At 46.8% G+C, this 71,173-nt stretch overlaps 2 protein-coding genes across 2 annotated transcripts; one reads left to right on the plus strand and one right to left on the minus strand.

Annotated features, from left to right (window-relative positions):
- Positions 1-19,218: 19,218 nt before the first annotated feature.
- On the plus strand, positions 19,219-23,369 carry LOC140627509 (uncharacterized protein CXorf49 homolog). Its single transcript, XM_072815875.1, has 6 exons — positions 19,219-20,641; positions 21,290-21,446; positions 21,979-22,055; positions 22,334-22,379; positions 23,035-23,076; positions 23,198-23,369. The coding sequence occupies exons 1-5, from the start codon at positions 19,382-19,384 to the stop codon at positions 23,073-23,075; spliced, it is 1,581 nt and encodes a 526-aa protein (XP_072671976.1). The 5' UTR covers positions 19,219-19,381; the 3' UTR covers position 23,076; positions 23,198-23,369.
- Positions 23,370-37,226: 13,857 nt separating this feature from the next.
- On the minus strand, positions 37,227-41,369 carry LOC140627295 (uncharacterized protein CXorf49 homolog). Its single transcript, XM_072815431.1, has 6 exons — positions 39,953-41,369; positions 39,148-39,304; positions 38,539-38,615; positions 38,215-38,260; positions 37,520-37,561; positions 37,227-37,398 (listed from the first exon to the last, which is right to left on the minus strand). Exons 1-5 carry the CDS (start codon positions 41,210-41,212, stop codon positions 37,521-37,523), a joined length of 1,581 nt encoding a protein of 526 aa, XP_072671532.1. The 5' UTR covers positions 41,213-41,369; the 3' UTR covers positions 37,227-37,398; position 37,520.
- Positions 41,370-71,173: the final 29,804 nt, after the last annotated feature.

A 71,173-nucleotide genomic window follows, 5' to 3' on the forward strand; every position in this document is an offset into this window, starting at 1 on the left:
CTACATGGAGCCTGCTTCTCCCTCTGCCTATGTCTCTGCCCCTCTCTCTCTCTCTCTGTGTCTCTCACGAATAAATAAATGAAATCTTTTAAATACACACACACACACACACACACACACACACACATCCTATTAGTTCTGCTTCTCTGAACCGTGACTGCTACAGACCACTACCTCTCACTCTCCAAGGCCTCACCATTACTATTTGTCTTGAAGCCATCACAGATAATCTCAACATGGCTTTAATCTATTTTTGTCAGTCCCCCTAAGACTCCCAGGTCATTCCTCTCTTTGGGTGTAGTCAGACGGCTCTGTATATCGCTTTTAGGACTCCATATCCCTTCTCCCCAACTTCTGAAACCCTTCTGCCATGCTTCATAGAATTAGTGGACAGTTATCAAATTCCCCTCTATCTGCAACTGTGTCTCTGTATATCCCCTTCATCTCCCTTCACTGAAATCGAGCTCTGAGGTCCTTAGTGTCTCTGAAGGCCTCTTAAATGGTGCTGTCTTCTTTCCCACGTCGCTAAGCACCACAAAGCCTGGAAGTGGAAAAGGTGTCCTCCTTGTTGTCACTTCTGGGACATTATCCTCCCTCCTCAAAAACCACCCCCAGTTTTGCATCTCCTGTCCTCATATTATATCATTTGCTATCTGTCCTCAGGGTGATCACTGACCCCTGGATCACTCACACTTTTTCCTTGAAGGTTTTAGCACCTGGTTCACTGTTACTCACTGTTAGAACACTATTCCTGCCATAATTCTTGGTTATTTCAGTATCTGTATAGATGGCCTTTATGATAATCTGGCCTTTTGGTTCCTTGACCTCCTCTCCCCTAAATATCTTCTTGCCCTCCACCCTACTTTATCCACTAACCCACTAACCCACATGGCCATACCACTGACCTTGTAATTACTAAACACACAAAACAAAAAAAAAAAAACTATTCCTCTCTTTTCTCAACTTCAGGCATCCCACTTTTCAACTAACACTTTCTCCTTTCTAACTCATGTTTATCATTCCTCCACCCTAACAATACTTTGGCCCCACTCATTAAACCTACTATTCCCATTTCCCTTCATGTCCTCACTTCCCTCCCTACCCAGCTTAAACTTCATGGTCAATCATTATATTCATTCCTCTACATGTGCTCTCAATGATTTGAGATTTTCTTTTCTAATAAATATTTAATGCTAGGGATCCCTGGGTGGCGCAGCGGTTTAGCGCCTGCCTTTGGCCCAGGGCGCGATCCTGGAGACCCGGGATCGAATCCCACATCGGGCTCCTGGTGCATGGAGCCTGCTTCTCCTTCTGCCTGTGTCTCTGCCTCTCTCTCTCTCTCTCTGTGACTATCATAAATAAATAAAAATTTAAAAAAATTATAAATAAATAAATAAATAAATAAATATTTAATGCTATAAATTTCCTGCTAAGCTCTACTTCTGCTACGTCCCACAAATTTCAATATTTTTTTCATTTTTATTTAATTAAAATATTATTAAATTTGCCTTGAGAACCTCCTTTGACCCCTGTGTTATTTAGAAGTATTCTTTTCAAGTTCCAAAAACTTGGGGGTTTTCCAGGTATCTTTCTGGTAGTAATTTCTAGTTTAATTCCAATATGGTCTGATTTGTATGATTTCTACTATTTTAAATTTGTCAGGTGTTGCATATGACCCGGAATATGGTCTAACTTCAGATTGTTCCACGTGCACTTAAGATTTGTATTGTGTTGGGTAGAGGGTTTTATGGGTTGGGTCAAGTTGGTTGATAGTGTTCTTCATGCTATCCATATCTTCACTGGGTCTCCACCTACTTGTTCTATCAATAATTGATAGAGGAATGTTGGATCCTCCAACTATAATTGTGGGTTCGTCTATTTCTCCTTTAAATTCTGTGAGTTTTTGCCTCATGAATTTTGAAGCTCTCTTGTTAAGTACATACATATGTAGGATGTTTATATCTTCTTGAAAATTGATACCTTTATCATTATGCAATGTCCCTTTTTATCCGTGAACATATTCCCTGCTCTGAACTTGGCTTTCTCTGAAATTAACATAGCTGGTTCAACTTTCTTTAGATAATATCTATATGGTGTATCTTTCTCCCATTTTCCTTTCAATTTATTTCTTTATATTTAAATTGGGTGTCTTGTAGACAGCATGTAGTTGGGTTGTAATTTTTAATCCAGTATGACGATCTCTGTCTTTTTTTTTATTGATTCTTTGATTGATTGATTCATGAGAGACACAGAGAGAAACAGAGAGGTAGAGACACAGGCAGAGGGAGAAGCAGGCTCCATGCAGGGAGCCCGACATGGGACTCGATCCCAGGTCCCCAGGATCATGCCCTGGGCTGAAGGCAGATGCTAAACCGTTGAGCCACCCAGGGATCCCATCTTCTTTTTTTTTTTCTTTTAAGTAAGCTCTACACGCAACATGGGACTTGAACTCATGCCCGAGATCAAGAGTCACATGCTCTACATGCTGAGGCAGCCAGGCGCCCCCGACAATCTGTCTTTTAACTGGTGTGTGTGTAGATCATTCAATTTAACGCAATTATTGATATATTTGAAATACAATCTACCATCTTGCTAGCCAATTTCAATTGTTATGTCTCTTCTTTGTTTTTCCCCCTCTATTTCTTTCTTCTCTTGGGTTAGTTGATCACTTTTTGGAATTATTTTTTGTTGTAAAATATATACAGCATACATAATTTTTATGATTTTAACAATTTTAAGTGTACAATTCACTGGCATTGATTATACCCACAATATTGTGCAGCCATTACCAGTATATGTTTCCAAAATTTTTCATCACCTAAAACAAAAACCCTATAACCATTAAGCAATAACTCCCCACTTCCACCATGCCCAAACCCCAGATAACCTTTAATCAACTTTCTTGTCTATATGACTTTGCCAATTCTAGATATTTCAGATAAGTGGAGTCATATGGTATTTGCCTTCTTGTGTCTTTGGCTTCTTTCACTTAGCAGAATGTTTTCAAGGTTCATCCATGTTGTAGCATGTATCAAAACTCCATTTCTTTTATTGGCTGAATAATATTCCATTGCACTATGTATCACATTGTGATTATCCATTCATCTTTTAATGGACACTGAATTGTTTCCACTTTTTGGCTACTGTGAATAATCCTGCAATGAACATTGGAGCAAAATGTCTGTTTGATACTTTTTTTCAATTCTTTTGGGTATATACCTAGGAGTGGAATTGCTGGGTCATGTGGCAACTCTATGTTTTGACTTTTAAGGAAATACTAGACTGTTTTCTACAGCAACTACACCATTTTACATTCCCACCAGCAATGTATGAGGGTCCAATTTCTTCATATTCTTGCCAACACTTTTTATTTTCTGTTTGTTTTTCTATGATAGCCACCCTGGTGGGTGTGAAATGGGATCTCATTGTGATTTTGATTTGCATTTCCCTAATAATTAACAATGTTGAGCACCTTTCCATGTATTTACTAGCCATATGTATATCCTCTTTGGAGAAATGTCTTTTGAAATGCTTTGCCCATGTTTAATAGGGCTGTCTTTCCATTGTTGAGTCATAGTTCTGTGTATACTCCAGATATTAAACCCTTATCAGATGTAAGATTTGCAAATATTTTCTTCTATTCTATAGGTTTTCTTTTCACTTTCTCAGTAATATTCTTTGATGCTCAAAAACTGTAATTTTGGTCAAGTCCAATTTATTTTCTCTTTTGTTGCCCAAGTTTCTGATGGCATATCTAAGAATGCATTGCCAAATCTAAAATCATGAAGATTGGGATGCCTAGGTGGCTCAGTGGTGGAGCGTCTGCCTTCAGCTCAGGGCGTGATCCCGGAATCCCAGGATCGGGATCGAGTCCCACATGGGCTCTCTGCGGGGTTCCTGCTTCTCCCTATGCCTATGTCTCTGCCTCTCTCTGTCTGTCTCTCATGGATCAATAAATAAAATCCTTTTTAAAAATCTTTTAAAAAATAAAAATAAAATAAAATCATGAAGATTGATTGTTATGTTTTCTCCTAAGTTCTTTATAGTTTTAGCACTTATATTTAGGTCTTTGATCCATTTGGAGTTCCTTTTTGGATATGGTATGAAGCAGGGGTCAAAGTTCATTCTTTTGTTTGTGGATATCTAATTATCCTGTTTTACCATATGTTAGAGTCTTCTTTCCCCCATTGAATGGTGTTGACACCCTTTTTGAAAGTCCGTTGATCATAGGTATGTCAGTTTATAGCTGGACTCTCAATTCTATTCTATTATTCTATACATCTATCCTTATGCCAGAATTACATTGCTTTAATTACTATAGCTTTGTAATAAGCTTTGAAATTAGTAACTGAGTCCTCCAACTTTATTTCTTTTTAGAGATTGTTTTGGTTATTTGGAGTCCTTTGCAGTTCCATGTGAATTTGAGGATTGGCTTTTCCATTCTACAAAAAAAGTCACTGGAATTTTGATAGAGATTGCATTCAATCTGTAGATTGCTTTAGAAACTACTGGCTTCTTAACACTATTAAGTCTTTCAATCCATGAACATGGGATGTATTTCCATTTATTTGGGTCATAGTTCATTTATTTCAGGAATGTATTGTAGTTTTCAGTGTATAAGTATTTAACCTCCTTGGTTAATTTGTTCCTAGGTATTTTATTCGATTAGATGCTGTTTTAAATGGAATTGTTTTGCTTATTTTCCCCTTTGGTTTTTTTAAATTCTATGTGTTTCCATAGAAACACAACTGGTTTTTGATGGTTCATTTTGTGTCTTGCATCTTTCCTGAATTTATTAGCTCTAGCAGGTTTTTTTTAAAGATTCTTTGGGAATTTCCTTATATAGGGTCATGTCATTTGGGATGAGAGATAGTTTCTTATTTTCTAATTTGTATATTTTAAAATTTATTCTTCTACCTAATTGCTCTGGCTAGATTTTACACTATAATGTTAAATAGCAGTGGTGAAAATGGGCATTCGTATCTTGTCCTTGATCTTAGGGGGAAAGCTTCCAGTGTTTCACCATGAATATGATCCTAGTGTGTGTTAGAAGGTTCTGTAACCCACATTTTTTAAACACTGTATCATAAACATGTTTCCAAAGTGCAAAAATATTTTTGTGTTTATATATCCAGAAATAAATGGTAAGTTTGAGAATCACATACAGCAGAAGAGAGAATCAGTAAACTCAAAGATAGGATAGAAAAATATCCAGAAAAGGGGCACCTGGGTGGCTCAGTTGAGTAAGCATCTGCCTTTGACTCAGGCCATTATCTCAAGGTCCTGGGATAGAGCCCTGTTTCAGGCTCCCTGCTTGGATAGGAGTCTGTTTCTCCCTCTCCCTCTGCCCCCCCCCTCGTTCTCTCCCTCTCTGTCTCTCTCTCTGTGTCTCAAATAAATAAATAAAACCTTAAAAAAATAAGAATAAAAATATCCAGAATGAAACTCAGAGGGACACAAATATGGGAAAGAAAAACAGAAGAAAGTGTAAAAGACAAAGGGATATACCTTGAAAGTCTAGCTAAGACTAGACACACTTGCATGTGTAAGTGGATTACCAGAAGGAGAAATGATGAGGCAGAAGAAGTGTTTGTAGAATTAAATTTCTAAAGTTGAGAAAAGATATCCAGACATAGGCTCAAGAATCCCTAGAGCTTCAAGCAATATAAATCAAACGAAAAACAAATTTTGGCACTTTATAGTAAAACTGCTAGAAATAGGAGAGAGAGAGAGAGAGAGAGAGAGAGAGAGAGAGAGAGAGAGAGAGAGGAGTTCTAAAAAGCATACAGAGAAACAGTATGGTAGTTTATCAAAATATTAAAAGTAGAACTACCATATGATCCAGCAATTCCACTATTGGGTATACACCCAAAAGAATTGAAAGCAGGATCTCAAAGAGATATCTATTAAATTATGTTTATGGCAGCACTATTCACAATAGCCAAAAGTTAGAAGTAACCCATGTGTCCATTGATGGATGAATGGATCAAATGCTGTATAGCCATACAATGGGATATTATTGAGCCTTAAAAAGGAAGGAAACTCTGACGCATGCTACAACAGGGATAAACCTTGAGGACATTATGTTGAGTGAAATAAGCCAGTCACAAAAAGACAACTACTGCATGACCCCACTATGAGGTACTGAGGATAGCCAAACTTACAGAGACAGAAAATAGGTTGGTTGCCAGGCTCTGGGGGGCAATGTTTAATAGATACAGACATCCAGTTTTGCAAAATGAAAAGAGTTCTGGAGATAGGCTGCACAATGGGAATGTGCTTAACACTACCAAACTGTATACCTAAAAATGGTTCAGATAGTAAATTTTATACGATGTAGATTTTAACACATTTAAAATATTTTTAATTCAAGTAAATCTGGAGGAAGAAGAGTTTAACTTCAAAGGAGAAATAATTAAACTAACAGCTGACTTCTCAGAAAAAAATAAAAGCCAGAAGAGAATGGAATAATAGTGCCAGAGTACTGAAAGACAATAAATGCCAACCACAATTCTATGCCCAGCGAGAATATTTTTAAACAATTAAGTTGAAATGGAAACATTTTCAGACAAACAAACTCTAAGTGAATTCACCATCAGTAGACCGGCACTAAAGGAAATACTAAAGATTTTTCTTCAGGCATAAGGAAAATGATTCTGGATGAGAAATCAGACTTGGGAATGAAGAAAATGCAAAGTGTAGATAAGGAGGGGAGGAGAGAAATAAAAGAGACTACTACTACTACTACTACTACTACTATTACTACTACTTTCTTACGGGGTTTAAATTGATGAAGTTGAAATGCATAACAATGGCATGCAAATCAGGAGTGGCGGTACACGGAACATGGAATTAAAGTGTGCTAGGTCTTAGCACTGAGACAAGTAGTATATGAAAAATCTCTCAATCTCATTCGGAAACAGAAAATGAAAATGTAAACCCCAACGTGATACAGCTACGTGTCCATCAGAATAGCTGAAATAAAAGACTGACACTGTCTAGCTGGTGAGGATGTGGAAGCAGTGGATTCTCACATGCTGTTTGTGTTACATTCAGAAAGTCATATGCACAAAAAGTCACTCATATGGGGAAACCCAAAGACATGTGCAAGAAGAGTTATGAGGCTCATTAATAATACTTACAAACTAGAGACAACTCCATTGCCCATCAACAGTAAAATGGGTAAATGAATAATGGCCTGTCCATACAGTGAAACACTTTAGAGCTGCAGTATCCGACACAGTAGCCACTAGCCACACGTAGCTCCTTAAATTTAAGTTAATTAAAATAGAATTTAAAAATCCAGTTCCTCAATAACATGAGCTACATTTCAAATGTTCAGTAGCCTCACGTGATTAGTGGCCATCAAGTTGTATAATATAGACACAGAACATTTCCATCAACATAAAAAGTATTATCAGATAGTGTGGTCACAGAGCAAGGGCTAGATACCTTTTAATGTAAAGGGCCTGGTAGTAAATAATTAGACTTTCCAGACCATATGTTGTTTCAACTACTCAGTTCTGCCACTGTAGCATGAGTGCATCCATAGACAATATATTAATGAAGGAGGGTAGCTTTAACAAAACTTTATTTATGGACACTAAAATGTATATTTCACAAAATATTCTTCTTCTCATATTTTTTTCCAACCTTTTAAAGACGTGAAAACCATCCTTAGTTCAAAGACCAAAAAAAAAAAAAAAAAAAAAAAAAAAAAGTGCAGCCCGGGTGGCTCAGCAGTTTAGCACTGCTTCAGCTCAGCCCAGGGCGTGATCCTGGAGACCCCAGATCGAGTCCCACGTCAGGCTCCCTGCATGGAGCCTGCTTCTCCCTCTGCCTGTGTCTCTGCCTCTCTCTCTCTCTCTCTCTCTCTCTCTCTCTCTCTCTCCTCTCTGTGTATTCTCATGAATAAATAAATAAAATCTTAAAAAAAAAACAAAGACCATACAAAAACTGGCAACAGGCCAGATTCCGTCTATGGGCCATAGCTTACCTACCCCTGCTACAGCGCAATGAAAATGAATAAACTGTAGCTACCCATCATAACATGGACAAGTCTCACAAATATAATGCTGAGAAAAAGCAACCTGCATTAGTTTCCTATTGCTGCCATAACAAATTATCACAAAGTAAGTAGTTGAGACAAATTTCTTGTCTTATGGTTCTGGGGATCAGAAGACCAACACAGGTCTCACTATGCTGAAATAAAGGTGGTGGCAAGCCTCTGTTTCTTCTGGAGACTCTAGGGAAAAATACATTTCCTTGATTTTTCCAGCTTCTAGAGGCTGCCTGCACCCCTTGACTTGTAGCTCCCTTCCTCCATCTTCAAAGTCAACAATGTACTGAGTCCTTCTGCTACCATCTCTCTGGTTCCCCCTCTTCTGTCTCCCTCTTCCACTTTTAAGGACCTCTGTGAATATACTGAGCCTACCCAGATAATCCAGAGTAATCTCCCTGTCTTAAGGTCAGCTGATTAACACCTTTTCATTCCTTCTGCTACCTCAATTCACTTTAGCCAGGTGACCAGACACTGTCACAAGTTTCACAGAACATGGACATATTTAAGGGGCCATCAGTCTGTCTACTGTCTACCCACAGTCCTGTGTACAGTAAGATTCCAGGTACACAAAATTTTTTAAAATTTAAATTCAATTAATTAACATATAGTGTATTATTAGTTTCAGTGATAGAGGTCAGTGATTCATCAGTCTTATATAACACCCAGTGCTCGTTGTACCCCTGCCCTTCTGAATGTCCCATCACCCAGTTACCCCGTCTCCCCACCCCCATAAAGTTTTTTAAATGGAGAAAAAGAATAAGTAATGTTTAACAGTATCCCCTGCAACTGCTGGTAAGACTCTAAAGAAAACAAAGAAGTGATTACTATAAAAGTTAGGAGAGTTGTTACTCTGCAGGGAAGGGAAAGGCAAGCTGAATGAGAAGGGACACAGGGAAAGCCTCTGAGTACTGTAATGTTCTATTTCTTGACTTGTGGGGTAGTTACAAAGGTGTTTGCTTTATGATCATCCAGTGAGTTTGATGACCATCTTATACACATTATTTTCACAATTAAAAAGCTTAGAAAACAAAAGAAAGAAGAGTACTCTAAATTTGAAATCGCTAAACAGTATGTGGTAGAAGAGTGTGTGATCAAATACTGTTAACATAAATGCAATGCCCAGCCAGCATTTTAGTGCTTCAGAATGTAGTGTTAATGGACTTCCAGGGATCCTGAGTAAGATCCCCAATACGAGAGGGACCAAAACAAACAGAAAAGTAGAATTCAGAGGAAGCAGATATAAGGAACAGAAAAAATACTTTTTATAAAACCATAAACCCCAAGACCCCTAAATAATATCCTAGAGAAATGAGAGAAGATACCACATCCACGCTCTAAAAGAGGAACAGAAAATAAAAAGAACTTGAGAAAACTAAAATAGAAGAATGGAGATTTAAAACAAACAACAAACCTCAATGAAAGGTTGAAAACGAAAGCTTCAGAGGTATCTGAGAAACCATGGAGAGAGGACCATGAGACGGATAATGGAAGAGAAAAGATAAGATTTCATGATCAATCTCAAAAATCCAGTCTGCTGGTCTAGGAATGGTGCTCTTAGCTCTATGAAATGTGGAGAGCTTGCCAGCATGGAAATGCTAGCAGTTCTAAAAGAAGAGAAAAAAAGAAAATGCTGGAGAGAAAAAAATTAAGACAATGCTATAGACTGAATATTTGTGTCCCCCCAAATTCAAAGGTTAAAACTTAATCCCCACGGTGATAGTATTTGGAGGCAGGGCTTTTAGGCGGTGATGAGTTCTAATGAGGGTAGAGCCCTCACAGATGGGATTAGTGCCTTTATAAAAGAGACCTCAGTGAGCTGCTCCCTTGCCCATTTAGTCATGTGAGAACACAATAAGAAGACATTGTCTGTGAACCAGGAAGTGGGCCCTCACTAGTTACCAAATCTGCTGGTGCCTTGATCTTGGACAGTCCAGATTCCAGAACTGTGAGAAATAAATTTATGTTATTTATAAGCCACCCAGTCTATGATATTCTATTACAACAGCTCAAATTGACTAAGTAGAAAAGTTCCTGGAATAGAAGGACACACATCTTCAGGCTGAAAGGATATACATATTAAGTACACAACAAAACGCACATTGGGGCGCATGGGTGGCTCAGTGGTTGAGCATCTGCCTTTGGCTCAGGTCGTGATCCCCGGGTTCTGGGATCGAGTCCCGCATCAGGCTCCCCACAGGGAGCCTGCTTCTCCCTCTGCCTATGTCTCTGCCTCTCTGTGTCTCTCATGAATAAATAAAATCTTTTAAAAAATGCACATCATAAAAAAAACACCAAATCAAATACTTCCAAATTTCAGGAATACATAAAGTATATTGATATTGGTCAAATAGGAAAAAAATGGGACTATGTGTTGGGCTCTCTACTCAGTGGGGAGCTTGCTTCTCTCCCTCTCCCTCTGCCTGCTGCTCTGCCTGCTTGTGCTCTCCTCCAACACCCGTCAAAGAATAAATAAATAAATAAAATAGTTTAAAGGGGGGGGGGCACCTGGGTGGCTCAGTCGGTTAAGCATCTGCCTTTGGCTCAGGTGATGATCTCGGGGTCCTGGGATCGAGCCCCATGTCTGGCTCTCTGCTCAGTAGGGAGCCTGCTTTCCCTCTCTGCCTTCTGCTACGCCTGCTTGTGCTCTCCTTCTCTCTCTGTCAAATAATAAATAAAATAGTTTTTTAAATGGTACTATGGATAAGTCAATCCACATAAATCGAACAACTTGTAAGAAATAGATCGATATCTTGAAAACCCCAAATTACCAAAATTATTGAATATTAAATAGATAACTTGGATACTCCTATAAAGAAATTGAATTCATAGCTAAATGCCTTCCAAAAAAGAAAACTACAGGCCCAGAAGGTTTCACTGGTGAATTCTACCATAGATATAAGGAATTAATATTAATTTTACAAAACCTCTTCCCAAAAATAGAACAGGAGAGAACAGCTTCCAACTCCTTTCATGAGACCAGCATTACCCTGACACCGAAACCAAAGACAAAAAAGCAAGCAACCAAGAACCTGCACACCAACAATCTCAATAATATAGACACAAAAATCCTTGACAAAATATTAGCAAATTGAATCCAGCTATGTATATAAAGAAAAATATATCTCAAACAAGTGATGTTTATTTCAGGAATACAAGGCTTGCTCAATGTTTGTAAAACAACCAATTAAAGTAATTATTTTTTTAAAAAAAGATTTATTTATTTGAGAGAGAGAGAGAGAGAGGGAGGGAGGGAGGGAGGGAGGGAGAGAGGGAGAAAGCATGTGCATGCGTGTGCACATGAGTAGGGGAAGGGGTAGAGGGAAAGAATCTCAAGCAGACTCCTCACTGAGTGCAGAGACCATGGAAGGGCTCAATCTCACAACCCACGAGATCATGACCTAAGCTGAAGCCAAGAGTCAGATGCTTAAACAACTGTATCACCCAAGTGCCCCTCAATTAAAGCCATTATATTGTTTATAAAAGATAATTCACATTATCATGACAAATGGTTAAGAAAAAGCCTTTGACATCTATTCAAGATGAAAACTCAGCAAACTATGAATGGAAAGGAACTTCCTCAACCTAATACAGAGTATCTACAAAAAAACCTACAACTAACATACCTGATAGTGAAAAACGGACTGGTTTCCCCCATAAGATTGAGAACAAGGCAAGGATGTCCATATTTACCAGTCCTATTTGACATCATACTGAAAATCCTAGCTGATGTTATAATTCAAGAAAAATAAATAAAAGACATTCCAATAGGAAAGGAAGACATAAAACCACTTATATTCATAGACCATAGGATTATCTAAATAGAAAATCCCATGAAATCTGTTTTAAAAATCCCATAACTAATAAACGAGTTTAGTAGGATCACAGGATACGTCATACACAAAAGTCAACTGTACTTCTAGAGACAATAAACGTATACATGGAAACCAAAAACTTAAACACCAATACAATTCACAATATTTAGGGATGAATCTAACAAAATATATACAAGATCATTTTTCTGAAAACCATAAAGTGCCAGTGACAGAAATCCAAGACCTAATAAAAGGAAGAGATGTACCATACTAATGGAATAAATACACGACATAATAAAGATATCAATTCTACTAAAACTAATCTATAAATTGTATGGACTATAATAAAAATGCCAGCAAGATTTTTTTTTATATACAAGGACAAAGTGACTCTAAAGTTTACATATAAGGGCAAAGTATAATCACTAAAAGAATTTAAAAAAATTTTTAGTATATGTGCTGCCAAAGTGATCACGAATTTTTTTTTTTAAGAGAGGGAACACGGGAGCAGGGGAGGGGCAGAGGAGGAGGGAGAGAATCCTAAGAAGGCTCCACGCCCAGTACGGAGCCCATAAAACAGTTTTTAAAAGAATAGAGTTGGAGGAATGACACTACCTGACTGTAAAACTTACTATAATGCTGGAATAATTAAGACATTGTGATAACGGTGAAGAGATAGACATATAAATCAATAGAACAGAATAGAGGCTGCAGAATGAGACCCACACAATTGGAGTATGTGTGCTGCCGAAGCAAGCACAAGACCCACACAAATACCACCAACTGATTTGGACAAATGTACAAAACAAATTCATTGGATAAGGCACGGTCTTTTCAAAAGTGGCACTGCAACATTTGGGTATCCATATACAAAAACAAAACAAAACAAAACAAAACCCAAAACCATGAGCCTATAATTCACATCTTAATACAAAAACTAACTCAAATAGATCATATATATAAATATAAAACATATAGCTATACTATTTATAAAAGAAAACAGGAAAATTTCTTCATGACCTGGGGATACATGAATAATTCTTAGACATAACACCAAAAACATGTAAGAAATAATAGGAATGAGTGTTAAACTTGAATTCATCAAAATTAAAAACACTTCTTCTGAGAAAGACTCTGTTAAGATAATTTTAAAAAATAAATAATGCATAGAAATAGTTGTAAGTTACATATCCAACTATGATCCAGAGTATACAAAGAACGCTTAAAACTCAACAATAAGAAAATGAACAGCTTAATTAAGAAATGGGCAAAGGACTTGAAAGGACACTTCACCAAAGAAGATATAAGAATAGCAGTTGAGCACATGAAGAAATGTTCGTACCCATTAGGAAAATGCAAATTAAAGCCACAATGAGATACCACTACGTACCTATTAGAATAGCTGATTTAAAAAATACTGACAAAACCAAGTGCTGGTGAGGATTTGAAATAAATGGAATGTTCAGATATTGATGAAGGGAATGCAAAATGGTACAGCCACTCCCTGTAAAGCGGATCGCCAATTTCTTGTAAAGGCAAACATGGAATAGCCATAGCACCCGGCAATCTCACTTCCGAGTGCTTTCCCTAGAGAAATGAAAACTTATGTTTACAAAACTATTTTTCCATGAATATTCATAGCAATCCTATTCCTAATTGTTCAAAATTTAAAGAAATCAAGATGTCTTTCAACAGATGAATGAACCTTGGCTGCAGCCGTGGATGCGAAAACTACTTAGCTAACATAAAGGAAAGTACAATTGATATGTGCAAATTTGGATGAATCACAAATGCATTATGTGAGATGAAAGAAGCCAGACTCAAAAGATTTCATATGGTATCATTATGTTTGTATACAATTCTGGAAAAGTTAAAAATATAGTAATGGGAAACATATCACGAGTTAGCATAGGTCTAGGATGGGGAAGAGAGTTTGAATACCTAAGAGCAGAATGAAGGAGAATTCAAGTGTAACGAAAATATTTTATATCCTGATTCAGGTGAAGATTACACAAATTTACTCATGAACAGGACTTGGACACATAACAGCATTCAAAATCATGGGAGGCACCTCAAAAGTAATATTAGAGACAAAAACAGTAGATCAGTGCCTGAAAAATTCTTGTGGGAAAATTTCAGCCTGAAATTTGAATATTGAAGTCAACGAAGTATGACAGAAGGACAAACGATGCCCATACAAAGTCTCAAAAGAAGTGCCCTCCCATGAGCCATGAGCGTTTTCTCAGGAAGTTCCTGGAGGATGTGTCCTGTCAAAAACATTGTAGTAAACTAAAAAAAAAAAAAAAGTGGGTTCCAATAGGCCCCAGATTGAACTTGGGGCCTAGCAAAAGAATGTTCTAGATCGATGCAGCACCCTTAGCAACCAATAAAGATTGCAGCGCGGTCTGGGAAGGTGCACTCCAAGAACAAAGGAATGAAGATACTTAGAAGATTTGGGAAAGACAGGTGATAGGTCTATGACAGAAATGGAAGTTCCTTTAGTTGTGTTCACCAATGATGCAGTTCCAGGTCTTAGAACATTGCCAAGCACATGGTATGCATTCAGTAACACTTTGTTAGGTTTGAAAAACAGAGAAAGAGTGAGTGGGAGGAGAGGATGTTGGTACAGTGACTAACTTTAATTGAAAGAGACAGTGAGTGGGGGGTTGGGAGGGAGGGAGGGGGAGAGAGAATCTCAAGCAGACTCTATAGTGGGCACAGGGCCCCACACAAGCACTATCTCACGACCCTGAGACCAGGACCTGAGCCAAAACCGAAAGTCAGATGCTCAATGGACTGGGCCACCGAGGCTCCTTGACACAATTCTGTAAAAGGAGTTTTTCTGGGGTGCCTGAGTGGCTCAGTCTGCCTTTGGCTCGGGTCATGATCCCAGGGTCCTGGAACCGAGCCCCGTTATCGGGCTCCCAGCTCAGTGGGGTGTCTGCTTCTCCCTCTGTTCCTTTCCCAGCTGTGCTCACTCTCTCTTTCTCTCTCTCTCAGATAAGTAAAATAAAATCTTTCAAAAAAAAAAAAAAAGAAGTTTTTCTGTAAGGCTGAGAAGAGACATGTGGGGTAGCTCAAATGGAAAGTCAGATCAGAGGAGGGTTTTTAAGTTAGGAGAAATGACAGGACTGTAGGTTGATACGAGTGATCCCAAATGGAGGAAAACATTTAGAAGGAAGGAAGGAAGGAAGGAAGGAAGGAAGGAAGGAAGGAAGGAAGGAAGGAAGTTAGTTTTCTGCTGGGTGCCCTGTATTTCGGGAAAATGGAAAGATGAGAGTGAAGATGATGAGTGATCAGAAAGGACCCCAAATATGCTCAACATCCCTAGATGTTCCCCTAATCGCCTTGCTTGACCTGAAAGCTGGCTGTTTCCTAAGATCGTTACTTTACTTGAAGCGTTTCTTAGGTGCTATCGAGTCTCTCACACACCTCTACCACCATGGCACTAAATCCTTGCATAATTTAGCTCCCTTCAAAGTTGTTGAGATTAGCTTCATGGCCCTCAGTACGTCCTACCCTAGATAATGATTATGTGGACGTAGAAAGAATGTGGAATAGAAGACACAAGACAGATGAACAGAGAGGAAGGGCAGAAAAAAATATAGTAAGATAAAAACAGAAAGGGAGGCAAACTGTAAGAGGCTCTTAACGGTAGGGAATAGACTGAGGGCTGCTGGAGGGGAGGCGGGCGGGGGATGGGGTAACTGGGGGATGGGCATTAAGGAGGACACTTGATGGAATGAGCACTGGGTGTTACCTGCAACTGATGAATCACTAAATTCTACCTCTGAAACCAGTAATACAGCATATGTTAACTAATTTGAATTAAAAAAAATTTAAAGAGAAAAGAATGTGTATGCAACTGCTGTTGGAGTGTTCTGTAGGTGTCAATGAGTTCGGGTTAATAGACGCTGCTGTTCAGGTCGTCTACTTCCTTGCGAGTTTTCTGTCTCGTCCTTCTATCAATTATCGAGACAGAGTATTAAAGCCTCCAGATATTGTTGTTGAATGTCCTATTTCTCCCATCAATTTTGTCAAGTTCTGTTGTATGTACTTTGAGGCTCTGAACTTCTGTGCATCTAAGTTCACACTTGTTATATCTCCCACATCAGTGGATGCTTTCGTCATTATAAAATGTCCAATTCTGTCTCTAGGAACACTTTCTGTCTTAAAAGTCTACTTTGTCTGTTGTTATCACGGCCACGACAGCACACTTTGGCTGCCGAACTCTCAGTAGATCATCCTCTGTCCTTTCCCTCTCCGTGGGTTTATGTCATCGTCGGAAGTATATCCCCCGCTAAAAGCATATAGTTGAATGCGCAGGTTCTTACACCGGGTTGACCCTCTACAGCTTGTGATTAATGCATGAAAGATATGGATCAATTTACATATGTTATCTCACTATGAGTTTTATACATTTCTCATGTCTTTTTGGGCCTCCGTATCTCCACAACTACTATCTTTTGTTTTAGATAGGTGTGTTCTAATATACCACCTGATTCCTCTGTTCCAGGTCCCCACCCCCAGAGGCCTCAGAGCTTTCGGGGTGGCCCTTTGTTCCCTAGCAAGACCCAGCATATGCCCCGTGCTGATAGATGCTACAGAGTCTGCTCCCTGCAAAGCCACGGGTACCCCTCCCAGTGGAAGCCCCGATCCTTTCTCCAGAACCCTGCTGGAGATATGCCAAGCCTGATAAGAGAGAAAAGAAATTATACACCACGGGAGTGGCAAGAAATAGCCAGTCTGTACTGGCAGGAGCAGGGGAAATATCCCTGGGATTGGAATTTGAGGGTGCTGGATCAAGAGGGACAGGAATAGAAGACTGGATAAGCAGGTTTTACTGAGTGGGGGCACTTTCTCCATAGCACAGGATTTAACATACTGGCAGGGACTCCAGGAGATGGGGGAAATTTGCCACCCAGAGTGGCCCTTCAAAGCTTTAAGAAAGTGATGCCCCCCCACACACATGGAGGGAAGTGCAAGTGCCCACCGTGGACCAGCCGGTGGTAGAGGAAGGAAGAAAAAGGTTGATCGAGGCAGGCATGCTGGAGCGGACAGAAAACGTGAGGCCGGTCACATCGCCAGGTGGTTATGCCCTGGGGGAGGGCCGAGAGGACACACTATTCACCAAAACCACCAGCATCACCAAGAAGTCCAGTGGTTGCTCTCCTCTGCAAGCCAATGCAGATGACAGGTGGAAAGGGACCGTGGCCTACGCTCATTACTACCCACGGGAATGATGGAATTCTGACGTAATGGAGGGCAGGGGATGGCTCTTGATCAAGAGACCCGGGGAGACCCCGTTTCCAGTCACGACTGGCAAGGTCAGAGGGGCAGTCAAGAGTGACTGACTGAAAAAAAAAAAAAAAAAGAGTGATTGACTGGCACGGAGCTGAGAGGATGGTCCAGACAGCCTGGCTCCCTTGCGGCAACTACAGCCAGAAAAAGGCAAGAGAAAGAGGGTGGTCGTCCCAGTAAAAAAAAAAGTCACGGTTTCTGGCTCAGTTCCTGGTCCTGAGCCAATTTTGAGACCGGCCCCGCTGACTGAAGGGTTGGAGGCATCCTGAGGAGGAAGGATGTGGAAACAAGCCGGTGAGTATATATACTGTTTATGATGCCACTGTCCTTCTCTGTGGAGGACTGCCATTGCTCAGGAGACGGTGCCCTGGGGAAAGAGGAATACCCAGACATGTCTAGGACTATTTGACACAGGGTCTGAGATGACACTGATTCTGGAGACCCAAAGTGTCACCACGGGGGCCTGGTCGGACTGGGGATCAGGAGACTCTGCTAATAAAAGGAGTTGGGGCTAGAGATCCAGTCATGGAAAGCCGACTGGATCCCTGGACCGACGCGGTGGTCATTTCTCCAGTCCACAAGTTGACAACTGATTTGCTTGGCAGTTGGAGCACCCCCCACCCACCCACGTACACTCACTGGGCCATTTGTCTGTGGGGTAAGAAGTTATGGTGCTGGGGGAGGCTGAGCGGATCCACTGACACTGGTCCCCACCACAGGCCAAACTGGTAAGTGGAAACCAATATCAGATCTTGGCGAGGCTGAAGGAAGGGAGTCAGCAGAGAGGATGGACACCACTGGAGACCTATAGGATGCAGCAAAAGAGGAGGTAGGAGAACCCCAGTGATGAAGAGAGTGGCAAAGGTGTGAAGGGCTCTAGGATTCTGTCTAGGGGGAGAGGGATGGAGGAGGCTTCCACTGGATCCATCGGTAACGTTTCCGAGGAGGCTGATGGGTAGAGGAGATTCTGCTATATCCTTCGTGATCCATTTTGCCATGTCTGAAATAGCACACCATGACTTTAGGAGTCACTGGGAGAAGTGGCAAGAGGGCGTTTTCCACAGCCAAGCAGGGACAGTGGGGATAGTGGCACACTTGAGGAGGAGGCTCATTGCAGATTTAGAATGTGCCCAATCTCCCCCCACCCTGTAACCTTCTCCAGCATGGTAGGCTTCTCAGGTGCAGACCCAGTGCAAGCAAGAGGTGTTCAGGCACCCCAGGCCTCTCTTGGGGATCAACCAGAGTAGGATGCAGGAAGAAGAGGCAAGGGGCAGACAGAGGAGTATGAGAGGAAGGGAAAGTACGCAACGAACGGAGGGCCCTTGGAGTAGGGGTTGGGTGGCAAACAAGGGAAGTTATATATAACAGGCCAGGACCTCACACAAGCCAAGGGAGGGCCCAATCCCAGATATCAGGACTGCTCAGCTCAGAGAAGCTGGGAACCGGCAGCCTCAGGAAAATTTGAGAGACAAGCGGGGCCCGACCCCCACCCCCACCGTTAGGCCTAGTTAGTTGGGCGTTGCTCCAGACCTTGCCTTCCGGTGCCCACTTTCCCATCAGGATCTAAGTGCCGCTGTGGAACAAAGGGCGGCGAATCCTCTGTGCACTAGGTGCTTCACCTCCCTCCTGACGTTTCGTTTCCACAACCCTGGAGACAGGTACTGGCACACCCTGTTCTGTGGAAGGGGAGGCAGAGGCTCAGAGCCATGACTCCACCAGGAAAGCAGGCTCCAGGCCAGGCCAGGGGAGGCGGGACCAAAGCAGCCGGGACCAACACCTGGACTCGCTCACACCGAAACCCGAAACCCGAAACCCGAAACCCGAAACCCGTAGCCCCTCCAGGGAGAACCAACGGCCTTCGACCCTATTGGTCAGGGCCTCGATGGGCGGGCCAACAAGGGGCGCGCTGGTTGGCTGGGGACGGACCAATGAGGAGGCGGCGGCGCGGGCCTCAGAAGGGTGCGCCAACCGCGCGTTGTTTGAGGCGATCTCGTGCTGCGCCGCGACGACGCCACGTCGCCACGTCGCCCTCCCCGGGCTGGGCACCGCGCCTGTGGCAACCGCCGGAGTCGGCAGGACGCCTCGCGCCTCCCTCCACGCGTCGCACACCGCTCGCCTCCCGCCTCTCCCCTCTCGCCTGTCGCCGTTGGCGCCTGGACCAAGGTGATCGTCTCCGCGGAACCCCCGGCCGCCAGGCCTCGCCAACATGAGCGCCCCCGACGAGGTGTCTGTCCGGGGAGCGGGTTTCGGCCCGGAGGGCGGGGAGCAGGCCAGCGGAGCCCCGCGGGGACCAGGACTAGGTCTGGATCCCGGGCCGCCTCGGAGCGGCGAGGGTGAGGGCGGGTTCCCAGACCCCGAGGGCTTCGAGTCCGAGCGGGAAGTGATGGAAGCGGGAGGGCCGGTGCTTTGGGGCCGCGAAGGCCGCCCCGGCACCCCGGCCGACGACAAGGGGGACGCCCTGGACTACGCGTCCCACCTTGCTGACGAGTCCGGGGCCGCCAGCGTGCAGCAGCTGACCGACCCGGATGCCCTGGGCGTGCGGAGAAACCCATCCCCAGAGAGCTGCGCCGCTGAAGGGTCTGGCGTTTGGGCGGGCCTAGAGGCAGGGCCCGGTGGTCGAGGCGCGCTTGCCCTGAGCCGCGGAGAATCGCAGCCGCCTTCCGCCGTCCCGCTCCACCTCGGTGGGCCCGAGGGAGCCCGGCCCCGGGGGAACCCGAGAAGAGGTCCCAAGAGCAGGTCCACCGTCAGGGTGGATCGCCAGCGGCCCTCCGCCAAAGGCCCGGGCCGGCGGCCTTCCGACCCCGAGTCATCAGATGAGTTCGGTGAGATACAGCTGATGAGGGTGAGCATTTGCTCCAAAGAAAGAGGCCAAGCCAAGCCCAACAGCCCCGAGGATCCCGGGGACACACCCAGACAACCGAGTTTCCATGTCAGGGAGAATTTCCTTCACGTGCCAGGTTCTTTCCTGTCCTCGGCTCCCCGAGGATTCACTTCGGTTGTGGAGAGGCAGGCCGTGGGAGAGTTGGACATCTCCTCCTCTAAGAAAATGCAAAGTGTGGTCTGGGGGAAGGGAGGGAACAGGCCCAGCTACCCGGTAGCCGCAGCCGCCGCTGCCGCCGCCGCTGCTGCTGGCAGCCTGCCCCCGGCCACCCCTAGGAAGAAGGTGGCCCAGGAGAAGAAATCCCTAGGGGGGGCCTCAAAAGTTACCCAAGGGAGAAGCTTTCCTCCCTGGGGGCAGAGAGTCTCGGCAGCTCCCCTGGAACCAGCCACCTTCCCCCCAATCTCTGGGGTTCCGCTGCTTGGGAGGAACAAGAGGTATTCCTTGGTTCCATCGGGAAGCAAACAGTCCAAGCACACCGGCCGCTCCCGGAAGAAATCTGGGCCCAGGAGGACACGGGAGTCGGAGCCAGTGGTGGTGACAGGAGAAGGCAGTGACTCAAACAGAGACACAGTGCCCAAGGGCCAAGTGAGTAGGCCATGCTCCTCCTCTTCTGTGCACCCTTCCCCTCCCCCTCCTCCTCCCCTGCCTCGTACTTCTTTACCCACAAACCCTGTCCATCCCTCAGGGGTTGCCATGGGTGCCCCTGGGTCATTGGGATCGTTCGGATGCCAGATCGGGTCGTGGGTTGTTTTCACGGGGGCAGACAGTAAACTAAGGTAGCACTCCGTGTGTACCCGCCACCCTTCTGGACCCTTGGCACGTTTCCTGCCTCCTCCCGTCAGAGAGGGGCTGGGATGGATGGGAGGGCTGGTAGCTGATTTGAAGCCAGGAACCCCTTCAAAGTCTGGAGCACAAACCTTCAGCCTTTAGACTCATCAGCTTCCTGCTTCCTGTTTCCTAGCTGGTCCCCAAACCTTGCTTGTGGGGAGCCTGGCCTTTGTCAGCCCACTACTCCTTCTGCCTGGCTCAGCTCTGCCTCCTGGCCCGGGGCTGACTGAGGGGGAAATCACCAGCCACATCGGCCTCTCAATTCCCTTCCCTATTCCCTGTCTCACGCCACCCGTACACACACGTGTGCAGATGTGCACCTATGCCCACCTACCCACGCTCACAGACACACGCACACGCACACCCCACGTCCCAAGTCAGATCAGTGAGAAATGTTTCCTTTAGCTTCCAACACACAGGCCAGGGCCATGTTGTTCGGGCATGCATCGTGGAGAATGCAGCAGTGGCGACCTCGACACCAGAGCCCCCGAAGTTCCAGGAAGCTCCGCGCCCTCAGCCCTGAGCCAGGGAGACGTCATGCCCAGAGGGCGTGCACCCTCCAGTGAGTCCTGTGGGTTTCACAGGAGTGCAGGGGAGAGGAGATGAGGAGGGAAACTTCTGGCTCTGGCTCTGCTGGGGGCCTGTCAGCTTTGTTGCCTGCCTCCCCACCTAGCCAGGCAGCTTCTCCCAAAGGACCGGCCTTCAGCCACATCGTCCCCTGCGTGCGGTTTGTGCAGCAGGGGCGATTCGTGGCACTGCCCCCAAACAGCAGCTCAGGACATAGGCTTTGAGCAGAACAGAGCCGTTTTTCTGTTCAGTCCTGTTTGGCCACATTGCGCATCCTGGGGGCTGCCTGTGGCTGCAGCTCTGGCAGAGTGCAACCCAGAGCCCCGGTCCCTGGGGACCACCTTCAAGGATGGGCCGCCCCTAGGGGACAGGAGGGGCAGTCCCAGAGAGAAGGTTGGAGCTGCTGGCAGAGCAGGGGCCACTTGTTGCCAGCAGAGGGTGGTGCTGCCTCACGTTAGACCCCGCTTAGGCCCTCTCCACCTCACTGGGGGCCTTGGAAGCTGGATTTCATGTTCTCTCCCTCTCAGGTGACCAGGAGCCGCTTGACCACCTCCCAAGACCGGAAAGGCTGCAGCAACCACCTGGAACACAGGGCTGTCCTCGGGTACTGCTGCTTCTGGCTCCTAGAAACGCAAGCTCAAGCTAGATGGTGGGATCCGTGTCCAGGCTAAACTGCCATGTGTGCCTCTTCCCCCTGTCCCCCCACCTCGCCTCCATTCTGCTCCCCACAGAGGGAAGGCGCCTCCTTTCCACTGAGGAGCCTGTGCCAGTCTGGTCACTGGGCCTGGGGATGTAGTGCCCGTGGGAGAAGGGGAGGGGCCGGAGAGAGAGGAAGCCAGAGGATGCTAACCATTCCTGTCTCTCTGCTGTCTGCTGGCCTAGTGTGTCGTGCTACAGAGAGAAATAGACGACCTGAAAGAGCAGCTTGGTATGAGGAGCCTCTGGCTGGGGCCCGGGTTGGGGCAGAGGCAGGCTGCAGGGAGGGCGGGGAGGGGGGGGCATGCGTCTCAGTGCAGCACCCCACCCGGGATGGGCTGTAGGTGCAGGCAGCCGCACGGGGCCCAACATCCCTGTGGGGAGGAAAACCGAGCAGGCCTGGCCCTGGAGCCCGCTGTGCATGTATAGTTAGCTAGGTGTGCGCACAGACAGGAAAATACGGCCTCGACTGCACACATGCTTTGCCAGGGAAAACGTGTCCCAGAGGTCTCCCCCTTTTAGGACGTTTAGGGATGCCCCGTTGATTTTCCCTGCTCCTCTGTATGGCTGGCCCGGTGTGTGTTCGTGTGTGTCTGTGTGAGTGTGTGTGTGTGTGTGTGTGTGTGTGTGTGTGTTCGTTCGCCAGTTCTGAATGGTTCCGATGTGCCCCCAACAAAGCTTGAGAAATGCTGGCACATGTTGTTCCCTTAGAAAACACATCCATATTTAATTCAAGTGGGGGGTGAGTGACTCAGGCCCAGGGCTCTCTGGATAGTGGCTGGAGGGGGTTTCCGGTTGCGGGGCTGGGTGGTTCCCCACGGGGACGGAGGGACGGGCTTCTACATCCCCGTGTCTGGAGTGCCTGCTCACGCCTGTCTCTGTTTCAGCGGCCATGCAGTCCCTGACTGACAAGTTCCAGACCCTTTGAAGTGAGTGTTACACACACCATACCCCCTCCCCACAGTCGTGGCCGCTTAGGAGGGCCGTGGGCTGGCCCCGGCGGGCTGGCCCCGGCTCGATGCTCTTCCCTGACTCTGCTCTCTTTGACAGGTCGGGCCCAGCATCTCCGTACAAGAGGATCAGCTGGTACTTCTGGAGCCAGGAAGTTGTGGCCAAGCTGGTTCCCTCCTGTTCCACCTCAGCCAGGGCTTCCTCTCCCTGTTCTTGTGCCCCCTCCCCACCCCAGTTCACAGCAGTTTCAAATTAAAGTACCTCTCAGGTCTGTGGTCTGCCTTCTCTGTTGGTGGTGGTGGAGGGGGAGGGGGCAGGGCAGGGAGCTGCTCCATTTCCCAGCCTTTTTCAGAACAGGACCTCTGGTATCCTGTGGTAGGCCTTCTTGTGGGGAGCTTGGGCCTGCCTCTGCTAGGAGCCCTGCGGTCACGTCCCCCTCGTGCCCCGGGTCTGGGTTCTGCGTGGGCTCTGCCTGGCCACGTGAGCATATGCGGTGCCCCTTCCCCACCCCCCCCGTGGGCCCCCTTCAGGTTCTCCCCTAATCTCCCCCTCTTTTGGGGTCTCTAGGTGCCCATTCACCGCCCCCTCCGCCTTCAGCAGGAACCGGGGACCCCTTCCAGAGCTCCTGTCCCTCTTCCCTTCCCTCCTTGGGATCACTGTCCTGCTTCTCCCGGCCAGCCTGCTCTGCTGTCTGAGCGTCCTTCATCACTCCCGTGGCTTTCTGTCGTCGCTGGCCCTCCCTGGCCCTGTGCTTCCACGGGTGTTAAAGAGCACAGCTGAGCTCATCCTCCCACCCCCCTCCCCGGGCCCAGTCCCCTCTGCGCAGTCCTTCCCTCTCTCAGTGCCACCACGCACAAGGACAACTGGCCCAGGAACTGGCACATCCTCCTCCTTAGCCTTGGGTTTCCAGTCCCATCAGTTCTCCCTCCTTGGGTTCAGTAGGGGGGAGGAGGCAGGAGTCACAGCCCAGTGGGGTGCAGAGCTACAGGGCAGGTGCAGGGGACTGAGGAGAGGAGCACAGCTTAGTCTCTGGGCTGGAGGTGGGGGCAGTGAGGCTGGTGGTGGCTCTGGGCCAACCTGGGGCAACCTGGCCGCCAGCAGCTGGAAATGGATGGTCTAGCTGTCGCAGTTCTCACGTCCCTCCTGTCCCAAGCTGGCTCTCCGCCCCCCTCCGACCTGGTCGTCTCCCTGTACTCTTGATTGGAAAGTGGCCGTCCGTTTCTATGACAAGTGTGCGTGATGGGTCTCCAGGTGCCTGTGTGGTCCCCTCGCAGTGTTGTTCGACCACCACCATGACACAGGGCTTCCTGGAAGCGCTGTTTCCGTGCTCAGGCTCCCTGACCGCCACTTCAGGTCACACAAGATTTAGTCTGGACTCCCTGTTCCACTTCCCCCTCGCTGAAGGGTGGCGATGGCCTCCTTCCTTCAGCCAGGACCCAGGGCTCTGCTGGCCTGAGACTCAGAGGGACAGATCTGGGTCTGAGTGGCGAGAGGGCAGCTTCCCGAGAGACCGGGTATGTCATGCACAGCAGGGAGTGGGGGGGTTCGATGGTCCACAGAACAGTCAAGGCTGGTGTGTGCGTCTGGACGTGTGTGGGAATGCAGTTGATCGGGGATGGTCTCCCTTGAGGGAGAGAGAGGCGATTCAGGGAGTAAAGGGAGTGGAGCCTGTGGTCAGAAACCCGTGAGGGATTGAATGAGCAGAAGCAAGGGGGCGGATTCACTTTTCAGGGGCTGCTGTTACTTTCCTAACCCTGGAGGGGAATGACGTGGAAGTCCCCAGACGTGGAATGACGCCAGGACAGGGTGCCGGGACCCTGCAAAGGCCGGGAGCCCCCAGAGGAGTCTGTGGATCCTACTCTGTGATCCTATGCCGTCTAAGTCCTCCCGTGCGTGTTGAAGGGAGGAGAATGGGAGGGAAGGCTAGCTCGGAGTGGCTGGGACAGGCGGCATCTTAGCAGCAGGGAGCTCGCCTGGGACATTGCTCTGCCAGGAGCTGAGGGGGACAGGGGCAGGATGGGCGCAGTGAGGCTGGGAATTCGAGAGTGGCTTCCCCACGGAAAATGGGGCCGACTTGGCTCCCCACTATTCTCAGCCTGCCTGCCTTCGGGGCCCTGGGCCATGAACTCGGGGCCAGACGCTCTCCCACGGGGGTGGGACAAGCGCAGACCTTGGCCTGGAGAAGAACATTCGTGGGACTTAATCCTTCCACTCCAAGCCCCTCACTTGAGAAGGTGGACGTTGCTTAGGGCACGTCCAGCCTGGACCCAGAGGCTGTGGTTATCTCCTGGCGGGGTAACACGGTGCGCTGTCAACTGAGTGAATGCTTTTGGCGCACACCTTCCCGCTGGGGTGTCCGTGGGTGGACTCGAGGCCAAGCGGCGACCGGGGAGAAGCCCAGCACCCGCACCGCCCAGGAGGCCCAGAGCCGTGGTGGCCACCGTGAGGAAGGGGAGAAGGGGACGTGGCAGGGCATGGGCACAATCCTCGCTGACTGGTTTGGCCAGCCTCCCTTCCCTCCTCTGAGCTCACGATCTCTGTTCCATATTCAGACTCAGTACCACACAGTCATGTTGTTGTAAACCCACACATCACAGGCTGTGGCTCGGCACCTTCCTGCCCCAGGAGAAGTAAGTGGCAGATGGTGAGGCAGAGGTGAAGGGAGTACTTGTCCCCAGGGGAGACGAGGAGGTGGGACCCCTGCCCTACGGCACTGTGCCCCTTTTGCCTTCCCCCTCACGCCCCCTCTCCAGCCAGGGAGGCAGTGGTGGCTGGCCTGGAGAGCTCTAGGCTCCGGCCTGCCTCGTTCTGCTGCCTTCCCAGCTCCTGGGCCGATGCCTCCCTCTCCATCACCCCCCAGCACCAGCACCAGTGCCAGCGCGGCCACCAGCAAGCCTTTCTCTGCAGATGCTTGGAGGGGCGGGGCTGGGCACACCCCAGGAGTGCAGGAGGTGGTGAGCACTGGAGACGGAGCTGGGCGTGGTGGGCAGAGGAATGGTCCCTGAAGATGCCCACGTCCCAATTCCTGGAATCGGCTCATAGGTTGTGAGCTTGCGGGGCGGCGGCAATGGTGGTGAAGGCTGCAGATGTCATTATGGTTGCTACCCGGCTGACCTTAGTTGGGGAGATTCTGGCCTGTGTTTGCTCTGTGTGGCTGACCCACATGCTGGAGGTGCCAGTGATCCATGTGAGCTGTTACCTGCATGATCCTCGGGTGCACCATTTGCATGACTAGAGGGTGTTCACTGCTCCTGTGTTCCTGCCGGAGTGTATTCCTGGGAACTACCACTCCGATTTAGAGAAAGTTGATAGTAATATAATCTCTTCTTTTGCCCCATGCCAGTCTCTTCTCCTCCCTAGTTCTCTCGAGGTTCTCTCATTGTGATCCTCAAATTCGAAAAGTAATTGGTAAGACACAGTATCCATTCATAATGTACTTTTCACAAATTTTTAAAAGTTCAAAATTACTGAGGGGCAGCCTGGGTGGCTCAGCGGTTTAGCGCCGCCTTGAGCCCAGGGCCTGATCCTGGAGACCCGGGATCAAGTCCCACATCGGGCTCCCTGTGTGGAGCCTGCTTCCTCCTCTGCCTCTCTCTCTCTCTCTCTCTCTCTGTGTGTGTGTGTGTGTGTGTGTCTCTCATGAATAAATAAATAATTTTTTTAAGTTCAAAATTATTGAGACAGAATTTACAGCAAGGTCTGAAGTCCTTAAGTACTCATAATGTTAGGGAACTATCACCACAATCAAACTACAAAAAACCTTCATCACCCACCAAAACCCATCATGCTCTGGTAGTTCAAACCCTTGTCTCAACCCCAAGACATGGGAAACTGCCAATCAGTACTCTGTCCTTAAGGTTTGGACTTTGTGAGAATATCAAAGAAAGGGAATCCTTATCCCCATTTTTTAAGGGCAGGCACAAATGTGTGATAACTTGTCAAAGATCAAACAGCTAATGGTGGTGGAATCAGGATTTAAACTCTGGTTTATAGGTTTATATAGATCTAAACCTGTGCCATGTAACTATTAGAAACTGAAGTATGTTATAATAAATATTCTGCACAGTTCTGAGCACATAAAAGGAAAACAAATTTGTATATACACTGTATCACAGTTATGTAAAATATGTGTATGAAAGGTTAAAAACTCAAGAAGCCTGCAAAATATCTAGAATCATGTCACAGTAAAACATGAATGTCCAGGATGGGTTTCTGGGGACCACTGGATCTATTGGCTCTGGATCTTTTTTGGGTTATGAGACCTGTATTAGTCTAGTCAAGCCACCAAAACAAAATACCACAGGCTAGGTCACTTAAATAATTTATTTTTCTCATAGTTTCAGATACTTAAAGTTCAAGATCAAAGTGCCAGCAAATTCAATTCCTTTTTTTTTTTTTTTTCAAATTCAATTCCCGGTGAAGGGTTCCTTCTTGGTTTGCAGATGGCCACCTGCTTGCTTGTCTCATCACATAGCATTTCCTCTGCATGCATGTATATATAGATCTCTGGTATCTCTTTCCCTTCTTACAAGGATGCCAGTCCCATCAGATGGGGACCCCACCGTTATGACCTCATTTAACTTTCCAGAGGCCCTATCTCCAAATACAGTCACAATGGGGGTTAAGGCTTCTACACAGGAATTTGTGAGACAACACAATTCAATCCATAACAAGACCCCTTTGGGAATATGATGAAAGCCCTGTACACCCTCCCGCAGAGCCTGCATACATCGCTTCCCCCAGCGTTGCACACAATTGCAGGGAGTTCACAGATCCCAGGCTGAGAACTGCTGTTCCAGGCCAACTTCCTCTTTTCACAGATGGAGAAACAGTGGGTCGGAAAAAGGAGGTGATTCTCCATAGATTAGGAGAGAGTCAGGTCTCACAATTCCTCCTCTAGTGCTTGCCCAAGTTTAATCTGCCTTCTTTTAAGCCTGTTAGATCAATCACCCAGGGACACCCCAGCACACCACAGGTCCTCTGGACAGGGTGGAGGGTGCAGCTGATTCTTCACCTGGGATACTCACGTGAGTTAACAAGGCTCTAGCAGGAACGGACAGCAGGTGGGACGGATTTCAGTACCTCAAACTCGTCAGGAGGTTGTGAAGAAGCTGCACCAACTTCAATATCTGTCCATAAGAGACCTGAGGATGAGGAGACAGAGGGGCTTCTGTCTTGTTCTGACAGGACAAAGTGGAGACTGAAGAGGCAAAACCTTGAACTATTTGGTGGCCTTGACATGGCATTTTCCCTCTAGCTCTGATTCCTCACTTGTATACTGCCCAGGAGTTGGGCTATTTGATTTCTCCAAAAGTTCTTCTAGCTCTCATATTCTGTAATTCTATGATCCTGGGGCAGGAAGCATGGGGAAAAACAAGTTGAGGCACCTGGGTCCTGAAATTATGGGCAAAATAATTTTTTCCCTAAAATGTCTTCTAATGGTATGGTAGAATTAGCAATAAAGAAAATATCGTTTGAGGGAGCGCCTGTGTGGCACAGTTAGGCATCCAACTCTTGATTTTGACTCACGTTGTAATCTCAGGGTTGGGAGACGAAGCCCCATGTTGGGCTCCACGCTCAGTGGAGAGTCTGATTAAGACTCTCCCTCTGCTCCTATCCCCCCCCAATAAATAAATAATTTTTTAAAAAGAAAAAAAGAAAATGCTGTTTAAAGAGATGAAAAATCAGGGCACCTGGGTGGCTCAGTTGTGAGATGGAGCCTGCATCAGGCTCCTTGCTCAGTGGGCAGTCTGGTTCTCTCTCTCTCTCTCTCTCTCTCTCTCTCTCTCTCTGCTCCTCCCCCACTCTCACCCATGCCCATTCTCTCTCTCAAATAAAAAAATTAATAGAATCTTTAAAAAAAAAAGGAGATGAAAAATCCCTAAGAAGAATCTGAAAAGACTATAAATACTTAGTCATTTAAGGTAACGTTTTGACAAAAATCTTTCCTTTATTTCTGCCTCAAGCCCATCCTTAAGAGAGATGAGTTATGGTAGCTGGACTTTTATTTTTTATTTTTTTTAATTTTTGAAAAATGTTTAAATTAAAAAATTATTTATTCGTGAGAGACAGAGAGAGGCAGAGACATAGGCAGAGGGAGAAGCAGGCTCCCTGTGGGGAGCCTGATGAGGAACTCGATCCCAGGACCCCGGGATAACCGCCTGAGCTGAAGGCAGACACTCAACCACTGAGCCACCCAGGTGTCCCCGATAGCTGGATTTTTAAATAATGGAGCAGTGTCAGAGAATGGAGTATTTATAATAGGAAGTGCTATTTATCTTTAGGCAGAGGCGGTGGGTGCAGAGAATCATTTTGTTTCATCGGTTAGTGAAATAAATAACCATGACAATTCTTCCTACTGACCCTATCAATGCCACAAAGCCATGTGGAGACTAAACTTGGGCCACTTTGGGGGAACACAAGACTAGAAACAAAAGCAGGGGAAACTTGTGGAGTGAGGTCTAACTTTTCAGGAAAATTCTTCTAGCTTTGCTCCCTACAAAACAATAAGGCCTCGAAGGGCCACACAGAGCCACCTGCTGTTCCTCTGCCTGGTCAGTGCCCCACGCCTACTTTAACACAACAGTGGTCTCAGTTTCTGTCTAGGGAGAAGAAAGAGGAAGAGTTACTGATGGGGGAGTAGGGGTGAAGGTTGGTGTAAAGAGGTAAGTGCCAAACAGGCAAAGGAGACGCTGTGCATCAAACCGCCACCGCTGCCACCACCACCACCACCACCACCACCACCACCACCTTTCTTGGCACAAATAATCCCTTCAGTCCCGGTGGTCCAGTGGCTAATCGGCTATTTACAAAGAACAAGAGGAACTCCAAATGTGAGGCATCCACCCCTTGCTATCCAACAAACAGCTTTGAACGGCACTGCCCTCGGCTGGACAAATACATGTATTACAACACAGGCCCTTTGTCTTGGATTTTTGGCCTTCCTTTTTCTCAGCTTCTCTGCCCTCCACCTCTGAGAGGAAGTAGATGGGGAAGGTAGAAATCTCTGAAGAACTGTAACCATAGTGCAACACCCTTGTGGGGATTCAGCACAAATTCATAATTACATTCTGAATGAAAATACACCACTCAAATATGGAAGATTTGTAAAAAAACGAGATGGCTATTATAAATATGAAAACATTGTCTCCATCATTTTTAGTAAAATCTATGACATGTTGAGTATGAGACTATTAATATAAATGACATGAGATTACTAATCTTAATGAGGTCTGTTGTAAATAAAGGAAATCATTTTAATTTTACTTCTGGTTATAATGTGATTACAATATGTTTATATTGCTATGTTATTTCCCTTAGCGTTATTTTTTCCCCATTTATGGTAACAGGTAACGTAGATAGAGAAGATGTCACAATTGTATGCATATTTTAATGAATGATTATCAAGTTAATGGTAAACTCGCCGGGGGCCCCAGAGGAGAACACTGTCAATATCCTCCAAAGCTCCTGAGGCTTCCCTGTCTAGTCTCAGCCCTATTCCTCCTCCAAAGAGGAAATCCACAACCTTACATCTGTGACCACCCTTGCCTCACTTTTCCTCATGGTTTTATACACTATACATTCATCTCTTTTTTTTTGTTTTATTATTGGGGGGGTGGAGAGGGACAGAGGGAGAGAGAGAATCTTGAGAAGGCTCCACGCCCAGTGTGGAGCCCAAAGCGGGGCTCAATCTTATAACCCTGAGATCATGTCCTGAGCAGAAATTAAGAGTTGGACGCTTAACCAACTGAGCCACCCAGTGCCCCCTTATAGGCATCTTTAAATGATACATTAGTGCTGCCTGTTATTTACAGTTGTATAAGTGGGATCATTAAGTATATCAGTATTGGGGACGCCTGTGTGGCTTAGTGGTTGAGCATCTGCCTTGGGCTCAGGGCATGATCCTGGGTCCGGGGATCGAGTCCTACATCAGGCTCCCTGAGAGGAGCCTGCTTCTCCCTCTGCCTATGTCTCTGCCTCTCTCTGTGTGTCTCTCATGAATAAATAAATAAAATCTTAAAAAATAAATATATCAGTATTGCTTCTTGCTTCTTTTATTCATTCTTATATTTGTAAGATTCATTCTTATTATTTTGTGTAGTGGTACTTTGTGCATGTTTGCTGATGAAAAAGTATTTCCTGGTGGCACCTGGGTGGCTCAGTAGGTCAAGTGTCTGCCTTCAGCTCTGGTCATGATCCTGGGGTCCTGGGATTGAGCTCTGCGTTGGGTTCCCTGCTCAGTGAGGAGTCTGCTTCTCCCTCTCCCTCTGCCTGTCGTTCCCTCTGCTTGTGCTCACTCTCTGTCAAATAAATAAAATCTTTTAAAAAGAAAGAAAAAGTATTCCCTCATATAAATGTGCCACAAATCACTGATTTTGCCCACAAAAGTAGAAATTTGTGTTGCTCCCCTATTTGTAACAAAATGATAATAAAAACACTACTCATAAACCTTTCTCTGATGCCATTAAAGGAGTACATTTAATGCATATATTTAAAAGAGGACAGTTAAAAGTTAATGAGGATAGTCAGAAAAAAACCCCGGTAATATAAGCTCAAGAAAAGATGAAGGAAGAAATAAAGGTAAACAGAATTAGTGAAAGAGGAAAAAGGTATACAGCAGACAGGATCACAAAGGCAGGAGCTGGCTCTTTGGAAAAATAATAAAATTGGTGAAACTCTAGAGGGATTGGTCAAGGAAATAAGGGAGCAAAACACCAACATCGGAAAAGAGAGGGTAGAAATGATCACAAAACCAAGTGATCAAAGTTAACATCAGCTTGTGGGACAACTGACCTCAAGCGTATCCTGATGTCATGCACAGAGAAGGACAGAACATTACCTCTGTGGTATTCCTGCCCAACATGTTTAGCCTGAAACTAAACAGGAGAAAGCAATCAGACAAATCCAACCTGAGAAGTTTTCTGAACATCTGGACTCAATCTTCAAAAGGCAATGTCATGCAAGACCAACAAAAAAAGTCTGAGAACATATGTTAGTTTAAATGACACTAAAAAGACTTGTCAACTGCAATGCAATGTATGATTTTAAATTGGAAAGATGAGGGTATTTGCTTTTGCTTTTGTTTTAGGAATCAGGTACAAAGAATAATTTTGGGACCATGGGAAAATTTGAGTGAGGGTCTTTACTACGTACTGTCTTGTCTCAAAGTTAAATTTTCAGAGTGTGATCACTGCATTAAGATTTTGCAGCAGGAGGCAGCTGGGTGGCTCAGTGGTTGAGCGTCTGCCTTTGGCTTAGGGTATGTATGATTCCAGGGTCCTGGGATTGAGTCCTGTATCAGGCTCCCCACGGGGAGCCTGCTTCTCTGTCTGCCTCTCTCTCTGTGTCTCTCATGAATAAATAAATAAAATTTTTTTAAAAAATAAAAAGACTTTGTAGCAGACTATTATTTTTCTTAAAAAATATATGCTGAAGTATTTTCTTCAAGTAACTCCAAGGATTCAATGAAACATTTAAAACTCATACACAGGGCAGCCCCGGAGGCTCAGCGGTTTAGCCTAGGGTCCTGGAGACCTGGGATCGAGTCCCACGTCAGGCTCTCTGCATGGAGCCTGTTTCTCCCTCTGCCTGTGTCTCTGCCTCTATCTCTCTCTGTGTCTCTCATGAATAAATAAATAAAATTAAAAAAAATAAAACTCATACACACAGGGGAGGGACAGAAAATGACATATGTGACAAAAAATAATGGGTGAATCCAGGTGAAGGATATATGAGTATTTCTTGTAATTTTCTTGCAATTATCTGTAGGAGAGACATTTTCAAAATTAAATTTGAGGAAAAAGAAGATATTATATATGCCATTTTGTGCCTATCAGTTTGAAAACTCAGAAAAAGGTGACCAATTTTTAGAAAAAAAATAACTTGTCAAAAATCAGAAAAGAAGGAATAGACAAGGGGTACCTGGGGTTCTCAGTGGTTAGGCACCTGCCTTTGGCTCAACCCTGGGGTCCTGGAAGCAAGTCCTGCATTGGGACCCCTGCGGGGAGCCAGCTTCTCCTTCTGCCCATGTCTCTGCCTCTCTCTGTATGTCTCTCATGAATAAATAAACAAAATCTTTTTTTATAAAATGAAGTAATAGCCAATCTGAATTGTTTTATAACCATAAAGAAATATATCACTAGTCAAAAAAGTTTTCAGAAAAAAAATCCAGACTTCTCCACTGACTTCAGACAAACACCTTACCAAAAAACATTTTCCACATTATAAAAGTTCATAGAAATACCGGAGAAAGGACATTCTCCAACACATTGTGTGAGGATACAATAACTGGATACTAAATCCTGTCAATGACAAATTGGGAAAGGAAAATCGCACATATAGGAGATCATAGAGTGAGCAGGGGCACATGAGCAGGCTAGAGGGAAAGAATCTACAAGCCCACTCCCCAGTGAGTGAGGAGCCCATCCCAGGTGTAGATCCCACCACCCATGAGGTCATGACCTGACCCGAAAACAATAGTTGGGCACTTAACCCTTAGAGCCACAGGGTTCCCTTTCTTTGATATTCTCACAAAGTCCAAACCTTAAGGACAGAGTACTGATTGGCAGTTTCCCATGTCTTGGGGTTGAGACAAGGGTTTGAACTACCAGAGCATGATGGGTTTTGGTGGGTGATGAAGGTTTTTTGTAGTTTGATTGTGGTGATAGTTCCCTAACATTATGAGTACTTAAGGACTTCAGACCTTGCTGTAAATTCTGTCTCAATAATTTTGAACTTAAAAAAATTATTTATTTATTCATGAGAGACACACACACACACACACACACAGAGAGAGAGAGAGAGAGAGAGAGGCAGAGGAGGAAGCAGGCTCCACACAGGGAGCCCGATGTGGGACTTGATCCCGGGTCTCCAGGATCAGGCCCTGGGCTCAAGGCGGCGCTAAACCGCTGAGCCACCCAGGCTGCCCCTCAGTAATTTTGAACTTTTAAAAATTTGTGAAAAGTACATTATGAATGGATACTGTGTCTTACCAATTACTTTTCGAATTTGAGGATCACAATGAGAGAACCTCGAGAGAACTAGGGAGGAGAAGAGACTGGCATGGGGCAAAAGAAGAGATTATATTACTATCAACTTTCTCTAAATCGGAGTGGTAGTTCCCAGGAATACACTCCGGCAGGAACACAGGAGCAGTGAACACCCTCTAGTCATGCAAATGGTGCACCCGAGGATCATGCAGGTAACAGCTCACATGGATCACTGGCACCTCCAGCATGTGGGTCAGCCACACAGAGCAAACACAGGCCAGAATCTCCCCAACTAAGGTCAGCCGGGTAGCAACCATAATGACATCTGCAGCCTTCACCACCATTGCCGCCGCCCCGCAAGCTCACAACCTATGAGCCGATTCCAGGAATTGGGACGTGGGCATCTTCAGGGACCATTCCTCTGCCCACCACGCCCAGCTCCGTCTCCAGTGCTCACCACCTCCTGCACTCCTGGGGTGTGCCCAGCCCCGCCCCTCCAAGCATCTGCAGAGAAAGGCTTGCTGGTGGCCGCGCTGGCACTGGTGCTGGTGCTGGGGGGTGATGGAGAGGGAGGCATCGGCCCAGGAGCTGGGAAGGCAGCAGAACGAGGCAGGCCGGAGCCTAGAGCTCTCCAGGCCAGCCACCACTGCCTCCCTGGCTGGAGAGGGGGCGTGAGGGGGAAGGCAAAAGGGGCACAGTGCCGTAGGGCAGGGGTCCCACCTCCTCGTCTCCCCTGGGGACAAGTACTCCCTTCACCTCTGCCTCACCATCTGCCACTTACTTCTCCTGGGGCAGGAAGGTGCCGAGCCACAGCCTGTGATGTGTGGGTTTACAACAACATGACTGTGTGGTACTGAGTCTGAATATGGAACAGAGATCGTGAGCTCAGAGGAGGGAAGGGAGGCTGGCCAAACCAGTCAGCGAGGATTGTGCCCATGCCCTGCCACGTCCCCTTCTCCCCTTCCTCACGGTGGCCACCACGGCTCTGGGCCTCCTGGGCGGTGCGGGTGCTGGGCTTCTCCCCGGTCGCCGCTTGGCCTCGAGTCCACCCACGGACACCCCAGCGGGAAGGTGTGCGCCAAAAGCATTCACTCAGTTGACAGCGCACCGTGTTACCCCGCCAGGAGATAACCACAGCCTCTGGGTCCAGGCTGGACGTGCCCTAAGCAACGTCCACCTTCTCAAGTGAGGGGCTTGGAGTGGAAGGATTAAGTCCCACGAATGTTCTTCTCCAGGCCAAGGTCTGCGCTTGTCCCACCCCCGTGGGAGAGCGTCTGGCCCCGAGTTCATGGCCCAGGGCCCCGAAGGCAGGCAGGCTGAGAATAGTGGGGAGCCAAGTCGGCCCCATTTTCCGTGGGGAAGCCACTCTCGAATTCCCAGCCTCACTGCGCCCATCCTGCCCCTGTCCCCCTCAGCTCCTGGCAGAGCAATGTCCCAGGCGAGCTCCCTGCTGCTAAGATGCCGCCTGTCCCAGCCACTCCGAGCTAGCCTTCCCTCCCATTCTCCTCCCTTCAACACGCACGGGAGGACTTAGACGGCATAGGATCACAGAGTAGGATCCACAGACTCCTCTGGGGGCTCCCGGCCTTTGCAGGGTCCCGGCACCCTGTCCTGGCGTCATTCCACGTCTGGGGACTTCCACGTCATTCCCCTCCAGGGTTAGGAAAGTAACAGCAGCCCCTGAAAAGTGAATCCGCCCCCTTGCTTCTGCTCATTCAATCCCTCACGGGTTTCTGACCACAGGCTCCACTCCCTTTACTCCCTGAATCGCCTCTCTCTCCCTCAAGGGAGACCATCCCCGATCAACTGCATTCCCACACACGTCCAGACGCACACACCAGCCTTGACTGTTCTGTGGACCATCGAACCCCCCCACTCCCTGCTGTGCATGACATACCCGGTCTCTCGGGAAGCTGCCCTCTCGCCACTCAGACCCAGATCTGTCCCTCTGAGTCTCAGGCCAGCAGAGCCCTGGGTCCTGGCTGAAGGAAGGAGGCCATCGCCACCCTTCAGCGAGGGGGAAGTGGAACAGGGAGTCCAGACTAAATCTTGTGTGACCTGAAGTGGCGGTCAGGGAGCCTGAGCACGGAAACAGCGCTTCCAGGAAGCCCTGTGTCATGGTGGTGGTCGAACAACACTGCGAGGGGACCACACAGGCACCTGGAGACCCATCACGCACACTTGTCATAGAAACGGACGGCCACTTTCCAATCAAGAGTACAGGGAGACGACCAGGTCGGAGGGGGGCGGAGAGCCAGCTTGGGACAGGAGGGACGTGAGAACTGCGACAGCTAGACCATCCATTTCCAGCTGCTGGCGGCCAGGTTGCCCCAGGTTGGCCCAGAGCCACCACCAGCCTCACTGCCCCCACCTCCAGCCCAGAGACTAAGCTGTGCTCCTCTCCTCAGTCCCCTGCACCTGCCCTGTAGCTCTGCACCCCACTGGGCTGTGACTCCTGCCTCCTCCCCCCTACTGAACCCAAGGAGGGAGAACTGATGGGACTGGAAACCCAAGGCTAAGGAGGAGGATGTGCCAGTTCCTGGGCCAGTTGTCCTTGTGCGTGGTGGCACTGAGAGAGGGAAGGACTGCGCAGAGGGGACTGGGCCCGGGGAGGGGGGTGGGAGGATGAGCTCAGCTGTGCTCTTTAACACCCGTGGAAGCACAGGGCCAGGGAGGGCCAGCGACGACAGAAAGCCACGGGAGTGATGAAGGACGCTCAGACAGCAGAGCAGGCTGGCCGGGAGAAGCAGGACAGTGATCCCAAGGAGGGAAGGGAAGAGGGACAGGAGCTCTGGAAGGGGTCCCCGGTTCCTGCTGAAGGCGGAGGGGGCGGTGAATGGGCACCTAGAGACCCCAAAAGAGGGGGAGATTAGGGGAGAACCTGAAGGGGGCCCACGGGGGGGGTGGGGAAGGGGCACCGCATATGCTCACGTGGCCAGGCAGAGCCCACGCAGAACCCAGACCCGGGGCACGAGGGGGACGTGACCGCAGGGCTCCTAGCAGAGGCAGGCCCAAGCTCCCCACAAGAAGGCCTACCACAGGATACCAGAGGTCCTGTTCTGAAAAAGGCTGGGAAATGGAGCAGCTCCCTGCCCTGCCCCCTCCCCCTCCACCACCACCAACAGAGAAGGCAGACCACAGACCTGAGAGGTACTTTAATTTGAAACTGCTGTGAACTGGGGTGGGGAGGGGGCACAAGAACAGGGAGAGGAAGCCCTGGCTGAGGTGGAACAGGAGGGAACCAGCTTGGCCACAACTTCCTGGCTCCAGAAGTACCAGCTGATCCTCTTGTACGGAGATGCTGGGCCCGACCTGTCAAAGAGAGCAGAGTCAGGGAAGAGCATCGAGCCGGGGCCAGCCCGCCGGGGCCAGCCCACGGCCCTCCTAAGCGGCCACGACTGTGGGGAGGGGGTATGGTGTGTGTAACACTCACTTCAAAGGGTCTGGAACTTGTCAGTCAGGGACTGCATGGCCGCTGAAACAGAGACAGGCGTGAGCAGGCACTCCAGACACGGGGATGTAGAAGCCCGTCCCTCCGTCCCCGTGGGGAACCACCCAGCCCCGCAACCGGAAACCCCCTCCAGCCACTATCCAGAGAGCCCTGGGCCTGAGTCACTCACCCCCCACTTGAATTAAATATGGATGTGTTTTCTAAGGGAACAACATGTGCCAGCATTTCTCAAGCTTTGTTGGGGGCACATCGGAACCATTCAGAACTGGCGAACGAACACACACACACACACACACACACACACACACTCACACAGACACACACGAACACACACCGGGCCAGCCATACAGAGGAGCAGGGAAAATCAACGGGGCATCCCTAAACGTCCTAAAAGGGGGAGACCTCTGGGACACGTTTTCCCTGGCAAAGCATGTGTGCAGTCGAGGCCGTATTTTCCTGTCTGTGCGCACACCTAGCTAACTATACATGCACAGCGGGCTCCAGGGCCAGGCCTGCTCGGTTTTCCTCCCCACAGGGATGTTGGGCCCCGTGCGGCTGCCTGCACCTACAGCCCATCCCGGGTGGGGTGCTGCACTGAGACGCATGCCCCCCCCTCCCCGCCCTCCCTGCAGCCTGCCTCTGCCCCAACCCGGGCCCCAGCCAGAGGCTCCTCATACCAAGCTGCTCTTTCAGGTCGTCTATTTCTCTCTGTAGCACGACACACTAGGCCAGCAGACAGCAGAGAGACAGGAATGGTTAGCATCCTCTGGCTTCCTCTCTCTCCGGCCCCTCCCCTTCTCCCACGGGCACTACATCCCCAGGCCCAGTGACCAGACTGGCACAGGCTCCTCAGTGGAAAGGAGGCGCCTTCCCTCTGTGGGGAGCAGAATGGAGGCGAGGTGGGGGGACAGGGGGAAGAGGCACACATGGCAGTTTAGCCTGGACACGGATCCCACCATCTAGCTTGAGCTTGCGTTTCTAGGAGCCAGAAGCAGCAGTACCCGAGGACAGCCCTGTGTTCCAGGTGGTTGCTGCAGCCTTTCCGGTCTTGGGAGGTGGTCAAGCGGCTCCTGGTCACCTGAGAGGGAGAGAACATGAAATCCAGCTTCCAAGGCCCCCAGTGAGGTGGAGAGGGCCTAAGCGGGGTCTAACGTGAGGCAGCACCACCCTCTGCTGGCAACAAGTGGCCCCTGCTCTGCCAGCAGCTCCAACCTTCTCTCTGGGACTGCCCCTCCTGTCCCCTAGGGGCGGCCCATCCTTGAAGGTGGTCCCCAGGGACCGGGGCTCTGGGTTGCACTCTGCCAGAGCTGCAGCCACAGGCAGCCCCCAGGATGCGCAATGTGGCCAAACAGGACTGAACAGAAAAACGGCTCTGTTCTGCTCAAAGCCTATGTCCTGAGCTGCTGTTTGGGGGCAGTGCCACGAATCGCCCCTGCTGCACAAACCGCACGCAGGGGACGATGTGGCTGAAGGCCGGTCCTTTGGGAGAAGCTGCCTGGCTAGGTGGGGAGGCAGGCAACAAAGCTGACAGGCCCCCAGCAGAGCCAGAGCCAGAAGTTTCCCTCCTCATCTCCTCTCCCCTGCACTCCTGTGAAACCCACAGGACTCACTGGAGGGTGCACGCCCTCTGGGCATGACGTCTCCCTGGCTCAGGGCTGAGGGCGCGGAGCTTCCTGGAACTTCGGGGGCTCTGGTGTCGAGGTCGCCACTGCTGCATTCTCCACGATGCATGCCCGAACAACATGGCCCTGGCCTGTGTGTTGGAAGCTAAAGGAAACATTTCTCACTGATCTGACTTGGGACGTGGGGTGTGCGTGTGCGTGTGTCTGTGAGCGTGGGTAGGTGGGCATAGGTGCACATCTGCACACGTGTGTGTACGGGTGGCGTGAGACAGGGAATAGGGAAGGGAATTGAGAGGCCGATGTGGCTGGTGATTTCCCCCTCAGTCAGCCCCGGGCCAGGAGGCAGAGCTGAGCCAGGCAGAAGGAGTAGTGGGCTGACAAAGGCCAGGCTCCCCACAAGCAAGGTTTGGGGACCAGCTAGGAAACAGGAAGCAGGAAGCTGATGAGTCTAAAGGCTGAAGGTTTGTGCTCCAGACTTTGAAGGGGTTCCTGGCTTCAAATCAGCTACCAGCCCTCCCATCCATCCCAGCCCCTCTCTGACGGGAGGAGGCAGGAAACGTGCCAAGGGTCCAGAAGGGTGGCGGGTACACACGGAGTGCTACCTTAGTTTACTGTCTGCCCCCGTGAAAACAACCCACGACCCGATCTGGCATCCGAACGATCCCAATGACCCAGGGGCACCCATGGCAACCCCTGAGGGATGGACAGGGTTTGTGGGTAAAGAAGTACGAGGCAGGGGAGGAGGAGGGGGAGGGGAAGGGTGCACAGAAGAGGAGGAGCATGGCCTACTCACTTGGCCCTTGGGCACTGTGTCTCTGTTTGAGTCACTGCCTTCTCCTGTCACCACCACTGGCTCCGACTCCCGTGTCCTCCTGGGCCCAGATTTCTTCCGGGAGCGGCCGGTGTGCTTGGACTGTTTGCTTCCCGATGGAACCAAGGAATACCTCTTGTTCCTCCCAAGCAGCGGAACCCCAGAGATTGGGGGGAAGGTGGCTGGTTCCAGGGGAGCTGCCGAGACTCTCTGCCCCCAGGGAGGAAAGCTTCTCCCTTGGGTAACTTTTGAGGCCCCCCCTAGGGATTTCTTCTCCTGGGCCACCTTCTTCCTAGGGGTGGCCGGGGGCAGGCTGCCAGCAGCAGCGGCGGCGGCAGCGGCGGCTGCGGCTACCGGGTAGCTGGGCCTGTTCCCTCCCTTCCCCCAGACCACACTTTGCATTTTCTTAGAGGAGGAGATGTCCAACTCTCCCACGGCCTGCCTCTCCACAACCGAAGTGAATCCTCGGGGAGCCGAGGACAGGAAAGAACCTGGCACGTGAAGGAAATTCTCCCTGACATGGAAACTCGGTTGTCTGGGTGTGTCCCCGGGATCCTCGGGGCTGTTGGGCTTGGCTTGGCCTCTTTCTTTGGAGCAAATGCTCACCCTCATCAGCTGTATCTCACCGAACTCATCTGATGACTCGGGGTCGGAAGGCCGCCGGCCCGGGCCTTTGGCGGAGGGCCGCTGGCGATCCACCCTGACGGTGGACCTGCTCTTGGGACCTCTTCTCGGGTTCCCCCGGGGCCGGGCTCCCTCGGGCCCACCGAGGTGGAGCGGGACGGCGGAAGGCGGCTGCGATTCTCCGCGGCTCAGGGCAAGCGCGCCTCGACCACCGGGCCCTGCCTCTAGGCCCGCCCAAACGCCAGACCCTTCAGCGGCGCAGCTCTCTGGGGATGGGTTTCTCCGCACGCCCAGGGCATCCGGGTCGGTCAGCTGCTGCACGCTGGCGGCCCCGGACTCGTCAGCAAGGTGGGACGCGTAGTCCAGGGCGTCCCCCTTGTCGTCGGCCGGGGTGCCGGGGCGGCCTTCGCGGCCCCAAAGCACCGGCCCTCCCGCTTCCATCACTTCCCGCTCGGACTCGAAGCCCTCGGGGTCTGGGAACCCGCCCTCACCCTCGCCGCTCCGAGGCGGCCCGGGATCCAGACCTAGTCCTGGTCCCCGCGGGGCTCCGCTGGCCTGCTCCCCGCCCTCCGGGCCGAAACCCGCTCCCCGGACAGACACCTCGTCGGGGGCGCTCATGTTGGCGAGGCCTGGCGGCCGGGGGTTCCGCGGAGACGATCACCTTGGTCCAGGCGCCAACGGCGACAGGCGAGAGGGGAGAGGCGGGAGGCGAGCGGTGTGCGACGCGTGGAGGGAGGCGCGAGGCGTCCTGCCGACTCCGGCGGTTGCCACAGGCGCGGTGCCCAGCCCGGGGAGGGCGACGTGGCGACGTGGCGTCGTCGCGGCGCAGCACGAGATCGCCTCAAACAACGCGCGGTTGGCGCACCCTTCTGAGGCCCGCGCCGCCGCCTCCTCATTGGTCCGTCCCCAGCCAACCAGCGCGCCCCTTGTTGGCCCGCCCATCGAGGCCCTGACCAATAGGGTCGAAGGCCGTTGGTTCTCCCTGGAGGGGCTACGGGTTTCGGGTTTCGGGTTTCGGGTTTCGGGTTTCGGTGTGAGCGAGTCCAGGTGTTGGTCCCGGCTGCTTTGGTCCCGCCTCCCCTGGCCTGGCCTGGAGCCTGCTTTCCTGGTGGAGTCATGGCTCTGAGCCTCTGCCTCCCCTTCCACAGAACAGGGTGTGCCAGTACCTGTCTCCAGGGTTGTGGAAACGAAACGTCAGGAGGGAGGTGAAGCACCTAGTGCACAGAGGATTCGCCGCCCTTTGTTCCACAGCGGCACTTAGATCCTGATGGGAAAGTGGGCACCGGAAGGCAAGGTCTGGAGCAACGCCCAACTAACTAGGCCTAACGGTGGGGGTGGGGGTCGGGCCCCGCTTGTCTCTCAAATTTTCCTGAGGCTGCCGGTTCCCAGCTTCTCTGAGCTGAGCAGTCCTGATATCTGGGATTGGGCCCTCCCTTGGCTTGTGTGAGGTCCTGGCCTGTTATATATAACTTCCCTTGTTTGCCACCCAACCCCTACTCCAAGGGCCCTCCGTTCGTTGCGTACTTTCCCTTCCTCTCATACTCCTCTGTCTGCCCCTTGCCTCTTCTTCCTGCATCCTACTCTGGTTGATCCCCAAGAGAGGCCTGGGGTGCCTGAACACCTCTTGCTTGCACTGGGTCTGCACCTGAGAAGCCTACCATGCTGGAGAAGGTTACAGGGTGGGGGGAGATTGGGCACATTCTAAATCTGCAATGAGCCTCCTCCTCAAGTGTGCCACTATCCCCACTGTCCCTGCTTGGCTGTGGAAAACGCCCTCTTGCCACTTCTCCCAGTGACTCCTAAAGTCATGGTGTGCTATTTCAGACATGGCAAAATGGATCACGAAGGATATAGCAGAATCTCCTCTACCCATCAGCCTCCTCGGAAACGTTACCGATGGATCCAGTGGAAGCCTCCTCCATCCCTCTCCCCCTAGACAGAATCCTAGAGCCCTTCACACCTTTGCCACTCTCTTCATCACTGGGGTTCTCCTACCTCCTCTTTTGCTGCATCCTATAGGTCTCCAGTGGTGTCCATCCTCTCTGCTGACTCCCTTCCTTCAGCCTCGCCAAGATCTGATATTGGTTTCCACTTACCAGTTTGGCCTGTGGTGGGGACCAGTGTCAGTGGATCCGCTCAGCCTCCCCCAGCACCATAACTTCTTACCCCACAGACAAATGGCCCAGTGAGTGTACGTGGGTGGGTGGGGGGTGCTCCAACTGCCAAGCAAATCAGTTGTCAACTTGTGGACTGGAGAAATGACCACCGCGTCGGTCCAGGGATCCAGTCGGCTTTCCATGACTGGATCTCTAGCCCCAACTCCTTTTATTAGCAGAGTCTCCTGATCCCCAGTCCGACCAGGCCCCCGTGGTGACACTTTGGGTCTCCAGAATCAGTGTCATCTCAGACCCTGTGTCAAATAGTCCTAGACATGTCTGGGTATTCCTCTTTCCCCAGGGCACCGTCTCCTGAGCAATGGCAGTCCTCCACAGAGAAGGACAGTGGCATCATAAACAGTATATATACTCACCGGCTTGTTTCCACATCCTTCCTCCTCAGGATGCCTCCAACCCTTCAGTCAGCGGGGCCGGTCTCAAAATTGGCTCAGGACCAGGAACTGAGCCAGAAACCGTGACTTTTTTTTTTACTGGGACGACCACCCTCTTTCTCTTGCCTTTTTCTGGCTGTAGTTGCCGCAAGGGAGCCAGGCTGTCTGGACCATCCTCTCAGCTCCGTGCCAGTCAATCACTCTTTTTTTTTTTTTTTTTCAGTCAGTCACTCTTGACTGCCCCTCTGACCTTGCCAGTCGTGACTGGAAACGGGGTCTCCCCGGGTCTCTTGATCAAGAGCCATCCCCTGCCCTCCATTACGTCAGAATTCCATCATTCCCGTGGGTAGTAATGAGCGTAGGCCACGGTCCCTTTCCACCTGTCATCTGCATTGGCTTGCAGAGGAGAGCAACCACTGGACTTCTTGGTGATGCTGGTGGTTTTGGTGAATAGTGTGTCCTCTCGGCCCTCCCCCAGGGCATAACCACCTGGCGATGTGACCGGCCTCACGTTTTCTGTCCGCTCCAGCATGCCTGCCTCGATCAACCTTTTTCTTCCTTCCTCTACCACCGGCTGGTCCACGGTGGGCACTTGCACTTCCCTCCATGTGTGTGGGGGGGCATCACTTTCTTAAAGCTTTGAAGGGCCACTCTGGGTGGCAAATTTCCCCCATCTCCTGGAGTCCCTGCCAGTATGTTAAATCCTGTGCTATGGAGAAAGTGCCCCCACTCAGTAAAACCTGCTTATCCAGTCTTCTATTCCTGTCCCTCTTGATCCAGCACCCTCAAATTCCAATCCCAGGGATATTTCCCCTGCTCCTGCCAGTACAGACTGGCTATTTCTTGCCACTCCCGTGGTGTATAATTTCTTTTCTCTCTTATCAGGCTTGGCATATCTCCAGCAGGGTTCTGGAGAAAGGATCGGGGCTTCCACTGGGAGGGGTACCCGTGGCTTTGCAGGGAGCAGACTCTGTAGCATCTATCAGCACGGGGCATATGCTGGGTCTTGCTAGGGAACAAAGGGCCACCCCGAAAGCTCTGAGGCCTCTGGGGGTGGGGACCTGGAACAGAGGAATCAGGTGGTATATTAGAACACACCTATCTAAAACAAAAGATAGTAGTTGTGGAGATACGGAGGCCCAAAAAGACATGAGAAATGTATAAAACTCATAGTGAGATAACATATGTAAATTGATCCATATCTTTCATGCATTAATCACAAGCTGTAGAGGGTCAACCCGGTGTAAGAACCTGCGCATTCAACTATATGCTTTTAGCGGGGGATATACTTCCGACGATGACATAAACCCACGGAGAGGGAAAGGACAGAGGATGATCTACTGAGAGTTCGGCAGCCAAAGTGTGCTGTCGTGGCCGTGATAACAACAGACAAAGTAGACTTTTAAGACAGAAAGTGTTCCTAGAGACAGAATTGGACATTTTATAATGACGAAAGCATCCACTGATGTGGGAGATATAACAAGTGTGAACTTAGATGCACAGAAGTTCAGAGCCTCAAAGTACATACAACAGAACTTGACAAAATTGATGGGAGAAATAGGACATTCAACAACAATATCTGGAGGCTTTAATACTCTGTCTCGATAATTGATAGAAGGACGAGACAGAAAACTCGCAAGGAAGTAGACGACCTGAACAGCAGCGTCTATTAACCCGAACTCATTGACACCTACAGAACACTCCAACAGCAGTTGCATACACATTCTTTTCTCTTTAAATTTTTTTTAATTCAAATTAGTTAACATATGCTGTATTACTGGTTTCAGAGGTAGAATTTAGTGATTCATCAGTTGCAGGTAACACCCAGTGCTCATTCCATCAAGTGTCCTCCTTAATGCCCATCCCCCAGTTACCCCATCCCCCGCCCGCCTCCCCTCCAGCAGCCCTCAGTCTATTCCCTACCGTTAAGAGCCTCTTACAGTTTGCCTCCCTTTCTGTTTTTATCTTACTATATTTTTTTCTGCCCTTCCTCTCTGTTCATCTGTCTTGTGTCTTCTATTCCACATTCTTTCTACGTCCACATAATCATTATCTAGGGTAGGACGTACTGAGGGCCATGAAGCTAATCTCAACAACTTTGAAGGGAGCTAAATTATGCAAGGATTTAGTGCCATGGTGGTAGAGGTGTGTGAGAGACTCGATAGCACCTAAGAAACGCTTCAAGTAAAGTAACGATCTTAGGAAACAGCCAGCTTTCAGGTCAAGCAAGGCGATTAGGGGAACATCTAGGGATGTTGAGCATATTTGGGGTCCTTTCTGATCACTCATCATCTTCACTCTCATCTTTCCATTTTCCCGAAATACAGGGCACCCAGCAGAAAACTAACTTCCTTCCTTCCTTCCTTCCTTCCTTCCTTCCTTCCTTCCTTCCTTCCTTCCTTCTAAATGTTTTCCTCCATTTGGGATCACTCGTATCAACCTACAGTCCTGTCATTTCTCCTAACTTAAAAACCCTCCTCTGATCTGACTTTCCATTTGAGCTACCCCACATGTCTCTTCTCAGCCTTACAGAAAAACTTCTTTTTTTTTTTTTTTGAAAGATTTTATTTTACTTATCTGAGAGAGAGAGAAAGAGAGAGTGAGCACAGCTGGGAAAGGAACAGAGGGAGAAGCAGACACCCCACTGAGCTGGGAGCCCGATAACGGGGCTCGGTTCCAGGACCCTGGGATCATGACCCGAGCCAAAGGCAGACTGAGCCACTCAGGCACCCCAGAAAAACTCCTTTTACAGAATTGTGTCAAGGAGCCTCGGTGGCCCAGTCCATTGAGCATCTGACTTTCGGTTTTGGCTCAGGTCCTGGTCTCAGGGTCGTGAGATAGTGCTTGTGTGGGGCCCTGTGCCCACTATAGAGTCTGCTTGAGATTCTCTCTCCCCCTCCCTCCCTCCCAACCCCCCACTCACTGTCTCTTTCAATTAAAGTTAGTCACTGTACCAACATCCTCTCCTCCCACTCACTCTTTCTCTGTTTTTCAAACCTAACAAAGTGTTACTGAATGCATACCATGTGCTTGGCAATGTTCTAAGACCTGGAACTGCATCATTGGTGAACACAACTAAAGGAACTTCCATTTCTGTCATAGACCTATCACCTGTCTTTCCCAAATCTTCTAAGTATCTTCATTCCTTTGTTCTTGGAGTGCACCTTCCCAGACCGCGCTGCAATCTTTATTGGTTGCTAAGGGTGCTGCATCGATCTAGAACATTCTTTTGCTAGGCCCCAAGTTCAATCTGGGGCCTATTGGAACCCACTTTTTTTTTTTTTTTAGTTTACTACAATGTTTTTGACAGGACACATCCTCCAGGAACTTCCTGAGAAAACGCTCATGGCTCATGGGAGGGCACTTCTTTTGAGACTTTGTATGGGCATCGTTTGTCCTTCTGTCATACTTCGTTGACTTCAATATTCAAATTTCAGGCTGAAATTTTCCCACAAGAATTTTTCAGGCACTGATCTACTGTTTTTGTCTCTAATATTACTTTTGAGGTGCCTCCCATGATTTTGAATGCTGTTATGTGTCCAAGTCCTGTTCATGAGTAAATTTGTGTAATCTTCACCTGAATCAGGATATAAAATATTTTCGTTACACTTGAATTCTCCTTCATTCTGCTCTTAGGTATTCAAACTCTCTTCCCCATCCTAGACCTATGCTAACTCGTGATATGTTTCCCATTACTATATTTTTAACTTTTCCAGAATTGTATACAAACATAATGATACCATATGAAATCTTTTGAGTCTGGCTTCTTTCATCTCACATAATGCATTTGTGATTCATCCAAATTTGCACATATCAATTGTACTTTCCTTTATGTTAGCTAAGTAGTTTTCGCATCCACGGCTGCAGCCAAGGTTCATTCATCTGTTGAAAGACATCTTGATTTCTTTAAATTTTGAACAATTAGGAATAGGATTGCTATGAATATTCATGGAAAAATAGTTTTGTAAACATAAGTTTTCATTTCTCTAGGGAAAGCACTCGGAAGTGAGATTGCCGGGTGCTATGGCTATTCCATGTTTGCCTTTACAAGAAATTGGCGATCCGCTTTACAGGGAGTGGCTGTACCATTTTGCATTCCCTTCATCAATATCTGAACATTCCATTTATTTCAAATCCTCACCAGCACTTGGTTTTGTCAGTATTTTTTAAATCAGCTATTCTAATAGGTACGTAGTGGTATCTCATTGTGGCTTTAATTTGCATTTTCCTAATGGGTACGAACATTTCTTCATGTGCTCAACTGCTATTCTTATATCTTCTTTGGTGAAGTGTCCTTTCAAGTCCTTTGCCCATTTCTTAATTAAGCTGTTCATTTTCTTATTGTTGAGTTTTAAGCGTTCTTTGTATACTCTGGATCATAGTTGGATATGTAACTTACAACTATTTCTATGCATTATTTATTTTTTAAAATTATCTTAACAGAGTCTTTCTCAGAAGAAGTGTTTTTAATTTTGATGAATTCAAGTTTAACACTCATTCCTATTATTTCTTACATGTTTTTGGTGTTATGTCTAAGAATTATTCATGTATCCCCAGGTCATGAAGAAATTTTCCTGTTTTCTTTTATAAATAGTATAGCTATATGTTTTATATTTATATATATGATCTATTTGAGTTAGTTTTTGTATTAAGATGTGAATTATAGGCTCATGGTTTTGGGTTTTGTTTTGTTTTGTTTTGTTTTTGTATATGGATACCCAAATGTTGCAGTGCCACTTTTGAAAAGACCGTGCCTTATCCAATGAATTTGTTTTGTACATTTGTCCAAATCAGTTGGTGGTATTTGTGTGGGTCTTGTGCTTGCTTCGGCAGCACACATACTCCAATTGTGTGGGTCTCATTCTGCAGCCTCTATTCTGTTCTATTGATTTATATGTCTATCTCTTCACCGTTATCACAATGTCTTAATTATTCCAGCATTATAGTAAGTTTTACAGTCAGGTAGTGTCATTCCTCCAACTCTATTCTTTTAAAAACTGTTTTATGGGCTCCGTACTGGGCGTGGAGCCTTCTTAGGATTCTCTCCCTCCTCCTCTGCCCCTCCCCTGCTCCCGTGTTCCCTCTCTTAAAAAAAAAAATTCGTGATCACTTTGGCAGCACATATACTAAAAATTTTTTTAAATTCTTTTAGTGATTATACTTTGCCCTTATATGTAAACTTTAGAGTCACTTTGTCCTTGTATATAAAAAAAAATCTTGCTGGCATTTTTATTATAGTCCATACAATTTATAGATTAGTTTTAGTAGAATTGATATCTTTATTATGTCGTGTATTTATTCCATTAGTATGGTACATCTCTTCCTTTTATTAGGTCTTGGATTTCTGTCACTGGCACTTTATGGTTTTCAGAAAAATGATCTTGTATATATTTTGTTAGATTCATCCCTAAATATTGTGAATTGTATTGGTGTTTAAGTTTTTGGTTTCCATGTATACGTTTATTGTCTCTAGAAGTACAGTTGACTTTTGTGTATGACGTATCCTGTGATCCTACTAAACTCGTTTATTAGTTATGGGATTTTTAAAACAGATTTCATGGGATTTTCTATTTAGATAATCCTATGGTCTATGAATATAAGTGGTTTTATGTCTTCCTTTCCTATTGGAATGTCTTTTATTTATTTTTCTTGAATTATAACATCAGCTAGGATTTTCAGTATGATGTCAAATAGGACTGGTAAATATGGACATCCTTGCCTTGTTCTCAATCTTATGGGGGAAACCAGTCCGTTTTTCACTATCAGGTATGTTAGTTGTAGGTTTTTTTGTAGATACTCTGTATTAGGTTGAGGAAGTTCCTTTCCATTCATAGTTTGCTGAGTTTTCATCTTGAATAGATGTCAAAGGCTTTTTCTTAACCATTTGTCATGATAATGTGAATTATCTTTTATAAACAATATAATGGCTTTAATTGAGGGGCACTTGGGTGATACAGTTGTTTAAGCATCTGACTCTTGGCTTCAGCTTAGGTCATGATCTCGTGGGTTGTGAGATTGAGCCCTTCCATGGTCTCTGCACTCAGTGAGGAGTCTGCTTGAGATTCTTTCCCTCTACCCCTTCCCCTACTCATGTGCACACGCATGCACATGCTTTCTCCCTCTCTCCCTCCCTCCCTCCCTCCCTCCCTCTCTCTCTCTCTCTCTCAAATAAATAAATCTTTTTTTAAAAAAATAATTACTTTAATTGGTTGTTTTACAAACATTGAGCAAGCCTTGTATTCCTGAAATAAACATCACTTGTTTGAGATATATTTTTCTTTATATACATAGCTGGATTCAATTTGCTAATATTTTGTCAAGGATTTTTGTGTCTATATTATTGAGATTGTTGGTGTGCAGGTTCTTGGTTGCTTGCTTTTTTGTCTTTGGTTTCGGTGTCAGGGTAATGCTGGTCTCATGAAAGGAGTTGGAAGCTGTTCTCTCCTGTTCTATTTTTGGGAAGAGGTTTTGTAAAATTAATATTAATTCCTTATATCTATGGTAGAATTCACCAGTGAAACCTTCTGGGCCTGTAGTTTTCTTTTTTGGAAGGCATTTAGCTATGAATTCAATTTCTTTATAGGAGTATCCAAGTTATCTATTTAATATTCAATAATTTTGGTAATTTGGGGTTTTCAAGATATCGATCTATTTCTTACAAGTTGTTCGATTTATGTGGATTGACTTATCCATAGTACCATTTAAAAAACTATTTTATTTATTATTTGACAGAGAGAGAAGGAGAGCACAAGCAGGCGTAGCAGAAGGCAGAGAGGGAAAGCAGGCTCCCTACTGAGCAGAGAGCCAGACATGGGGCTCGATCCCAGGACCCCGAGATCATCACCTGAGCCAAAGGCAGATGCTTAACCGACTGAGCCACCCAGGTGCCCCCCCCCCTTTAAACTATTTTATTTATTTATTTATTCTTTGACGGGTGTTGGAGGAGAGCACAAGCAGGCAGAGCAGCAGGCAGAGGGAGAGGGAGAGAAGCAAGCTCCCCACTGAGTAGAGAGCCCAACACATAGTCCCATTTTTTTCCTATTTGACCAATATCAATATACTTTATGTATTCCTGAAATTTGGAAGTATTTGATTTGGTGTTTTTTTTATGATGTGCATTTTTTAAAAGATTTTATTTATTCATGAGAGACACAGAGAGGCAGAGACATAGGCAGAGGGAGAAGCAGGCTCCCTGTGGGGAGCCTGATGCGGGACTCGATCCCAGAACCCGGGGATCACGACCTGAGCCAAAGGCAGATGCTCAACCACTGAGCCACCCATGCGCCCCAATGTGCGTTTTGTTGTGTACTTAATATGTATATCCTTTCAGCCTGAAGATGTGTGTCCTTCTATTCCAGGAACTTTTCTACTTAGTCAATTTGAGCTGTTGTAATAGAATATCATAGACTGGGTGGCTTATAAATAACATAAATTTATTTCTCACAGTTCTGGAATCTGGACTGTCCAAGATCAAGGCACCAGCAGATTTGGTAACTAGTGAGGGCCCACTTCCTGGTTCACAGACAATGTCTTCTTATTGTGTTCTCACATGACTAAATGGGCAAGGGAGCAGCTCACTGAGGTCTCTTTTATAAAGGCACTAATCCCATCTGTGAGGGCTCTACCCTCATTAGAACTCATCACCGCCTAAAAGCCCTGCCTCCAAATACTATCACCGTGGGGATTAAGTTTTAACCTTTGAATTTGGGGGGACACAAATATTCAGTCTATAGCATTGTCTTAATTTTTTTCTCTCCAGCATTTTCTTTTTTTCTCTTCTTTTAGAACTGCTAGCATTTCCATGCTGGCAAGCTCTCCACATTTCATAGAGCTAAGAGCACCATTCCTAGACCAGCAGACTGGATTTTTGAGATTGATCATGAAATCTTATCTTTTCTCTTCCATTATCCGTCTCATGGTCCTCTCTCCATGGTTTCTCAGATACCTCTGAAGCTTTCGTTTTCAACCTTTCATTGAGGTTTGTTGTTTGTTTTAAATCTCCATTCTTCTATTTTAGTTTTCTCAAGTTCTTTTTATTTTCTGTTCCTCTTTTAGAGCGTGGATGTGGTATCTTCTCTCATTTCTCTAGGATATTATTTAGGGGTCTTGGGGTTTATGGTTTTATAAAAAGTATTTTTTCTGTTCCTTATATCTGCTTCCTCTGAATTCTACTTTTCTGTTTGTTTTGGTCCCTCTCGTATTGGGGATCTTACTCAGGATCCCTGGAAGTCCATTAACACTACATTCTGAAGCACTAAAATGCTGGCTGGGCATTGCATTTATGTTAACAGTATTTGATCACACACTCTTCTACCACATACTGTTTAGCGATTTCAAATTTAGAGTACTCTTCTTTCTTTTGTTTTCTAAGCTTTTTAATTGTGAAAATAATGTGTATAAGATGGTCATCAAACTCACTGGATGATCATAAAGCAAACACCTTTGTAACTACCCCACAAGTCAAGAAATAGAACATTACAGTACTCAGAGGCTTTCCCTGTGTCCCTTCTCATTCAGCTTGCCTTTCCCTTCCCTGCAGAGTAACAACTCTCCTAACTTTTATAGTAATCACTTCTTTGTTTTCTTTAGAGTCTTACCAGCAGTTGCAGGGGATACTGTTAAACATTACTTATTCTTTTTCTCCATTTAAAAAACTTTATGGGGGTGGGGAGACGGGGTAACTGGGTGATGGGACATTCAGAAGGGCAGGGGTACAACGAGCACTGGGTGTTATATAAGACTGATGAATCACTGACCTCTATCACTGAAACTAATAATACACTATATGTTAATTAATTGAATTTAAATTTTAAAAAATTTTGTGTACCTGGAATCTTACTGTACACAGGACTGTGGGTAGACAGTAGACAGACTGATGGCCCCTTAAATATGTCCATGTTCTGTGAAACTTGTGACAGTGTCTGGTCACCTGGCTAAAGTGAATTGAGGTAGCAGAAGGAATGAAAAGGTGTTAATCAGCTGACCTTAAGACAGGGAGATTACTCTGGATTATCTGGGTAGGCTCAGTATATTCACAGAGGTCCTTAAAAGTGGAAGAGGGAGACAGAAGAGGGGGAACCAGAGAGATGGTAGCAGAAGGACTCAGTACATTGTTGACTTTGAAGATGGAGGAAGGGAGCTACAAGTCAAGGGGTGCAGGCAGCCTCTAGAAGCTGGAAAAATCAAGGAAATGTATTTTTCCCTAGAGTCTCCAGAAGAAACAGAGGCTTGCCACCACCTTTATTTCAGCATAGTGAGACCTGTGTTGGTCTTCTGATCCCCAGAACCATAAGACAAGAAATTTGTCTCAACTACTTACTTTGTGATAATTTGTTATGGCAGCAATAGGAAACTAATGCAGGTTGCTTTTTCTCAGCATTATATTTGTGAGACTTGTCCATGTTATGATGGGTAGCTACAGTTTATTCATTTTCATTGCGCTGTAGCAGGGGTAGGTAAGCTATGGCCCATAGACGGAATCTGGCCTGTTGCCAGTTTTTGTATGGTCTTTGTTTTTTTTTTAAGATTTTATTTATTTATTCATGAGAATACACAGAGAGGAGAGAGAGAGAGAGAGAGAGAGAGAGAGAGAGAGAGAGGCAGAGACACAGGCAGAGGGAGAAGCAGGCTCCATGCAGGGAGCCTGACGTGGGACTCGATCTGGGGTCTCCAGGATCACGCCCTGGGCTGAGCTGAAGCAGTGCTAAACTGCTGAGCCACCCGGGCTGCACTTTTTTTTTTTTTTTTTTTTTTTTTTTTTGGTCTTTGAACTAAGGATGGTTTTCACGTCTTTAAAAGGTTGGAAAAAAATATGAGAAGAAGAATATTTTGTGAAATATACATTTTAGTGTCCATAAATAAAGTTTTGTTAAAGCTACCCTCCTTCATTAATATATTGTCTATGGATGCACTCATGCTACAGTGGCAGAACTGAGTAGTTGAAACAACATATGGTCTGGAAAGTCTAATTATTTACTACCAGGCCCTTTACATTAAAAGGTATCTAGCCCTTGCTCTGTGACCACACTATCTGATAATACTTTTTATGTTGATGGAAATGTTCTGTGTCTATATTATACAACTTGATGGCCACTAATCACGTGAGGCTACTGAACATTTGAAATGTAGCTCATGTTATTGAGGAACTGGATTTTTAAATTCTATTTTAATTAACTTAAATTTAAGGAGCTACGTGTGGCTAGTGGCTACTGTGTCGGATACTGCAGCTCTAAAGTGTTTCACTGTATGGACAGGCCATTATTCATTTACCCATTTTACTGTTGATGGGCAATGGAGTTGTCTCTAGTTTGTAAGTATTATTAATGAGCCTCATAACTCTTCTTGCACATGTCTTTGGGTTTCCCCATATGAGTGACTTTTTGTGCATATGACTTTCTGAATGTAACACAAACAGCATGTGAGAATCCACTGCTTCCACATCCTCACCAGCTAGACAGTGTCAGTCTTTTATTTCAGCTATTCTGATGGACACGTAGCTGTATCACGTTGGGGTTTACATTTTCATTTTCTGTTTCCGAATGAGATTGAGAGATTTTTCATATACTACTTGTCTCAGTGCTAAGACCTAGCACACTTTAATTCCATGTTCCGTGTACCGCCACTCCTGATTTGCATGCCATTGTTATGCATTTCAACTTCATCAATTTAAACCCCGTAAGAAAGTAGTAGTAATAGTAGTAGTAGTAGTAGTAGTAGTAGTCTCTTTTATTTCTCTCCTCCCCTCCTTATCTACACTTTGCATTTTCTTCATTCCCAAGTCTGATTTCTCATCCAGAATCATTTTCCTTATGCCTGAAGAAAAATCTTTAGTATTTCCTTTAGTGCCGGTCTACTGATGGTGAATTCACTTAGAGTTTGTTTGTCTGAAAATGTTTCCATTTCAACTTAATTGTTTAAAAATATTCTCGCTGGGCATAGAATTGTGGTTGGCATTTATTGTCTTTCAGTACTCTGGCACTATTATTCCATTCTCTTCTGGCTTTTATTTTTTTCTGAGAAGTCAGCTGTTAGTTTAATTATTTCTCCTTTGAAGTTAAACTCTTCTTCCTCCAGATTTACTTGAATTAAAAATATTTTAAATGTGTTAAAATCTACATCGTATAAAATTTACTATCTGAACCATTTTTAGGTATACAGTTTGGTAGTGTTAAGCACATTCCCATTGTGCAGCCTATCTCCAGAACTCTTTTCATTTTGCAAAACTGGATGTCTGTATCTATTAAACATTGCCCCCCAGAGCCTGGCAACCAACCTATTTTCTGTCTCTGTAAGTTTGGCTATCCTCAGTACCTCATAGTGGGGTCATGCAGTAGTTGTCTTTTTGTGACTGGCTTATTTCACTCAACATAATGTCCTCAAGGTTTATCCCTGTTGTAGCATGCGTCAGAGTTTCCTTCCTTTTTAAGGCTCAATAATATCCCATTGTATGGCTATACAGCATTTGATCCATTCATCCATCAATGGACACATGGGTTACTTCTAACTTTTGGCTATTGTGAATAGTGCTGCCATAAACATAATTTAATAGATATCTCTTTGAGATCCTGCTTTCAATTCTTTTGGGTGTATACCCAATAGTGGAATTGCTGGATCATATGGTAGTTCTACTTTTAATATTTTGATAAACTACCATACTGTTTCTCTGTATGCTTTTTAGAACTCCTCTCTCTCTCTCTCTCTCTCTCTCTCTCTCTCTCTCTCTCTCTCTCTCCTATTTCTAGCAGTTTTACTATAAAGTGCCAAAATTTGTTTTTCGTTTGATTTATATTGCTTGAAGCTCTAGGGATTCTTGAGCCTATGTCTGGATATCTTTTCTCAACTTTAGAAATTTAATTCTACAAACACTTCTTCTGCCTCATCATTTCTCCTTCTGGTAATCCACTTACACATGCAAGTGTGTCTAGTCTTAGCTAGACTTTCAAGGTATATCCCTTTGTCTTTTACACTTTCTTCTGTTTTTCTTTCCCATATTTGTGTCCCTCTGAGTTTCATTCTGGATATTTTTATTCTTATTTTTTTAAGGTTTTATTTATTTATTTGAGACACAGAGAGAGAGACAGAGAGGGAGAGAACGAGGGGGGGGGCAGAGGGAGAGGGAGAAACAGACTCCTATCCAAGCAGGGAGCCTGAAACAGGGCTCTATCCCAGGACCTTGAGATAATGGCCTGAGTCAAAGGCAGATGCTTACTCAACTGAGCCACCCAGGTGCCCCTTTTCTGGATATTTTTCTATCCTATCTTTGAGTTTACTGATTCTCTCTTCTGCTGTATGTGATTCTCAAACTTACCATTTATTTCTGGATATATAAACACAAAAATATTTTTGCACTTTGGAAACATGTTTATGATACAGTGTTTAAAAAATGTGGGTTACAGAACCTTCTAACACACACTAGGATCATATTCATGGTGAAACACTGGAAGCTTTCCCCCTAAGATCAAGGACAAGATACGAATGCCCATTTTCACCACTGCTATTTAACATTATAGTGTAAAATCTAGCCAGAGCAATTAGGTAGAAGAATAAATTTTAAAATATACAAATTAGAAAATAAGAAACTATCTCTCATCCCAAATGACATGACCCTATATAAGGAAATTCCCAAAGAATCTTTAAAAAAAACCTGCTAGAGCTAATAAATTCAGGAAAGATGCAAGACACAAAATGAACCATCAAAAACCAGTTGTGTTTCTATGGAAACACATAGAATTTAAAAAAACCAAAGGGGAAAATAAGCAAAACAATTCCATTTAAAACAGCATCTAATCGAATAAAATACCTAGGAACAAATTAACCAAGGAGGTTAAATACTTATACACTGAAAACTACAATACATTCCTGAAATAAATGAACTATGACCCAAATAAATGGAAATACATCCCATGTTCATGGATTGAAAGACTTAATAGTGTTAAGAAGCCAGTAGTTTCTAAAGCAATCTACAGATTGAATGCAATCTCTATCAAAATTCCAGTGACTTTTTTTGTAGAATGGAAAAGCCAATCCTCAAATTCACATGGAACTGCAAAGGACTCCAAATAACCAAAACAATCTCTAAAAAGAAATAAAGTTGGAGGACTCAGTTACTAATTTCAAAGCTTATTACAAAGCTATAGTAATTAAAGCAATGTAATTCTGGCATAAGGATAGATGTATAGAATAATAGAATAGAATTGAGAGTCCAGCTATAAACTGACATACCTATGATCAACGGACTTTCAAAAAGGGTGTCAACACCATTCAATGGGGGAAAGAAGACTCTAACATATGGTAAAACAGGATAATTAGATATCCACAAACAAAAGAATGAACTTTGACCCCTGCTTCATACCATATCCAAAAAGGAACTCCAAATGGATCAAAGACCTAAATATAAGTGCTAAAACTATAAAGAACTTAGGAGAAAACATAACAATCAATCTTCATGATTTTATTTTATTTTTATTTTTTAAAAGATTTTTAAAAAGGATTTTATTTATTGATCCATGAGAGACAGACAGAGAGAGGCAGAGACATAGGCATAGGGAGAAGCAGGAACCCCGCAGAGAGCCCATGTGGGACTCGATCCCGATCCTGGGATTCCGGGATCACGCCCTGAGCTGAAGGCAGACGCTCCACCACTGAGCCACCTAGGCATCCCAATCTTCATGATTTTAGATTTGGCAATGCATTCTTAGATATGCCATCAGAAACTTGGGCAACAAAAGAGAAAATAAATTGGACTTGACCAAAATTACAGTTTTTGAGCATCAAAGAATATTACTGAGAAAGTGAAAAGAAAACCTATAGAATAGAAGAAAATATTTGCAAATCTTACATCTGATAAGGGTTTAATATCTGGAGTATACACAGAACTATGACTCAACAATGGAAAGACAGCCCTATTAAACATGGGCAAAGCATTTCAAAAGACATTTCTCCAAAGAGGATATACATATGGCTAGTAAATACATGGAAAGGTGCTCAACATTGTTAATTATTAGGGAAATGCAAATCAAAATCACAATGAGATCCCATTTCACACCCACCAGGGTGGCTATCATAGAAAAACAAACAGAAAATAAAAAGTGTTGGCAAGAATATGAAGAAATTGGACCCTCATACATTGCTGGTGGGAATGTAAAATGGTGTAGTTGCTGTAGAAAACAGTCTAGTATTTCCTTAAAAGTCAAAACATAGAGTTGCCACATGACCCAGCAATTCCACTCCTAGGTATATACCCAAAAGAATTGAAAAAAAGTATCAAACAGACATTTTGCTCCAATGTTCATTGCAGGATTATTCACAGTAGCCAAAAAGTGGAAACAATTCAGTGTCCATTAAAAGATGAATGGATAATCACAATGTGATACATAGTGCAATGGAATATTATTCAGCCAATAAAAGAAATGGAGTTTTGATACATGCTACAACATGGATGAACCTTGAAAACATTCTGCTAAGTGAAAGAAGCCAAAGACACAAGAAGGCAAATACCATATGACTCCACTTATCTGAAATATCTAGAATTGGCAAAGTCATATAGACAAGAAAGTTGATTAAAGGTTATCTGGGGTTTGGGCATGGTGGAAGTGGGGAGTTATTGCTTAATGGTTATAGGGTTTTTGTTTTAGGTGATGAAAAATTTTGGAAACATATACTGGTAATGGCTGCACAATATTGTGGGTATAATCAATGCCAGTGAATTGTACACTTAAAATTGTTAAAATCATAAAAATTATGTATGCTGTATATATTTTACAACAAAAAATAATTCCAAAAAGTGATCAACTAACCCAAGAGAAGAAAGAAATAGAGGGGGAAAAACAAAGAAGAGACATAACAATTGAAATTGGCTAGCAAGATGGTAGATTGTATTTCAAATATATCAATAATTGCGTTAAATTGAATGATCTACACACACACCAGTTAAAAGACAGATTGTCGGGGGCGCCTGGCTGCCTCAGCATGTAGAGCATGTGACTCTTGATCTCGGGCATGAGTTCAAGTCCCATGTTGCGTGTAGAGCTTACTTAAAAGAAAAAAAAAAAGAAGATGGGATCCCTGGGTGGCTCAACGGTTTAGCATCTGCCTTCAGCCCAGGGCATGATCCTGGGGACCTGGGATCGAGTCCCATGTCGGGCTCCCTGCATGGAGCCTGCTTCTCCCTCTGCCTGTGTCTCTACCTCTCTGTTTCTCTCTGTGTCTCTCATGAATCAATCAATCAAAGAATCAATAAAAAAAAAGACAGAGATCGTCATACTGGATTAAAAATTACAACCCAACTACATGCTGTCTACAAGACACCCAATTTAAATATAAAGAAATAAATTGAAAGGAAAATGGGAGAAAGATACACCATATAGATATTATCTAAAGAAAGTTGAACCAGCTATGTTAATTTCAGAGAAAGCCAAGTTCAGAGCAGGGAATATGTTCACGGATAAAAAGGGACATTGCATAATGATAAAGGTATCAATTTTCAAGAAGATATAAACATCCTACATATGTATGTACTTAACAAGAGAGCTTCAAAATTCATGAGGCAAAAACTCACAGAATTTAAAGGAGAAATAGACGAACCCACAATTATAGTTGGAGGATCCAACATTCCTCTATCAATTATTGATAGAACAAGTAGGTGGAGACCCAGTGAAGATATGGATAGCATGAAGAACACTATCAACCAACTTGACCCAACCCATAAAACCCTCTACCCAACACAATACAAATCTTAAGTGCACGTGGAACAATCTGAAGTTAGACCATATTCCGGGTCATATGCAACACCTGACAAATTTAAAATAGTAGAAATCATACAAATCAGACCATATTGGAATTAAACTAGAAATTACTACCAGAAAGATACCTGGAAAACCCCCAAGTTTTTGGAACTTGAAAAGAATACTTCTAAATAACACAGGGGTCAAAGGAGGTTCTCAAGGCAAATTTAATAATATTTTAATTAAATAAAAATGAAAAAAATATTGAAATTTGTGGGACGTAGCAGAAGTAGAGCTTAGCAGGAAATTTATAGCATTAAATATTTATTTATTTATTTATTTATTTATAATTTTTTTAAATTTTTATTTATTTATGATAGTCACAGAGAGAGAGAGAGAGAGGCAGAGACACAGGCAGAAGGAGAAGCAGGCTCCATGCACCAGGAGCCCGATGTGGGATTCGATCCCGGGTCTCCAGGATCGCGCCCTGGGCCAAAGGCAGGCGCTAAACCGCTGCGCCACCCAGGGATCCCTAGCATTAAATATTTATTAGAAAAGAAAATCTCAAATCATTGAGAGCACATGTAGAGGAATGAATATAATGATTGACCATGAAGTTTAAGCTGGGTAGGGAGGGAAGTGAGGACATGAAGGGAAATGGGAATAGTAGGTTTAATGAGTGGGGCCAAAGTATTGTTAGGGTGGAGGAATGATAAACATGAGTTAGAAAGGAGAAAGTGTTAGTTGAAAAGTGGGATGCCTGAAGTTGAGAAAAGAGAGGAATAGTTTTTTTTTTTTTGTTTTGTGTGTTTAGTAATTACAAGGTCAGTGGTATGGCCATGTGGGTTAGTGGGTTAGTGGATAAAGTAGGGTGGAGGGCAAGAAGATATTTAGGGGAGAGGAGGTCAAGGAACCAAAAGGCCAGATTATCATAAAGGCCATCTATACAGATACTGAAATAACCAAGAATTATGGCAGGAATAGTGTTCTAACAGTGAGTAACAGTGAACCAGGTGCTAAAACCTTCAAGGAAAAAGTGTGAGTGATCCAGGGGTCAGTGATCACCCTGAGGACAGATAGCAAATGATATAATATGAGGACAGGAGATGCAAAACTGGGGGTGGTTTTTGAGGAGGGAGGATAATGTCCCAGAAGTGACAACAAGGAGGACACCTTTTCCACTTCCAGGCTTTGTGGTGCTTAGCGACGTGGGAAAGAAGACAGCACCATTTAAGAGGCCTTCAGAGACACTAAGGACCTCAGAGCTCGATTTCAGTGAAGGGAGATGAAGGGGATATACAGAGACACAGTTGCAGATAGAGGGGAATTTGATAACTGTCCACTAATTCTATGAAGCATGGCAGAAGGGTTTCAGAAGTTGGGGAGAAGGGATATGGAGTCCTAAAAGCGATATACAGAGCCGTCTGACTACACCCAAAGAGAGGAATGACCTGGGAGTCTTAGGGGGACTGACAAAAATAGATTAAAGCCATGTTGAGATTATCTGTGATGGCTTCAAGACAAATAGTAATGGTGAGGCCTTGGAGAGTGAGAGGTAGTGGTCTGTAGCAGTCACGGTTCAGAGAAGCAGAACTAATAGGATGTGTGTGTGTGTGTGTGTGTGTGTGTGTGTGTATTTAAAAGATTTCATTTATTTATTCGTGAGAGACACAGAGAGAGAGAGAGAGGGGCAGAGACATAGGCAGAGGGAGAAGCAGGCTCCATGTAGGGAGCCTGATGCGGCACTCCATCCCGGCACTCCAGGATCATGCCCTGAACCAAAGGCAGACGCTCAACCGCTGAGCCAGCCAGGCGTCCTGCAATAAGATATATAAAATTGGTTTATGTGATTGTGATATATACAGTTGAAACTTGAGCACGTGTTTGAACTGCATGGGTTTACTTAGACACAATTATTTTTCCATAAATATAGCATAGTACTGTAAAATATATTTTCTCTTCCTTATGATCTTTAATAACATTTTCTCTTCTCTAACTTACTTTATTATAAGAAGACAATATATAACACATTAACATACAAAATATGTATTAATCAACTGTTTATGTTCTTGTTAAAGCTTCTAGTCAACAGTAGGCTATTTGTTAAGTTTTGGGGAGTCAAAAGCTATACACAGATTTTCAACCGCATGGGGTGGTCAAGAGCTCCTGAGCCCTGCATTGTTTAAGGGTCGACTGTACTTTGTTTGGAATATATGATCTTGCAATCGAATATAGTGATGAGATAGCAATTTTTTAGAGGGGGCAGAAGGAGAGAATCTTTTTTTTTTAAGATTTATTAGAGAGAGAGAGAGAGAGAGAGAGAGAGCACATGCAGGTACAAGCAGGGGAGGGGCAAAAGGAGAGGAGAGGGAGTCCCAAGCAGACTCTTCACTGAGCACAGAGTCCAACTCAGGGCTGGATTCCATGACCCAGAGATCAAGACCCCAGCCGAAACCAAGAGTCGGCCACTTAATCGACTGTGCCACCCGGGCATCCCCAAGATAGCCATTTTTAATGGAATATGGAAACTCACCTGGGATGTTTGGAGACTTCTCTGGGTGACTTCTCTAGAAAGAAACTAGGCTTCCTAAGAACGCAAATGCCCGTTTTGATTGCTCAAAGTGATGATCTGGGGCTAGATAGTAATAGTAGACTCTTACTGGAGCCTCGGTGTCCAACGAAAGATGAATGGATAAAGAAGATGTGGTTTATGTATACTTACGTAAGATATAGCTGAGATGATTGGGAAGTGGAGTGACCTATACAAAAAGCAGATGAGGGCTGGCACTGGTTATTGCCACAAGTTTGTTATCCAGTTTAACCAATAAGTCCCTTACTCATGTATTGGCTGAGGGAAGGCTTGATAAAGAAGTTGAGACACCTGAATATCAGGAAGCATTTGATAAATTAAAAGGCAATTGGGTAAGAGACAAGATTTCAACTATTCCTGGTTATAATATATTCTTTGTAACTACAGAAACTTTGATGCAAGGGCATGAGGCTCTGTTAACTCAGAATGGGGAAGAGAGAAAAAAACGCGCCTTCCTTTTTATAGTCAGGAAAGTACTAACTATACTGCTAATAACATTTCTTGAGTATCATCTCTGTGCCAAGCACTTTATGTACATCATCTCATGTAATCCTCAGAGCAGTCCTACAAGGTAAATATTTAATAGCCAGAATGGCGTAGGCCCTGAGCAAATAGGATGGATACCTGTAGACAACCAGTACAGCCATACTCAGGCACATCAATTGACTATTGGTCTTGTCCATTTTATGGATGAGGAAACTGAGGCACAGAGCGTGTTAAGTAACTTGCCCAAGGCACTCAGCTTGGGAGCTGGTGATTTGAACTCACAGATCAGTGGGTCTCCAAAGTCTGTGTTTGACCGTGACTACTATGCTGTGCCGCATAGCTTCCAAGCAGAGAGGAAAGGTGGACCACATGTCTAATAACCATATTTGTGTGCTTGATAAAGCCAAAACCTTACTTATTCAGGTTCCCTAATTAATCCAAAGCCCTGAGCTGCAAACAATTTAATATTGTAAAGATGGACGTGGTTATTCCACAATATCCAGCCTCGATATCCAACATAGAGATGTCATCACGTGGTGGACATAGCACATCCTGGAGAGATTAAGGACTTTTACTTACTGCTTTAGGATTTTGTAGGGGAGACAGGAATTTTCAGGGGGAGGGGTGGTGGTTGTCAGGTCAGGAGTAGGATAGTCAGGGAGTGTCCCAATATGATTTTGCCCGAGTAAAGCAAGCATGTCAGAATAAAAATTACTTATTGAATGCAGCAACATTTGAATGTTCTTAATTATAGTGTCTTCCAAACAAGTTAGGGAGGGAATGAGGGAAAGCATGAAAGTGGGGTAGGGGGTGGCAGACCGGTGGTGAGCGGGAAATCCATATAGCACGTGAGGATGAGGGCCTGAAAAAGAAGCTGTTCGTGTTCTGGTGAAATCTCCTGTAGTTTCTTTGAAAATACTACAAATCTTTTTTTTTTTTTTATGATAGTAACAGAGAGAGAGAGAGAAAGAGAGAGAGAGAGAGAGAGAGAGAGAGGCAGAGACACAGGCAGAGGGAGAAGCAGGCTCCATGCACCAGGAGCCCGACGTGGGATTCGATCCCGGGTCTCCAGGATCACGCCCTGGGCCAAAGGCAGGCGCCAAACCGCTGTGCCACCCAGGGATCCCACTACAAATCTTTTCACGCAGATTCAGCCTGGGCTCAGAGTCAGGGCCAAAGTTCAAACAACATCAAAGTTTATTTTTGAAATAAAGGTTTATTTCCTCATGGAATTCTTGAAGGGTTTGCCTTGCATGTGTGTGAAGCATTGAGTCTGGGCTGAAAGGAATTTATTTTAGGACCTTGAGGAGTCTTCAGCTTACATGCCTATTGCCCTAGGAGGTGACTGATGGCTGTGTAAGTTTCCAGTCCACCCCTGGGGGCCCAGCTCTGGGGCATACCCCTCCCGCTCTGAAGGCTGCCTCAAGGGCAGAAGAAGCCTGCTCTCTCCTCTCAAATCTCAAGGCATCAATCAATGGGTCCCATCTTTTCCTAGTAAGGCATTGGTTAGCATGAGTTTTGTCTGCATTGTTGATTGCATCCTGGGATCTCTCCTGATTGAAAAGCTAAAAGCCACCAGTTTGTTTTCTTTGGGCTACTTTCTTAGGGCCTGTCTGAGGAGATAGTTTACTTGTGTTCTTAACTGCAGAGCCAAGCATTAAAATACCAAAAAGGGAGGGGCACCTGGGTGGCTCAGTGGTTGAGCATCTGCCTTCGGCTCAGGTCGGCTCAGGTCATGCTCCCAGGGTCCTGGGATCGGGTCCCACATCAGGCTCCCCTCAGGGAGCCTGCTTCTCCCTCTGCCTATGTCTCTGCCTCTCTCTCGTGTCTCTCATGAATAAAGAAAACCTTTTTAAAAAAATTCCAAAAAAGGGTAAATGACATTAAAAAAAAAAAGAGTCAATCTAGTATTTGCGAATTCTTGTTAGTTTCTCTCGGTACAGACACGATGGCTGTATATATACTTTTTCATTCATAAAGAAAGCGCCTGCATTGAGTCTCATGGCAAGAGGGTATTGAGGGTGGAATGTATTTTCTTACAACTTAGATAAAACAATTGCTTGGAAAACAAACAAACAAACAAACAAACAAACAAACAATTGCTTGACTACAGAGGGATGTCAAGGAAAAAAACCGTGGCATTGCTGCTTATCTTCCAAGATGCTACTATTTGGGTAAATTTGAGAAGTAGCAACAGGGGGGCACCTTTCTTGGTTCTCATCCTAAAATAAGGCTGAGGGCTGTACTGGGAAACTGGATGGGTTGCACGTTTGCTCATGAGTTTTCACTTTGCAGCTGTGGAGATTGCCAACTTGGAGGAAGAGAAATGGCATATCCTATGTTACTTACTTATGCCTCCAAATCCAATTTTTGTGGAAATTCGAGGTTCTTAGCAGCAGCTAGTTAGGCAGCACAGAGGGTGGGAAGGAAAGTAGGGGCCTTGCTGGTTGTGCGTGGTCTGCTCTCCCATTTCCCCTCCTACCTCTCTAGCCACTCTTTTTCCAATCACTGCTTCCAGGCCAAACCCATGCCCAGTTCCACAGGTGGGCTCAGCTTAGGCTTACCTTGGAACTCTGAGTACAGTGACAGATGAACAGCCAGAGGTCTGAAGTCTGGGAGTTGGTGGGTGGGCAGGAAGCATCCAGCATTTTCAGGTCTGGCTTGGTTGTTAGGGTCCTCTCCTTTTGCTCCTTTGCCCCTCCCCTCTCTCTCCTGAATGTGCAGTGCCAAGGATTATAGGCAAACCAAAGCAAACACTGACCTCAGGGAACACTTTCTGGCTACTTGGCCCAGGGGATATTGGTGGAGGTGGGACACAGCAGTCTTGCCCTCCACATGTGCCTCTTCTCACTGCCTCCAGATGAGACGTTCTCGAGCATCTCCTTCCCCACATTGGGCAGTGTTCTGCTCTAGAATTCACGATGACTCTCTACTGGCCCTTGGGCCAGGTGAAATCCTTTAGTAAACCTCTTCAGATTGGGTTCTTCCCATAATCCAGCTGTACTTATTCATTCATCCACATGCATTTTCTGTATGCCAGTCACTGTATGCCAGTCACTGGGCTTGGCACTGGGCATAGAGAAGTGAACAAGACAGACATAGTTCCTGCCCTCACGGGGCTAACAGTTGAATGGGAGAAGACGGTATTATTACAAACGCAATATTATTACTATAACAAGGATGATCACACTAATTCTGCAGTGGGGGGTGATGTGGGAGGATGGAACAGGGCCCTTCGTCTTAGCTGCTCACCTGCCCTGGACAGCGTGGCCGGAGTGTGGCACTTCTAGAACCCCCAACCCTTCCCTCCATAGACCAGAGTTGGATCCCTGTGCTCCTTCTCAGGGGCTCTTTGACATCCAGGCCTGCCTTTCTCTCAAGGTCTCAGTTTTACTGTTGGGAAGAGACCAGAGAGAAGAATGAAGGTGAAAACTTACATTCCCTTGACTTCTCTTCCCGTAGCACGTGGAGTACAGCTCTGGTTCTGGGAAGGGAGGAGGGGCTCTGTTCTGAGGTGGCCCCATTGCAAGTCCTTGATGTTTCCTTGATGAAAGCCAGGGCCAGCACATTGAAGAGGCTGGAATGAACAGACTTGGCTGGGACGGCGGGAGGGTGGTGGTGGGGGGGGAGGGCAGGAGGAGGGTGTGGGGCCAATGCTGATTCACTTGGAGTTGAGCTTGTTATTATAGAGTCCTGAAAGATTTCATCAGCTTCAGGAATCCAAGTCGTGAGGTGGGCTCAGACACTAGGCCCAGCCCAGGCCTGCCACCCTCAGGCAGCGAAGCTCTACCCACACTCTACCCACACGGTCTCTTTCAATCTGCTCGTACCTCATTTCTTTTTCTCCCACATGAAGATCAGTCTGAATAGCCCATAGGTTAAGGACAAGTATCCTTGGAGAGTTCAGCCAAGTCCCTACTTCCTGCCAGTCACTCTCTTGGCTCAGGTTGGAGTTTTCCAAATACAGAATTTTAGGTCCCTGTTCTGCAATTGGATTTAACAGTTCAGAAGAGAGGTTGTCTTTTGCCCATTTGTGTCTTATTGTAATAGAACCCAACTTTTTTTTTAGTACCCATGTTCCAACTTACTGAACAAGGAACAGATTATTTGCCGTGCAAGGTAATCAGATTACTTTTAACTAGTTGTAGAGCCTTTTTGAACTGCTTAAGGGACAATTCTGTAAAGGAATGAATGAAAACTGGCCACACTCAGGATCATTAGTGTAGACACACATAGTCTGTTCAAGGTGCTTTGCTAATAGATTATAAGGGATTATAAGGATGGGAGCATTTTTAGGAGGACCGATGAGACAATTATCAGAAGGAAGAAAGGGACAAAGTCAAAGTGGTTTAGAGGAGAACCAGATGGTAGCTCAGTGTGTTGAAATTAAGTGTTCGGCGTGGAGACTCCCCAAGTGCACGGGGACATACACACACACTCAGGCACCCTGGTTTTCTGAGGACGTCACTGTCTCCCTCTCTTCTAACTTCTACAATAGAGAGAGATCAGGACATGACTACAGGGTTTCTTGTACTGCAAGCATACCTATCCCAGCCTGTTCCGTGGGCACCTCAGGAGCCCAGTGCAGCCAGAGATGGAGGTGGCCCTGGGCTCTCTTTCTGCATAAAATATGGAGCAGCATCCCTCCATCCGAACTGAATCTACTGTTCCAGAGAGTGGGTTTCTTTTCATCCATCCATCCATCCATCCATCCATCCATTCTATTCATTCATTCCAGAGTCTTTACAGCATTCCAGGCACTGTGAGTACCCAGAGACACTCTTCTCCTGACAGTCCGGTAAGATAATTGGTTCTTTCCTCCTCGGTTGCAAGCTCCTGGGTGCTAGAAAGCTGTACTCACAGCCTAGGCCAGCCTGTGCGTGGCGCCCAGTACTGTTTGGGAAAGGAATGCTAGATGAATGAAATCAGGCTATTCGGTGGGTCTCCACCGGTAACTTGCTGGTGTGGGCACGGGTGCACTTGAATTTTTATTATTTATGAAGAAAAAGTTTAAATTAAAGAAACAAAGCAGAACGCAACTTTTAACCATCAGTACTGAGACTCGAGCTCGGCAGGAGGACGCGGGCACACATACAGTACGGAACATCTCTCTCTCTCTCTCTCTCTCTCTCTCTCTCTCGCGCGCGCGCGCGCGCGCACACACACACACACACACACACCCCTCACGCAGACATTCCTTCTTTCACGCTCCAGCTCGCTCTTTTTACTCCTACTTCCCTTTCCCTCCTCTCCCAGATCAAGTGTTAATCTGTGAATCTCTGACCGCAAAAGAAAAAAAAATGGTGGTTGGGGGGGATCCCGAAGTAGCAAGGGAGGAGGAGGTGGAGAAAGGCGGGGAGGAGGAGGAGCCCAGCGAACCAGAGTCAGAGGGACTGGTGGCTCCGGCGAGTGTTCAGCCCCGGGGGGAGCGGCGCTCCAGCCTGGGAACCCGTCAACCCGCCCACCCGCCTGTCGTCTTCGGCGCCAGCCCGCTCGCGGGCCCGCGCCCGGGGCTTCCTGCACCCGGAGCTGGGGCCACCGCTCAGCGGCGCTTGGGCCAGGGGCGCTGCTCCGGGTGAGCCGGCCGCGCCGCCAGGCTGGTTCCCCGCGCCCGCGCCCGGAATGCCGTTCTACAGGCGCACGGTGGTGCCCCAGCGCCTGTGCCCGCGCAACCCGCCGCAGCCGCTCACCGAGCTCCGCGACGTGAGCCACCTGGCCGCGCTCAGCCTGCTCCGGCAGCTCGCCGACCTCTGCGGCCACTCGCTGGCTCTGCTCGAGGACCTCGAGGGGCACCTGCTGGCCCTGGGGCGCCGCACCGACAACCTGTTCCAGCGCACTGTGCGCCTCCGCCGCCGCCTTCCCTGCCACCTCCTCGGCCTGGAGGACGATGAGGAAGAGCTAGGTAAACCGCGCCCAGGGCGGCTCGCGGCCCCGGGTCTACCCCGCCTCTGGGGGCGCCAGTGGGCTCCCGGCTCTGCGCCCACCTCCTCCCCGGCCCTCCCTGCCCCTCCTCCTCCCTTCCCTCCCTGCCCCTCCGGGAGTGAGGGGGATCCCGTTTCCCTGACTCCCCACCCGCCGCTCTCCCTCTGGAACTTCCTGCTCCTGGACCGGCCGCGACGTCCTGAGTGGCCCAGTGCCCTTGGGGCTCCCCGGCCCTGGGGTGCTGCGGCCGCCTTCTGGGGATATGGGGGAGGAAGGCGGGGGGACCCGCGGGGTTCCTGGGAGCCACTGGGTCCGGGTCGGCTCCGGTGCCATCCCCAGGCCGGAGGCGTCCCGGTCTCCGCGGCGTCGGGAACCAAATGGCCGCGCCGCTGGCGTCTTTGCTCCAGTCTCGGAGCCTGGCCGCTTCGGAAAGCGCGCGGAGCGGTTGGCCACCTACGCGGCCGCGGGAGCTTAGCGGCGGTGCCTACTGGATTTAAACCTGTGCAACTTCGCGCCGCAGCGTGTTCACAGCTCGCAGAGTGTCGGAGCGCCCTCCCGCCGCTTCTCCCCGCGATTTCTGGGTGGCTGCGCCTGGAGTGGCCGGAGGGGTGTCGGGATAAGTAGACACTGCCTCCGGCTCCGCTGACGCCTAGCCCTGGGGTCTGGCTGCACAGATTGGCTTGAGAGAGCCGCTTAAGGTGACTGTCATCAGTTTCACGATCCGTTTAGGAATTAGCCATGCCTGAGAAACCCAGTGGGTGGTGCCTCTGGCTGAAGACGCAGAACCCGGGAGAGGGTAGCAGGGCCGTGCGGGCCTTTGACCCTTTACTACTTTGGACTCCAGCACTTTGAATGGGAAATCCTCAGTCTGTGGAAATGCACCGATCTCTTAGAGTGCGAAACTTTTGCTGAAAGCACGAGGACTGAATGTGCTGGAAATGCTGACCACAGCCGGCCCCTGCCTCGGTGGTACCGAGGCCAGTTGGCACCACCAGAAAGGGGAGAGGGGGAAAGAGAGAGAGAGAGAGAGAGAGAGAGAGAGAGAGAGAGAGAGAGAAGAGAGAGCAGAGAGAGAAGAGAAGAGAAGGAGCAGTGTGACCAGAAAGTTTCAGATGGAGGCAGAAGATGGCTACTGGCTGACTTTTTGAGTGCAAGACTCCAGCTGCCTTGGGGAAGGATTGCCTGGGCCAGCTCCTCTCCTGTGTAGGCGCCACCTTGCCCCCACCCTTTCCAGTAGAGCAGGAGTCAGAGGCCCTGGGACCCCTCTTTGGAAAGGTCTAGGACTACTGAGATAGATGGTGGAGGTCACTAGTGGAGAAAAATGAACTGAGTCATGTGTGAACAGGAAGCTGGAAGATATAGATGACTGCCAGGTGGAATGTTGCCATGGGACCAGAAACCTCTGCATGGCAGGGGACCAGGAAAGCTGGGGCCCTAGGTCCGGTTAGTTCTCAGTTGACAAAGAGGGTAGGAAGGTCACTGTTGATTTTTTATTTTTATTTTTATTTATTTATTTTTTGCTGGGGTCCCACCAACTACCAGGATTAGCCTAGGAGAAATTTGATAAGTCAGCTGGGGGAGAGTAGTTTGCAAAATCCCCACTCAGCTCACTTACAGACAGGCACCTACTGAGTTCAGCAGGGTAGGTTAAGGACAGAGAGGAGGCTCTGCTTTTCCAACTTGGACCTTTCTGTCTACTGAGTCGGAGAGCCCTCTCCACATGAGCATGGCTTCACCAAGTCATCTTGGGACCCAACCCTCTCCAGTAATCTGCTGGCTTAGAAAGAGATGGCTTTGAGCAATGGCTATCTTTTCAAGGAAGGGAGCAATCCTGAGGATAAATTGCACAGGTTTGATTTCTTTGAAGTTTGCAAGAACTGTGAGAGTGGCCATCTCTCCTCTTTGGTGTGTCCACTGGCCTCTGAGAACACACGTGTTTCTTGGCTCAGATGCACCAAGGGATCTGCTCTGTAAATGGAATGCAGCTACCTTATGCAGTGGTGCAGTGTACCTTACTGCACGCTTTTCTCTTTGGATGCTATGGTTGTGTATCCCTTAAATTAGGCCTTCTCAACAAAGATCTGAGCATAAGTGCCAAATGCAAGGAGAGTTGGGGAGCATAATCAGTGTGCCATCTGGCCAACCCCTTGTTGCTCAGGTATAAGCTTCAACAAGGTGGTCAGCAGGCTGCATATTGTATTTTGACCCCAAATAAATATACACCCCCTATATAACTTTTTCTTTCTTTCTTTCTTTCTTTCTTTCTTTCTTTCTTTCTTTCTTTCTTTCTTTCTTTTTTCTTCTTCTTCTTCTTCTTCTTCTTCTTCTTCTTCTTCTTCTTCTCCTTCTCCTTCTCCTTCTCCTTCTCCTTCTCCTTCTCCTTCTCCTTCTCCTTCTCCTAAACTATTTGTCAGGTCTTGTCCTTTTTTTCTTCCCGGCGCCTTTTCTCCTAGCACTCCTACTCCTTTACTGACCACGTTGCTGGCGATTCAGCACTCCCACTCAGCATTTTACCCTACATATCCTCCATCTGGCCGGATTTCCCCCAAATGCTTCCTTTAGCAATTTCTTTGACCATGGGGGCAGGAAAGACCTGGGAAGGAGGGAGGAAGGTTTGGAAGCCAAGTAACCAGAGTGAATGACACCTGACAGACCAGCAGCTTATGGACTCCCTGCAGGGACAGCTTGGCTGCCACCTACAGGAGCGATGGCAAGTCAGACTGGCCTGTAGCCTTCAGGCTCGCAGAGACCAGACAGCCCGCTTCTTCGAGGGTGGGGGGTGGGGGTAGGTGGTTGAGGGAGGGGGGCTGGGAGGAGATAGAGGGGGGGGAGGAGAAAGTTGATGCCAAAGGAGTCCGTGGTGCTCCTCTAAGCAGCCAGGGGTCACAGCCCCACCTTCTTCAAGGTTACAAGGGTGGGACTGGGCTGGGCTGGTTGCCTAGCAACACCTCCTCCTCCATTGAAGGCTGTTCTTTGGTAACTTGAACCCCTTGGAGACTGCCCTAGAAGCTCTTGTAACCGGCATGAGGTAGGGGATGGAGGTTGGAAGGAGAGGGTGTGCTAAAGGATAGTACCAGGCTCCTCTGGTTAAGGATCTGCGGCGTTGTCATACCCTTGGCATGGCCCTGCTTATAACTGGAGTCTTTCCTCACATCTGGCTTTGAATGTGACCTGTTCAATTCCCTTTGTGTTCTTGTACTATGTGCTCTTCATCTCAAGAATGGCATGGTCAAAGCCAGAGGGAAATAGCTCCATGACTGCTGCCATATGCTGAGTCAATCCAAGCTTTCCAATTCCTCCCTCAGGGATCT

Source organism: Canis lupus, chromosome X (assembly GCF_048164855.1).
Source record: "Canis lupus baileyi chromosome X, mCanLup2.hap1, whole genome shotgun sequence".
NCBI lineage: Eukaryota > Metazoa > Chordata > Mammalia > Carnivora > Canidae > Canis > Canis lupus.

What these genes read in the sequence shown, in the direction of transcription:
- LOC140627509 (XM_072815875.1), top strand. Translation starts at nt 19,382, where the DNA reads ATGAGCGCCCCCGACGAGGTGTCTGTCCGGGGAGCGGGTTTCGGCCCG. An exon ending in GAACACAGGGCTGTCCTCGG is followed by an intron (nt 22,056 to 22,333) that starts GTACTGCTGCTT and finishes CTGCTGGCCTAG; the next exon opens with TGTGTCGTGCTACAGAGAGA. An exon ending in CGACCTGAAAGAGCAGCTTG is followed by an intron (nt 22,380 to 23,034) that starts GTATGAGGAGCC and finishes TCTCTGTTTCAG; the next exon opens with CGGCCATGCAGTCCCTGACT.
- LOC140627295 (XM_072815431.1), bottom strand. Translation starts at nt 41,212, where the DNA reads ATGAGCGCCCCCGACGAGGTGTCTGTCCGGGGAGCGGGTTTCGGCCCG. An exon ending in ACACAGTGCCCAAGGGCCAA is followed by an intron (nt 39,305 to 39,952) that starts GTGAGTAGGCCA and finishes TGTTTCCTTTAG; the next exon opens with CTTCCAACACACAGGCCAGG. An exon ending in CGACCTGAAAGAGCAGCTTG is followed by an intron (nt 37,562 to 38,214) that starts GTATGAGGAGCC and finishes TCTCTGTTTCAG; the next exon opens with CGGCCATGCAGTCCCTGACT.